The sequence below is a fragment of the Bubalus bubalis genome, chromosome 9, assembly GCF_019923935.1.
Source record: "Bubalus bubalis isolate 160015118507 breed Murrah chromosome 9, NDDB_SH_1, whole genome shotgun sequence".
NCBI classification, from domain to species: domain Eukaryota; kingdom Metazoa; phylum Chordata; class Mammalia; order Artiodactyla; family Bovidae; genus Bubalus; species Bubalus bubalis.
This window is the reverse complement of record NC_059165.1, coordinates 35,757,426-35,829,514: the sequence shown is the minus strand read 5'-3', so window position 1 is coordinate 35,829,514 and position 72,089 is coordinate 35,757,426. Positions and strand designations below refer to the sequence as shown.

At 39.9% G+C, this 72,089-nt stretch overlaps 1 long non-coding RNA gene across 1 annotated transcript; it reads right to left on the bottom strand.

Moving 5' to 3' along the window:
- Positions 1 to 47,612: 47,612 nt before the first annotated feature.
- Positions 47,613 to 70,442, bottom strand: LOC123335013. Its single transcript, XR_006553229.2, has 2 exons — positions 69,388 to 70,442; positions 47,613 to 48,517 (listed from the first exon to the last, which is right to left on the bottom strand). It is a non-coding gene; the product is annotated as an uncharacterized LOC123335013 (long non-coding RNA).
- Positions 70,443 to 72,089: the final 1,647 nt, after the last annotated feature.

Below are 72,089 nucleotides of genomic sequence, written 5' to 3'. Positions count from 1 at the left end.
AAACATTACAAATATGACACAATGCTAAGATACCAGTGATAGTAACAGACATACCTGTTTCATATATATTAACATGCGAAATGAAAAGCTCACTTAAGTTCTGAAAACAGTAAAATAAGGGATTAGGGGCAAGTTTAAATGTACTAGGTGTGGCCTCTGTTTGGGAAGAACTAGACGTAAAATTTCAAGTAGCAAAATAAAAACTGTGAAATTCCTGTTTTGAAACCCACTCGTGTTGCCAGCAGTGGAGAATCTTCAAGTCAAGAATATTTCAAGGATGGACAGAAAAGGCACTTCTGAATTCTCTCTTGATTTTTAAATCCCCAATTTGGTTGATGTAAGAGTCATAATGCTGTGCTATGCACTGAAATAGGGGAAATCAAGGTGGGAAGAGAATATGAGCAAAGAGAGAGAAAAAGTAGAAACCCCAGTCTAGCCCTCATGCATTACTCTTTAATCAATAATATTTATGATGTCCCCACTCTGGCTCAGGCACCATTTTAACACTGGTCCTATAGCACAGAGCAAGAGATGACAGGTCAATCAGCGCCAATATTGTAGGAGAGGAAAGAGATGACAAATAACAAAATAAAATCAAAACATCATGGAAAAATATTAAGTAGTATATGCACTCAAGAAAAATAAGGCATAGTAAGGAGAAATATCAATAACCTCAGATATGCAGATGACACCACCCTTATGGCAGAAAGTGAAGAGGAACTCAAAAGCCTCTTGATGAAAGTGAAAGTGGAGAGTGAAAAAGTTGGCTTAAAGCTCAACATTCAGAAAAGGAAGATCATGGCATCCAGTCCCATCACTTCATGGGAAATAGATGGGGAAACAGTGGAAACAGTGTCAGACTTTATTTTGGGGGCTCCAAAATCACTGCAGATGGTGACTGCAGCCATGAAATTAAAAGATGCTTACTCCTTGGAAGAAAAGTTATGACCAACCTAGATAGCATACTGAAAAGCAGAGACATTACTTTGCCAACAAAGGTTCGTCTAGTCAAGGCTATGGTTTTTCCAGTGGTCATGTATGGATGTAAGAGTGGTCACAGATGGACTGTGAAGAAAGCTGAGCACCGAAGAATTGATGCTTTTGAACTGTGGTGTTGGAGAAGACTCTTGAGAGTCCCTTGGAGTGCAAGGAGATCCAACTAGTCCATTCTGAAGGAGATCAGCCCTGGGATTTCTTTGCAAGGAATGATGCTAAAGCTGAAACTCCAGTACTTTGGCCACCTCATGCGAAGAGTTGACTCATTGGAAAAGATTCTGATGCTGCAAGGGATTGGGGGCAGGAGGAGAAGGGGATGACAGGATGAGATGGCTGGATGGCTTCACTGACTCGATGGAAGTGAGTCTGAGTGAACTCCGGGAGTTGGTGCTGGACAGGGAGGCCTGGTGTGCTGCAATTCATGAGGTCGCAAAGAGTCGGCCATGACTGAGCAACTGAACTGAATTGAACTGAACTCAAGGAATCACTCCCTGAAGAAACATACACTTTAGAAGTAAGTTTCACATGCATGATATACTTATCAAATCCTTTGAGAAGCAGGTGACAAAATGCCAATGTGAGTTGTTTGGACACTTAGTATACCAGAATTCAGAGATACTCTCCCAAAGGTTCCCTTTACCCCAAAGGTTCCCTTTACCCCAAAGATTCCCTTTACCCTTGAACTTTGATCTACCAACCAAAACTCAGCAAAAGTCAATTCCAAAGTCCAGTACTTGGCAAAGAACAGCTGCTAAGGTTGTCAACCCAGAAAGCAGGAATCAGTTTGCACAGAAACTCGACTCCTAATTTCCATGGGTACCCAGGACCAGTCACTCTACCCTTTCTTGCTCTATAACTGAATCTTCAAATATTCTGTAAGGCAAGGTTTTGCATATGCATCTATGCATTCACAGCTCAAATTCAGTGTTCCTCTGTGTCCTTCTTGTCACATAGTGCTTTCCTTACTAAGACCATCTCTTCCTAATTGGTTATCCAAAAGGTTCTCTTCATTACCACTCAGAGTAACTTATACAATTCTTAGGACAGCAGGCTGAAGGCAAGTCATACCTCTGTCACCATACGAACTGCCCCAGGTTTAGCAAAGATTACTTAATTATCAGTTATGGAGAAAACAAAATTCCAAACTTCTCAGAGACTGAAATTTCTTTCCAGAAGCACTGAAAAATTTTTTAATTTAAAAACCACACTAACATTTATTAATTTGCAAAACCTCAAGCAACAAGGACAATGAAATAGCATTCACGTTGCCCTAATTTTCCAATCTCCAGAGAAAATTACTCTTACAGGTCTCATGTGGATTATTGTACAGTGATAAGGTGCACTGTTTAACACACATATAAATGGACATGGAATTTTTTTGTATTTACAGTCCTCTGTAGTCCACTTGTTCACTCAAACATTAATTGTAGATATCTTTTTCAGTAAGTAAATATATATGTTTTGTGGCTACATAGAACTTAATTGTATGGGGATACTGTAATATATTAAACTACTGCCATATTGATGAGAGTTTGAGTTCTTTCCAATTTTCACATATATAAAAATGCTACAAAGAGCATTTATTTGCTTGCTTGATGTATGCCTGAAACTTGAACTTCTAGTTCAAAGGAAATGTACATTTTAAGTTTATCAAGATAGTCATATGTCTGTAAAAATGACTATACTAATGTGGATACCAATTGTCATTATAACAGACAGCCTATTGTCCCATAACTGCACCCTCACTGGTTATTATCAATCATTTTCATATTTAATTATCTGATCACTGAAAGACAATTATATTATTACAATGTTTCCCAAAAAAATCATGATATTCCTCACAATAATTATTCCATTTAAATTAAAAGAAAAAAAAAACCATTTTGCCCTTACAAATAACAGGTGTTGATGGTAGAAGATTAAGAAAATAATATAAAGGGACTTCTGGGGCAGCTAAGATGGAGAAAGATGACAAAGGTTCTCTCTCCTACTGATTTACAACTAAATATTCTGAACAGAATGCAAAATACACTACTTGAGGACTCTGAAAAATAAAAAAATAGCAGATGGATTGAGGACTAAAATCAAAATACAAATAATGGTCTTCAAAGTGGGAGGCACCAGTCACAAGGAACCTCCTAACAGGAGAGAAAGCTAAAAGTCTGAGGAAAATAAATCTTTCTGATCAGAGATGCAAGGAAAAGAGAACCTTGGGATCCAGGAAGTATGGAAGAAATCTCAGAGGAGACAGTTGAAGAAAGAGATTCCTCTAACTGTGTGTATGAAGTCACGTAAGGTCTGGACTTGCCTCTAAGCTGTGCACACACAGAACAGACACAAAGAAAAGAGCAAAGGTTTCAAGAGGTGAACTACCATAAAAACCTTTGCGCCAATCCAAGACTAACCCCAAGAGGCATATGTGACAGACTGATCCAAAAAGCATAGCAAGGGCTTAAAATCCAAACTGACCTTGGAAACCACCATCAGAAAGAGCTCAGAATTTGTGATTTGGATGTAACTAGGCTTGATTGCTTGCTTGAACAACAACAAAAATAACACTCTGAGAATTTAATAGGACCCAGAGTCTATCAGCGGAGAAGGCAATGGCACCCCACTCCAGTACTCTTGCCTGGAAAATCCCATGGACAGAGGAGCCTGGTGGGCTGCAGTCCATGGGGTCGCGACTGAGCGACTTCACTGTCACTTTTCACTTTCATGCATTGGAGAAGGAAATGGCAACCCACTCTAGTGTTCTTGCCTAGAGAATCCCAGGGAAGGGGGAGCCTGGTGGGCTGCCATCTATGGGGTTGCACAGAGTCGGACACGACTGAAGCGACTTAGCAGCAGCAGCAGAGTCTATCAGCACAATATTCAAAACCTCCAGGGTACAATCCAAAATTATTCAACATACAAACAACCAAAATTATCTGACCAATACTCAAGAGAATTAACAGCCAACAGAAAACAAGCCTGAGGTGACCAGATGTTGGAATTATCAAAGACTTTAAAGTAGCTATAACAATATTCCATGAGATAAAGGCAAACACTACTGAGATTAAGGGAAAGGTAAAAGTCCTCAGAAGCAAAATTAAAAATTAAAACTATAAAAAAAAAATGGACTTCCCTGATTGTCCAGTGGCTAATACTTGCTGCCAATGCAGGGGGTCCAGGTTTAATCTCTGGCCAGGGAACTAGATTCCACATGCTACAGTGAAGATTCTGTGTGCTGCAACTAAGACCCAGGGCAGCCAAATTAAATAACTTTTCAAAAACAAATGCAAATTTTAAAACTGAAAAATACAATAATTTAAATTTTTAAAATTAACCGCATGCTCAATAGTAGAATGGAGGTGAAAGAGGAAAGAGCTAGGGAAATTAAAGATAGAGCAATAAAAAGTAGGCAAACTATAGGACAACACTAAAAGATTTCATATATTATTTCACATATTATTAAAGTCCCATAAAGAAAGGAAAAAGAAATGGGTGCAGAAAAATATCATCAAGAATCCTGTCATCCATAATCAATTTTAATATTTGATATAGACTTTTCTAGACTTTTTTCCATTTATATAAACATACACATGTATACACACACACACACACACACACACACACACACACACACTACATATTAGATTACCTGCTGCTGATAAAATGTTTTTTCCTTATGAATATTTTTATATTTCAATGCTTGTATGTACATCTGCATAGTAACTTTTATTAATTGGTTAATAGTTCAGTTGGGCTTCCTAGGTGACTCAGTAGTAAAAAATCCACCTGCCAAGCAGGAGATGAGGGTTCGATCCCTGGATGGGGAAGATCTTCTGGAGAAGAAAATGGCAACCCACTCCAGTATCCTTGCTTGGAGAATCTCATGGACAGAGGAGCCTGGTGGACTACAGTTCATGGAATCACAAACAGCTGGACATGACTTAGCAACTAAAAACAACAACAGTTCATTAAATAATGAAGCCATAATTGTGTTATTCAGTAAGCTACCACTATTTATTTCCCCCTCTTTTTTAATTATTATAAAAAGTCTATACTTATTCTTAATGCTAAATCATTGCCACATCTTTATTATTTCATTTATATTCCTAAAAATAAAATTACTGCATAAGAGGATATTAATCAACCAACATTCAGTCAACTAATATTTATTGAGCACTTAGTACAATGGCACCCCACTCCAGTACTCTTGCCTGGAAAATCCCATGGACGGAGGAGCCTGGTAGGCTGCAGTCCATGGGGTTGCAAAGAGTCGGACACGACTGAGTGACTTCATTTTCACTTTTCACTTTCATGCATTGGAGAAGGAAATGGCAACCCACTCCAGTGTTCTTGCCTGGAGAATCCCAGGGACCAGGGAGCCTGGTGGGCTGCCGTCTATGGGGTCGCACAGAGTCAGACACGACTGAAGCAACTTAGCAGCAGCAGCAGCAGTATAAAGTAGGCACTTTCTCTGAACACTCGCCAATTCTAAATATAATCGACAACAGTCAATCTTGAATGACAAAGTTGAAAAATATGCATATCTTTGGCTTCAATGGCACAAGAAAATTTTCTCTCAAGGGGACACTGATGGTGCAAGACCAAATACCCAAAACATTCTTTAAGAGTCAAGAATGAAACCACTAAATTACAAATACAGGGAACACACTGATTCACTTTCTTGCATATTCTTTACTTAATTAATATGAAGTGTTTTTTAGCATCTTCAAAATTGGCTCATGTCAGAGCTGCCCATTTTATCTCAATAAAAATTGGCTCCAATTATTTAATCAATTCTGCCAAACAACCAAGTGAGTGAGAGTCGCTCAGTGTGTCTGACTCTTTGCAACCCTGTGGACTGTAGCCCACCAGGCTCCTCTGTCCATGGGATTCCCTAGGCAAGAATACTGGAGTGGGTTGCCATTTCCTTTTCCAAGGAAACAACCAAATTCTACTAATTTTAAGATTGCTTTCTAAAGGTTCTATAAAAGGGCAAGGATTGGGACTTGAACCCACTCGGCTGGGATTCAAACCAGTCCAACACCAGTCTTCCACCTGAAATTACATTTTCAGGACTTAATGAAGCTCAGGTTCTTGATGTCTCATTGCAGAAAGAATTCAGTGAGAGACAAAGTGATAGGTAAGAAGTGGATTTATTTAGGGAAATAGACTCCACAGAGCAAGGGCCATGCTGTAAGGAAACACCAACCTTGAAATATGGTGTGTTAGCTTTTATGGGCTGGGTAATTTCATAGGCTAATGGTGAGAGGATTATTCTAACTATTTGGGGGAAGAGACAGAGATCTCCAGGAACTGGGCCATTGCCCACTTTTTGATCTTTGATGGTCAACCTTGTAACTGCCTCAGTGCCTCTGGGTGTGTCATTTTGTGCTGATGTGTTACAATGAGGATATACTGAGGTTCAAGATCAATGAACCTCAACTTGTCCACCATTTTGGATCCATTTGGTTCTAATCAGTTTATGCCCTGTCCTTGGGTTGTGTTATTCTTTCATAGGCTGCAACTTGCTCTGTGGCCTGTGGGATCTTCCAAGACCAGGAATTGAACCCGTGTCCCCTGCACTGGCAGGCACTGTGGCCTGATGTTATTCTTTCATAGGCTGTGCTCTGCCTCTCTTGTTTCATTAGTTAGTTAGTTAGTTAGTTAGTTCAGTCTCTCAGTTGTGTCTGACTTTTTGCAACCCCATGAATTGCAGCACTCCAGGCCTCCCTGTCCATCACCAATGCCCAGAGTTCACTCAAACCCATGTCCATCAGGCAGTGATGCAATCCAGCCATCTCATCCTCCATCGTCCCCTTCTCCTCCTGCCCCCAATCCCTCCCAGCATCAGAGTCTTTCCCAATGAGTCAACTCTTTGCATGAGGTAGCCAAAGTACTGGAGTTTCACCTTCAGCATCAGTCCTTCCAATGAACACCTAGGACTGATCTCCTTTAGGATGGACTGGTTGGATCTCCTTGCAGTCCAAGGGACTCTCAAGAGTCTTCTCCAACACCACAGTTCAAAAGCATCAATTCTTTGGCGCTCAGCTTTCTTCACAGTCCAACTCTCACATCCATACATGACCACTGGAAAAACCATAGCCTTGACTAGACGGACCTTTGTTGGCAAAGTAATGTCTCTGCTTTTCATTATGTTATCTAGGTTGGTCATAACTTTCCTTCCAAGGAGTAAGCGTCTTTTAATTTCATGGCTGCAATCACCATCTGCAGTGATTTTGGAGCCATTATTACTACCTAAAAGCTGATTCCCAATAAGGTAATCCATTCTTCTGTATTATTTTAAGAACTAATCTTTATGAAGATAAAGTGTTAGTGAGAGAAGAGCGTAAAACATATTATTACGGTGTGATATTATTATCTTTTGGATGGGACACAAGTGCTCAGTCATGTCTGCCTCTTTGCGACCCCATGGACTACAGGCCGCCAGGCTCCTCTGTCCATGGGATTCTCCAAGCAAGAATACTGGAGTGGGTTGCCATTTCCTCCTCCAAGGCATCTTCCCAACCCAGGGATTGGACTCACGTCTCTTGCATCTCCTTCACTGGCAGGTGGGTTCTTTACCACTAGCGCCACCTGGAAAACTAGATAGGATCATAATGCACAACTATTTTGGTGTCACTTCTTCCTTTGTGACCTCACTTTATCTTGGATATACCACTAGTACACGACATACTCAACAATTATCAGATGATATTCTTTGAAGTCTGTCTCTCGTAGTGTACACTGAATCCTATGAGGGCAGGAAATAAATCCTATTCATTTTTATATTCCCACCAGTTAACTCAGAAAATGCTAGGTATGTGTATGCTGATTTTTTAAAACATATTTTGGTCTCCTTTCTCTCTGCAAATCTAGAAGATATTCCACTTAAAAATAAGTGAACTAAAACAATATATGGTTGCCAGATAAAATACAGAACACCCAGTTATATTTGGATTCAGAAAACTTTTTTTTTAGGAACACGTTATGTCCCAAATACCGCATGTTTATCTGAAATTCAAATTTAACTGGACGTCTCATATTTTTATTCACTAAATCTGGCAACTTAAATAACTGGAGATTTCCTAGAATATCACTCAGACCAGAGTAAAACTTTCTCCCTGATCTAAAAAGTAAGGGTTCCAAAAATCTCCATAATTGGACTGCAGGACTTTTCATCTAACATGGGGTAACATAAGCCACCTTATCAGGGATGCTATATTGCTTAACAGTTTGGACAATGTCACTTTTGAGTCTTTGCCTTTTTTCACATTATCCCTGTGTCCCTGTGCTTCAATTTCTGGAGTCCTTTTTGCTGGAAGAATTAGAAAAGTTTTGGATTTTATCAACTCATCTGAACCAGTGAATCTTGCGGCTTTGAATGGTCCATCTCTCCATGGCCGGTTCCCTACATTGCTCTGGACAAGACCCTGGTGGGTCCCCTCAAGGGAGATCCTTTGTACAAGATGCATATGTATATCACAGCAGCCACATCAGTGCACAGCCAGGCTCCGTCTCAGAAGCTATTTTGTAAGCACAGATTTATTCTCCCGCAGACAATTCTTGCTCGGTTACCTTCCTCAAATCCCCAACTGCTGCCAAGGTTAATGCAGGCCCTGACTCTGGCTGTTGATTCTTATTAATTAAGCCAATCAATGATCTTCTATCATAAAGTGTCTGTTTTTAATATAACCTATTTGATGAGGCTGTATTAATTTAGAAGAAATATGCACTGGCATTCTGGCACGCACTTTTCCTAATTATCTTACAGCCCTTGTTCAGCAGTGAAATTAGTCTCTGGTTATCACAGTTAATGGATGCCCACAGCTCTGAGCTAAGTGATCTCCACCAGTCACCTGATCTTTTCTTGCTCTCAGCTGCATAAATATGATGGCACTATCTATGCCGTCCCTAGTGAATGCATAATTTGAACGTGGGTGTGAATGTTTTAACAAAATCTTCTGCTTCAGGGCAACAAGATGGCACTCTATTCTGGTATATTTCTTTAAGTGGATAGATAACAAGATTGGGAAGACAAGGCTGTGAGAGGAAAAGTTACACAATAACAGGGGCAAGGCCAGGAGACAGCTTCTGAGGATACATAGCACATTTGAAACTGGACAAAGCAGTTAAAGGTCAGAAGACAGATTCTCCATCAGAAGCAGAAAAGGGCATAAAATTCACCATGTCTTCACTGACAGTGTTCTTGAGCTCTACAATGCCTCTCCTGCGTTTTCTACCTTTCTCTTAGAAACCCGGTGAAGGGCTTCCCTGGTGGTCCAGTAGTTAAGAATCCACCTGCCAATGCAAGGAACATGGGTTCCATCCCTGGTTCAGGAAGATCCCACATGTCTCAGAGCTACTAAGTCCACGCACCACAACTACTGAAGTTTCACACGGGAAGCCACTGCAACAGGAAGCCCACACATCACAGCTGGAGAGCAGCCCTCAGTCAGTGCAACCAGAGAAAGCCCGCAGAGCAACTGAAGACCCAGCACAGCCAAAAAAAGAAACGCCATGGAGTGCTTAGTCAAATTATTAACCTTTCCTCTACATTCCCATTCACTACATTCATTCATTCACTCATTCATTCAATAAGTATCTACAAGACACCAAACACTGTCAAAGGCACTGGAAGTAAACCTGATGATAAAACAGAAATAGTCCTTCTCTCATAGAACTTCAGTCTAGTCAATGAGACAGACAACCAAACAAGTTTAATTAAAACCACTAATTGCTGCTACTGCTAAGTCACTTCAGTCGTGTCCGACTCTGTGCAACCCAGAGACAGCAGCCCACCAGGCTCCCCCGTCCCTGGGATTCTCCAGGCAAGAACACTGGAGTGGGTTGCCATTTCCTCCTCCAATGCATGAAAGTGAAAGTGAAGGCGCTCAGTCATGTCCGACTCTTAGCGACCCCATGGACTGTAGCCTACCAGGCTCCTCCATCCATGGGATTCTCCAGGCAAGAGTACTGGAGTGGGTTGCCATTGCCTTCTCCAAAACCACTAATTACAAATTGTTAAAATGCTAGAAGACTCTTTTTAAAAAATTATTTATTTTAATTGGAGGCTAATTACTTTATAATATTGTAGTGGGTTTTGCCATACATTAACATAAATCAGCCATGGGTGTACATGTGTTCCCCATCCTGAACCCCCCTCCCACCTCCCTCCCCATCCCATCCCTCAGGGTCATCCAATACACCAGCCCTGAGCACCCTGTCTCATGCCTGGAACCTAGACTGGTGATCTGTTTCACATATGGTAATATACATGTTTCAGAGCTATTCCCTCAAATCATCCCACCCTAGCCTTCTAGGAGAAGACTCTTGAGAGTCCCTTGGACTGCAAGGAGATCCAACCAGTCCATCCTAAAGGAAATCAGTCCTGAATATTCATTGGAAGAACTGATGCTGAAGCTGAAACTCCAATACTTTGGCCACCTGATGCAAAGAACTGACTCATTTCCCTGACACTGGGAAAGATTAAAGGTGGGAGGAGAAGGGGACGACCAAGAATGAGATGGTTGGATGGCATCACCGACTTGATGGACGTGAGTTTGAGTAAACTCTGGGAGTTGGTGATGGACAGGAAGGTCTGGCATGCTGTAGTCCATGGGGTTGCAAAGAGTCGGACACAACTGAGCGACTGAACTGAACTGAAAATGCTCTGAATAAAAAAAAAATTAATTAAAAAAAAGATTTAACAGATTCTCTGATAGAAAGGGCTTCCCTTGTGGCTCAGCTGGTAAAGAATCTGTCTGCAATGCGGGAGACCTGGGTTTGATCCCTGGGTTGGGAAGATCCCCTGGAGAAGGGAAAGGCTACCCACTCCAGTATCCTGGCCTGGAGAATTCCATGGACTATATAGTCCACGGGGCTGCAAAGAGCTGGACACAACTGAATGACTTTCACTTTACTTCTGATGGAAAATGACCAGGAAGAACCAACTTTTGAAAAGGTGCTCCAGGAAGGGCTCTCTGAGGAGGTGATTAGACCCAAATGACCACAAGGAATCAGCCCTTCTAAGCACTGAGATAGAACAACCCAGCAAAGGAACAGCAAATACAAAGGCCCTCGGGCATGAATAGGCATGGTATGTTCCAGAAGCCAAAGGTAGGCTATAGTAACTGAAAAAGAAGAGAGAGGCTAAGAATATGACCCTCTAATAAGCCCTTCTGCCTTTGGAATCTGGGGTGAAAATGGCTATCTGTCTCCTTCCCTTTCTCTCACTAGACAATAAAAACTTAAGGGCAGAAATGATATATTACTTATTATTCATTACCCACAACTTCAAGTGTGATACCTCATATAAAATATAATAGATGGCCAAGAAATGTAGTTAAATTTATTTATATTTATTTAAATGTACTACAAATTCCAATTCTATCTGTGAAAAGAGAAAGCTACTTAGTTGTTGACAATTTTGCTAATTATAATAGTTAATATTTTTTAAAGTTAATATTTTATTGAGCTGTTATCATTTACCAGGCACTCTTCTAAGGTCACTATACATATTCATTTCTTTAAGGCTTACAAAGACCCAATAAGTAATATTATGTTTGTTTTCATTCTAAACATGAGAATCTGAACAGCAAATAGGTCAATAATAAACTAAAATTGAGAATATAATAATTGTTCAAGCCAGGATATGAATCTAGGCAGTTAGCTTTTACAGTATGTCGTTAATCATGATGTTAATGCTCCTAGCAGGCTAAATGTGTCTTGGAAAACTAATTAAGCCATTGAGATACTTCAGTATTTAACACTCTGGGATTTAAGTCAGATGTACAACATGACACAGATGGAATATGTGCTGTGCTGTGCTAAGCCGCTTCAGTTGTATCTGACTCCTTGCAACACTATGCGCTGTAGCCCACCAGGCTCCTCTGCCCATGGGATTCTCCAGGCAAGAATACTTGAGTGGGTAGCCATTTCCTTCTCCAGGAGATCTTCCGAACCCAGGGATAGAACCCACATCTCTTGACATCTCTTGCACTGGCCTATGGGTTCTTTACCACTACCACCACCTGGGAAGCCTCAAATGGAATATACTTTCCCTGAATATGTATTTGAATATATCTGAAATATACCTTTAATAAATTTCCATCTCTGCTTCCTTGGTTATAAGAAAGGATTATCTAGTCTTCCTTCAAAAGGTTTGAGTGTTGCTATAGACTGCTTTTCCTTAATTTGTAAGGTGCCTGTCTCAGCTAGTAAGACACTCAGCTATGAAAACAGTAGATCACCCCATTGTACCCACAATGCCAACACCAAGGGGTGGCTTAGGGAAATCTTTAATTTTTCCCAATATTCTCCATCTTTTTCTCTCCCTCTTCCCCCTAACCAATTCAAATACAGAATCTAAATAAAATTAGTGTGCTTGCTATGGAAACATAATTTTAAGACAAATCTCTAACTCCCTCTTCTTCCAACAACCTGCTTACTTCCCCTAAAATGATCTTAAATAAAGCTCTGGCATATCCACTGGTCATGGAAGATGAGGTAGAGCTATCTCTCAGAAGACTCCTGTTCCCTAGTTATCACCTTCCCTTAGGACGCTTTCCTAAGACACAGGCTAAGGCAAATGGAAAATACACTAAAGGTGTTCACAAGAGCAGGAATGTAAAGTTCTCTGGAAATAAATGAGAAGGATGTACTGAAGTTTTGGTAAAGTGACTCACCTGTCCTTAGAAACCCACATCTTACTTCATCCTCTTATCCACAGTATCAAGTACAGTTTCTAGTACCAATTAAGTGCGCAGTAAATGCTACATAGATGTAAGACATCTCTGGTCCTTTGGGGACTAGTGTATGAGGGAAAGATACAGACAATGCATAAGGCTACTTCCCTGATGACTCTAGTCACAGCCATCTCTAAGTCCTTGCGCACAGATTGTCAGTCCTGCCCAATCAACATGCAAGATTATCTTTGTAATTATTTTGAAATGCTTCTATTTTGTAATCAAGCATGTTAACTATGCACTGACATATTTTATTTATTTTTATTTAGGTTTATGTACTCTCTCTCTAAGCAGACATTAAGACACATGTGGAGCCATTTCCCTTCTCATTGTTCTTTTAGCTTATCCTTTTTAATAACACAGTGCTGAGCACATTATAGAGGGTCAATAATATTCAGTCAGCAGCTGATAAATGCAGAAAGATGGAGAGCTTCCTGAGGGGTCTTACCTTGTTCTTCCAATAAATATTTTGTCACACAAGCTGGGAAATTCCCACAGAAATTTTTCATTCATTTTTCACACAAGGAATCTTGAAAAGGAAGGAGAGAGAGAAGAAGCAGCTAGAAGAAAGAAAGAAAGAAATTGGAAGCAACTTTCATATAGGAAGAAGGAATTTTAATGGGACTGAAAGAATATGAGTTTGGAGTAAGATAATCTGAGATTTAATAACATAAGACCTTGGGCAATAGATTGAACTATCTCTCTCTCTGAAACATGAATATTAATACCGTTTCCATAAAATACAAATAATAATGAGAATTTAAAAGAGGCAGAATTCTGAGTTGCAAGTGGGAGAAACACATCTAGCAAAAGCTACAGCCGAGGTTGTATGGGTGCTCATAGAACCCAAGGGGTTAGGGAAGGGGGAGGGTACAGCGACCACAGAGTCTTCTAAAGCTTGAGAAGTGTTGTAATACAAAAACTACAGAATAAACACTTAAGTTTAGACAGTCATCTATAATGATTTTCCATGCAGGGAAGTGAGAAAGAGAAAAAAAAAACATAGACCACACGTAGAGAGCTCAACTCTCTCAGCTCCACCGTAACCTGAAGTTACAAATGTTCTTATATACATCTTCATGTAGAATTAGGCTAGTTACCTAAGGAAGCTATTGTGTCCTTTTCCAATCCACCGTTTCCTATGTTAAGAATTTTCTCTTTTTAAATTCACTTTTACTGAGGTATAGTACATTTACATTGTTGTGTTAGTTTCTGCTGTACAGTACAGAGAGAGAGTTTTCTTATGATACAGGCTAGCCATGGGCAAGGCAACCTTGAGACACACGGAAGACTGAGTGGGCCTGAGAGCATCTCCTCTGGTTTCTCACTGCTGAGCCTCCTCAATGCTATCCTTAGACCCTGTTATGTGGCCCACTCCACAACATAGCAGTTTGCTTTTTCAAAGCTAGTAAGAGAATCTCTCATTCTTTGAAACTCTCTTTTCAGAAAGATCAAGATCACATCTCCATTTGTCTCTGCTCCCATACTAACTGCTTGACTTAGTTGTTATTCAGTCACTAAGTTGTGTCCAACTCTTTGAGACTCTATGGACTGCAGCACAAAAGGCTTTCCTGTTCTTCACCATCTCCCAGACTTTGCTTAAATTCATGTACATTGAGTTAGTGATGCTATTCAACCATCTCATCCTCTGTCATCCCTTTCTCCTCTTACCCTCAATCTTTCCCAGTATCAGGGTCTTTTCCCTGCATAAGTACACGAGCTTGAATAAGTACATGAGCCTTAAATCCAAACTGTGCCACAAAATATCTGATTGGTTCAGATACTGATCCGTGACCAGATGAGGCAAAGTTTTCTCCATTCCACCCCTCACCACAGGAGACTATCACACAAAACACAGGCCAACTTTTGAACTGGTGACTTGGGATCAGGTGTTCATCTCGAGTCCAATTTCTTGTGCTCAGATGGTAACATAATGGAGACTTATGTTAAAGAAACCACCTTGGAAATGGATTGTGGCAGGCTTGGATTAATGGGTACACTTCTCTAACCAAAGGATAATTTCAGGTACAGAACTAGTGTTTTCCTTAGATAGCGGGGTTTTGCATTCATTATTTCTTTTTAACTTTAAAGTCACAAAATTCTGCCATATGTATGGAGAAGGTATTCTAACCTTCATTTTAAAATAAGAAAACTTAGGTCTGACAATATGAAGCCATTTATCCAAAGTAACCCAAAAGACAGTTGGTGTGAAAGCCTGGACCATACTCTGTGACTCTAGATTATTTTTTGATCCTTTCACTCAATTACATGATCACTGTGGTCCTCCATTGCTTTATATTTTTATTATTCTTTAAAACAAACAAACTCTTGTTTTCATCATCTCGAAAACAACTATGACCAGAGGAGATAAAGATGTCAATAAAGGAAGAGAGAGTGTTGCTGCCTTAAGACTAATAGAAGGGGGGGCAATCTTAGATCATGCTCCAGGACAATCTTAGATCACCCTCCAGCTAGGATCAGTTGGTAGCAGATGTTTGTAACTCTGTGTCAAGAACTCTAAAAATTGTGTCTGGTTTCTCCTGGGTGAAGGAAAAGCTTCCTGATAGGTTAATAATGTTTGGGGGGAGGAGACTATTTTGTGATTGCTTAGTGATATCTGCGTGGACTCTGGAAATAACAGGGGAGAAAGAAAGAGGTTATTTACCATGCCAGGCTGGGAGTGTCAACATCATTCATTTGAGATTATGGCACAAAATTTATTATTCTGGTGCTTTTAGTAAAATGAGGGGAAATAATTCTTGAGAGTTAATCTTTGTAAGGGCATAACATTTATTCAGGGCTTCCTATACATTCATATTAAATTTAAAATGGAACATGTGAAGAGAAATTAAATATAAAATTTAGGGATCACAATATTTGACAAACTATGGCTGGATTTGGTTCAAAGTAACAAATGAGCAATGACGATGTTGATGATGATAGTAACAAAGATGAGAACAATAGGTCATAGTGTCTAAATATTAGTATAAACATTCTCTACAGAGAAGAAAGCTGATGAAGGAGAATTTATCTGAAAAATTTATACACAGACCTTCCAAAATATAAAGCATCTTTCAAACTTGTGAAAAAATAATATTCTGCAGCTGGTTTTCATCTCTAGAAGAGTGCTGAAGAGCTATAGGAAAATTAGAACATCATTCAATTTCATTTTTAATTGAAAAAAATTCAACTAAGACACATAACTGTCCTTGCACAGAAATAACACTGCAGATGCAAAATTTTCTAGATTCTAAATTTATTTCATGATTTCTAATTTGAGATGGTGTTTGTTGTTATTGTTGTTTTTTCTTACTTTGAGGTTGTTTTTCACTATAAAGCATCATCCTAGAATATCTCCTATTGGAGAGAAAATTAAGAGTCCATTTCAGATGATTAGCTTGAGAGTCATAGAAAACACGGGAAGTATAAGCAGTGATTCAGAAGCCTTCACTGCACGCAGATCAGCGTGAGGTTAGGAATAAGACAGGGTAAGAAAGTCTGGGAAACTAGGCAACAGTATTCTGAGTGTTCTGCAGCAGAAAACAAACCCGAAGGCCATATCCCAAGGGCAACCGACCTATGAGAGAACAAGAAACAAAACGAAAACAAATCAAATAGCACTGAATTTTATTGTCAGATAAATTGCAATCTTGTGGGAAAGCTATTTACCTCAAATAACAAAAACATAGAAAATAAACCGACAATAAATCAAACTTGTTCATCTGGAAGAACTCCATGGGGACCAACTAAAGACAACTAACATCCTAAGTAAAAGTCAATTTATATATACAAATTAAAATATATATAGTATATATTTTTGTACACTTTGGGTTTTATATAGGATGCTATATGTTATAGAGAGAATATATACTTCTTAGTGTATATACACACACATATATATACACACTAAGAAAAATTCTAAAATGTGTGTATGTATATGTAAGTATTATAAGAAGACTTTCTGTAAAATAGAAGCAAAATTAAGCACAGTACTCATATGTCTTATTAAAACAATGTAGGACATCTAAAACTGGGCTTGCCATTTCTCAGGCAAGAAAAGAAATTTAGCCAATTTAAGATTGAAAAGAAAAATGGGCACTTTACATACATATCAGGTGGAAAGTAAAAGAGAAATAAGGTGACTGAATCTAGGAATTTCAAATGGAGCTCACTGGAAAAAGAGAAGCCAGATAAAAACAGACTCGAAGCACATACATGATAACAAGCATGCAATGATGGAGCCTCTCTCCTAGTTAGGTCTGCCTCTGCACTGGGGGTGGGAAGGGTGGTCTGGACGGCACAGTACACCTCAGACAGGCTGGAGGCACATGTTCTTCTGGATGCCTCTGCTTCAGGTCTCTTGCACAGATCACGAGTCAGAGCGTCCCCCTCTGTCTGGATCTCTCTGAACAGAAACTCTATTCAGATCCCTAATCCATTGCTTCTTATTCATTCAACCACCCAAGACTCCATGTTTAATCTCTGTAAATTCAAGGCACAGTATACTTCTCTTTGCCTCCGAATTGTTCTGGTCTATGGACACTATCCTTCATTATTCAGTTATTATGCCAACCTGGTCCCTCCAGCCATTGGTTATACCTCTGTAACTCACTTCCAGTCCCTCTGGCTCACAATCAATGAAATGCTACATGATACAGTAGAAGAAAGTTTCAGAGTCAGATGGACCTTGGTCCATGCTTGTTCCTCCACAAACAGCTGTGTGAGTCTTAGCAAGTTGCTCCACCTCTCTGCATTTCAGGTTCACACTAGTAGAATTACTGTCTAGATTTACAGTAATTTTTAAAACACAATTCACTGGCATATCACATACACTCAAAGTTATGCTAATTATCATTACCTGAATTCCAGAGCTGACATTTCATTCCATTCTACTATTGTGTCATTTCTGATCTTCTGTGGAATTATGCAAAAAAAAAAAATCTCCCTTACTCTTCACTAATTCATTCATTCAACAGTTCTTTTACTGGATGTCTACTAGGATATGAGCCTCTATGGTAGGCGCTGGAAATGCAGCAAGGAGCAACAAAGAGATACAGATACAATGCCTGCCCTCATCAATCTTTTAGTGGAATAAAAAGTATATTTGTAAATGTCAAATTAATAATTTTATGTGCTTTTAATTGCTATGTAATAAGTGCATGAAAAAAAAGTACTGTGACACCTAACCTATTGTAGGAAAGGGATTGCTGTTGTTCAGTTGCTTAGTCATGTCCGACTCTTTGTGAGCCTATGGACTGCAGCATGCCAGGCTTTCCTGTCCTTCATTACCTCCTGGAGTTTACTCAAATTCATGCCCATTGAGTCAATGATGTCATTATCTTGTCCTCTGTGGTTATCTTGTCCTCTGTGGTCCCCTTCTCCTCCTGCCTTCAATCTTTCCCAGCATCAGGGTCTTTTCCAGTGAGGAAAGGGATGGATCAGAGAAATTCCTAAGAAAAGCTGCTTCAAACTGAGACTTAAACTATGAGTCAGATGATTTATTCAAGCACAGACAGCAGAAGCCATGCCAAGAGGATAGATACGTGAGAAAGCCCGAAGGAGGAAAGGTTTGGCATATCCGAGGACCAGGAGACAGTGTGACTGCAGAAGTCGCGTGCTCAGGGGAAAGAAGATTGCAGTTAAACGTAAATAGCAAACCGGTCCAATATGGACCACAGAAAGAGTGCAGCAAGAAACTGTTCCCAAGTCTCTTAATTACTCAATGAGCCAAAGAACAAGGGGGGACCGAATCTCTGAGACAACATAGTAGTAGCAGGTTTCTTGCACAGGATTGAGCTGTAGGTGGTATGTTGCAGCAATGTTAGGGAAACACTTGTGCCCTAAAGAATTCTTGCCTTGTAAATAGATCTCAAGCTATTTTAGGGACACCTTAAGGTAGCAACTGACAACTACACACATGATTCTCAGTCACCACATGTCGGTCAACCTGATAATATTCCAGCCATAAAATATTTCCCTCCTCTGTGCTGCACAGAAATGTGTCCCTGAACCTCTTTTAACAGTTCACAGGTTTGACTGTGAAGGGTATGTCTCCATGTAAACTGGATCAGTGTTATCTCCAATGCCTAGAACAGTGGGACACAAACAAAAATAATTGTTTGTTGTTTAGTCACTGAGTCATGTCTGACTCTTTCATGACCCATGGACTGTAGCCCACCAGGCTCCTCTGTCCATGGAATTCTCCAGGCAAGAATACTGGAGTTGGCTGCCATTTCCTTCTTCAGGGAATCTTCCTGACCCAGGGATCAAACCCAGGTCTCCTAATTGGGAGGCAGATTCTTTACCACTGAGCTATTAGGGGAGCCCTGGGACACAAATTACATGCTCAATAAAAACTGTATTCAGACTTTTTCTTTCATATTTGGAATATCCTTCCCCTCCCATTGTTTTTTTGAGTGTGTGTGTGAATAACTTGTCTATCAAATAAATAGATGGACTTTCTGTGTATTTCCTCTAAACTTCACTCATCACTCTCAACTATCCACCTACATCATAGTTGTCTCTTTTCTTCTTTCTATCCCATCAGATAGAAACCTCCAGGAAACAGTCACATTTATTTTATTTGCTATGCCTCTAGGACCAATAAAAGATGCTTAATAAATATCAGTTCAGTTCAGTGGCTCAGTCGTGTCCGACTCTTTGCAACCCCATGAATCGCAGCATGCCAGGCCTCCCTGTCCATCACCAACTCCCGGAGATCACTCAAACTCATGTCCATCAAGTCGGTGATGCCATCCAGCCATCTCATCCTCTGTCGTCCCCTTCTCCTGCCCCCAAAACCTCCCAGCATCACAGTCTTTTCCAATGAGTCAACTCTTTGCATGAGGTGGCCAAAGTACTGGAGTTTCAGCTTTAGCATCATTCCTTCCAAAGAACACCCAGGGCTGATCTCCTTTAGAATGGACTGGTTGGATCTCCTTGCAGTCCAAGGGACTCTCAAGAGTCTTCTCCAACACTACAGTTCAAAAGCATCAATTCTTCGGCACTCAGCTTACTTCACAGTCCAACTCTCACATCCATACATGACCACTGGAAAAACCATAGCCTTGACTACATAGTTTGAATTAATTAAAGTGGTGAATTTGTAAAAAATGAACTTGCTCATGAGGCCAATTAGCCTCGTGTTCATTTTATAGACAATGAGATCTGTCCAGTCAGCAAATTCAGAGCAGCACCAGATTCACAACTCATCAAGCCTGAGTTATAACTATGGAACTCATCCCACTGAGTTTGGCTAATTCCCTGTGGCAGACATTAAGGAAGAATTATTGGCATTTAGATTTTATTTCTTTGTTTTATTCTATTTTGTTCTGCAGAGGGAAATGCTTTGGCATTAGTATCAGCCATTAAAAAAACAACAGAAAAGACATAAAGGCAAAGTATCCTAAGTACCTAGAAAAAAGTAATCAAGCAAGAAACGGAATAAAATCAATTCATCACAAAAGAACAGAAAACAACAAATTAATTCTAAAGCTCTCTGGGGGCTAAAAACAACACATGAATGAACTCTAGCAATGCTACAAAATATTCAACAAGCATGAGCCTGAATTTGTTATTTTAAGAAAGAATTGGGTCATTTATCCCAGCAGTGTTTGCCTCAACATACTACATGGAACACTCTCTGTGAGGGTCCCTGGTTGAGTAGGCTTGAGCTGAATGATTCATCTTCCTTTATGATTAACATGTATGACAGTGAAGAATCTGGCTCCACCTGTTTAATCCAGTGCTTCCCAAACTTATTTAGCTTAAAAAAATTTTTTTTGCTCCTCCCTTTAACATCAATTAATACTTAGAGAAAGTGAGTGTATACTCACGTCTGACTCTTTGTGACCCTATGAACTGTAGCCTGCCAGGCTCCTCTGTCCATGAATCGGATTCTCCAGGCAGGAATACCAGAGTGAGTTGCTATCTCCTCCTCCAGGGAATCTTCCCAGCCCAGGGATCGAACTGGCGTCACCTGCATTGGCAGGCAGATTCTTTACCACTAAGACATCTGGGAAACCCTGTAATGGTCCCCAAAACACCCTTTGGGAAATACTTATGTATGTAGCAGGAGAGAGTAGATGAAAGGGAAAATCTGTCCCAAGAGTGGATCCACACTGAAAGGTCTCTGTGCTGTGCTGTGCTTAGTCACCCAGTTGTGTCTGACTATTTGCAACCCCATAGACTGTAGCCCGCCAGGCTCCCCTGTCCCTGGGGATTCTCCAGGCAAGAATACTGGAGTGGGTAGCCTATCCTTGCTCCAGGGGAACTTCCTGACCCAGGAATCTAACCAGGGTCTCCTGCATTGCAGGCGGATTCTTTACCAGCTGAGCAAGAAAGCCTCATAGGTCTCTGCTGCTGCTGCTAAGTCGCTTCAGTCGTGTCCGACTCTGTGTGACCCCATAGATGGCAGCCCACCAGGCTCCCGTCCCTGGGATTCTCCAGGCAAGAATACTGGAGTGGGCTGCCATTTCCTTCTCCGATGCATGAAAGTGAAAAGTGAAAGTGAAGTCACTCAGTCGTGTCCGACTCTTCATGACCCCATGGACTGCAGCCCACCAGGCTCCTCCATCCATGGGATTTTCCAGGCAAGAGTATTGGAGTGGGGTGCCATTGCCATAGGTCTCTAAATACATGTAAATGTAAAGCTTTTCTGAAGAGCACTCTCCCATTACTTCTTTCTATTCTGCTACTTGGGATATTTCTGTGTCTCCTAAAATCAAGACAAGTTAGACCACAAGGAGGACTGCAGAAGATGACCATCCTTTCCCAAGATGAAATAAAACCAGTTTGATATGAAGTTAGAAATTCCAGCTGCTTTAATAATACAGTTTTCATTGTCAATCACACATTTTAATGGATGCATAGCCCCCAGCAACCTCCTAGTCCATTTTTTGGATGGTTAGTGCAAAATGCGCTGAGAATTTCTTTTTCTCCCTTGTTGCTCTAACTCGGTATGGCATGTCTATTTCAAACACATGTCTAATGACATTTCTAGGGATTTAGAGGTAGGAGATACAGAAAGGCCCACAGGAAAAGTGACAGTCATCAAGTCCTGAAGACATGCACTATGCAGGTAGCAGGCAGTTTCTCATATCTGAGCTGCAACTTAAAAAAAAACAACAACCTTAGCATCATGGTCTGAAGGTGTGTTCTCCCCAAAACTTGTATGTTAACCCCTACCCCTCAGTGTGGTGGTACTAGGAGGTGGGGCCTTTGGGAGCTGATTAGGATTAGATGAGATCATGAAATGAGCCCTCACAAATGGGATTAGTGTGCTTGTAAGAGTCATGAGAGAGCTTACATCCTGTGTGCTCTCTGTCATGTGAGGATAACAGTGAGAAGACACCAGCCTGCAACCCAGAGGCTGGTCCCCACCAGAACCCAACCTAGCTGTCGCCCTCATTTGGGACCTTCCAGCCTCCAGAGCTATGAGAAATAATTTTCTGTTGTTTATAAAGTATCCATCCATTTTGTTATAGCAGCCTGAATAGACTTAGTAGCATGATCCAAAAGTATATTAATAGTGAAGAAAAAATGATTTAGAAAGCATACCATTGTGAAATAAGCTTAACATTTTCCAAGAAGTTTTAAACCTACAGAGAATCTGTGACAGAGTTCCTTTAAATGGTAAGATTTCTTGGTAATTTTGTCAAGGTGTGCTCAATATTTTTTAAACATTTTCAATATGACAAAATAGAGATGCAAAAATGCAAGGGGCTTCCCTATGGAAGGTCACAGTCAAATAATGGAAATGAACTTGTAGTTAAATAACTGAAATACTGTGTAATATATCTTCTAATAAGATAAGATCACACCGATTAACATGATGAGACAAAATGATCAGCTATACTTAGAACAGTAAGGGAAGAAAAGTTGTTGGAATGAGATACTGGAATGAGATGTTGGAGGATTAATAGACGTTTGCTCAATGGGCATGTTAGAGAGAGGCATTCACAGAAAGGACAATTATATAAGATACGTAAAACAGTCTGGTTAATTCAAGACCCTGTGAGGCAATGAGAGTTGGAGGTTATCAAGAGGTGCTCGGGAGAGGAGGGAGTAAGGAAGTGACTTGTGTCTACCTGCTCTCCCCTAGGACATAGTAACAACTTTAACCATTTTAAGTTTTTTCACATCTGTCAATCAAGACTATTTTCTTCCTCATTTAAAAGATAAATTAAATGACAAAAGACAAATTTAACTTTTTAGAGTTGTATAACAACAAGCTATTACCAAAAGTCAACTCTTTGGCCTACATTCCTTTCTATTGGACAAGAGGAGTTTCTGAGTGAAACAAGAATTTATTTTTACCAAAAAAAAATTAACTTTTCAGGGACACAAAATGGTAAATGGCTGTTTGCAGGGAAGAACAAAGTCTTTATCAGTTCAGAGGAAGAAGGCAACAGGCCCCAAACTCCCAAGCACTTTTCCTTCAAGTCGTGAACCCCCATCCTGGTGTTCCAACCTGAACTAATAGAGGCCCTCCCCCAGCACCACTATGTCAATTTCATGAAAGAGAGACAGCTGTCAGGGATCCAATATGGTTCTCTGGTTGCAGGCAAAACATACAGAATCTGATTCTCTTAAGGCAGAAAGGAAACCTGGGACAGCTCACAGGGTGAAGGAAAACAAACATAATACACTTCTAAGAAGGCCCAGCCAGAGGAGCTTCAGGACTCCTGATGAACTGCAAGAGCTCTGTTCAGTCTTCTCCTGACACCCTCATCAAGATGGAAGAACTGAGCTGTTTTGGTCCCACACCTGTGAAGATTCAAAATATAGGAACAGAGGATCTGACCCCACTAGTTTGCATCCCGAGTCTATCCTTTAGCCAGGGGGATCCAGGGCACTCAAACAAAGGTAATGATGGAGAGATAGTTTCCCTAAGCAAAATAAGGATGCTGATACCAACATAAGAGAGAGGAGACACTGAACAGATGAAATCAATAAAGGCCACCATAATCTATTATAAATTTTCTGCAAGTGGTATCATGCATCTGGAAATTTATAGTCATCCCACTTATTCACTGAAATCTACACCCTGTACCCATATAAATGGGAAGAGATGGAAGAGGTATTACAAAGGAGAGAGGTAGGAGAGTAGAGAAGTAAAGAGTAAGATTCAGGGGGCCAAACTATGGGACCAAGTCTCAGTTCCACCATTTACTAGTGGTGAGAATTCAGTCACATTTCTTAAATTCTCTGTGCTTCAGTTTTTGCACCTATAAAAACAAGATGATATTAGCGCTATTGGTAGAAAATATGAGCTAAGCAGCAGTTCCCAACCTTTTTGGCACCAGAGACCACTTTTATGGAAGACAATTTTTCCACCAACCAGGGCTGTGGGGGGATGGTTTTAGGATGAGTCTGCTGCATTACTTTTATTGTGTGCATTATTTCTATTATTAATACACCAGTTCCACCTCAGATCATCAGGCATTAGATGCTGGAGTTTGGAGACCCCTGAGCTATGACATGTGATGCATTTAGTGCTATGCTGGCATTCTCTAAGTACTCAATAAACATCAGTTATTATCATTTAACTGTCTGGCACTGTGACATCTATAGCTATTTTTCTTTCCCTTTTAAAATGTCTTGTTTTGATTCTTGTTTTCTCCAGATCCTCTTACATAGCATCACAATGTCATAATAGAAATTCAGAGTGAGAAGCATCTTTGTTCCTTTACCACCTTGTTTCTCTCCTACCTGAAAAGAATAGTCAAGACACCGTTTAGATTTCAAACTAATGTTCTGTGGCAACTGCTCAACATGGGCAGCATTCAAAATACACCTCCAGTGATTTTTTTCTCTGAAAGGTATACAAGTAAGGTCAATAGAGGTGCCATTTCCAAAATATATCTGCCCTGAGCAACATAAAAGGATTATTTAAGAGGGCACAGGGCATAGGACACACTCTGATATTAAAAGGCCTAGCAACTAAAATTAATTTTACAAGCTCCCCCACATACAAATTTTCATTGACTCTGAATTTTCTATCTGAATTACTTTTTTCCTCTAGTTCAGGGAGATCTAAAAAAAATGAGTAGGAAGAAGAAAAATCTTTTCATTTGCAAACCATTGCACAGACACCTGCACCTTTTGAGCATTTAAAGGTAAATGACTTTGTCCTTTTCTTGTTCCTTTTTTCTCTGCAGAGTTGAGTGACAGCAGCATTGGTACAAAAATAAAATACCTATTTCCCCTCATCAAGTCTCACTGCTTTTTAAATTATCTTGGGTAGTCTTCATTTGTAAATATCTTATCTATGAGAACAGATGCCTTGAAATTTGCTAAAGAAAATAATAGCTTTCTTTGCTCTTTTATCAAAAAACATATCTTCAACAAAGGTAAAACTGAGAAAGATTTCTGGTTTTTGAAAAAATTTATGGCCCTAAAATACTTATTTTTTTAGCTTGTTCAAACTTTAAAATAGAGGATAAAGTTAAAAATTAGACAGTTTTTTGTTTTTGTCTCAATAACACTCCTGGGATTGACATTTGAAATAAATTTCAAGCTAACAAATTATTGGTCAAAATGTTCTCAGAAGTATTTCAAAGTCCAAGATTATGTCTTTATTCTCTTATAATTATTTAAAAGTTTATCTCCATTAAATCATTCTAATTATTATTCAAAAGCAGCTACATGTTTTTGTTTCCTAACTGATTCTGTTGGCTTAGTATTTTAATGAATAATTTTTCTTTTAATGTTCTTTAAATGGACATGGACTGGTTCAAAATAGAGAAAGGAGTACATCAAGGCTGTATATTGTCATCCTGCTTATGTAACTAAGATGCAGAGAACATCATGAAAAATGCCAGGCTGGATGAATCACAAGTTGGAATCAAGATTGCCAAGAGAAATATCAATAACCTCAGATATGCAAATGATATCTCTCTAATGGCAGAAAGCAAAGAGGAACTGAAGAGCCTCTTGATGAAAGTGAAAGAAGAGAGTGAAAAAGCTGGCTTAAAACTCAGTGTTCAAAAACTAAGATCATGGTACCCAGTCCCATCACGTCATGGCAAATAGATGGGGAAAAAATGGAAACAGTGACAGCTTTTATTTTCTTGGGCACCAAAATCATTGTGGATGGTAACTGCAACTATGAAATCAAAAGACGCTTGCTCCTTGAAAGAAAAGCTATGACAAACCTAGACAGCATATTAAAAAGCAGAGACATCATTCTGCTGACAAACATCCATATAGTCAAAGCTATGGTTTTTCCAGTAGTCATATACAGATATGAGAACTGGACCATAAAGAAGGCTGAGTGCTGAAGAATTGACGCTTTCTAATTGTACTGCTCGAGAAGACTGTTGAGAGTCCCTTGGACTGCAAGGAGATCCAACCAGTCAATCCTAAAGGAAATCAGTCCTAAATATTCATTGGAAGGACTGATGCTGAAGCTGAAGCTCGAATACTTTGGCCACCTGATGTCAAGAATAGACTCATTTGAAAAGACCCTGATGCTGGGAAAGACTGAAGGCAGGAGGAGAAGGGGATGACAGAGGATGAGATGGTTGGATGGTATCACAGACTTGATGGACATGAGTTTGAGCAAGCTCTGGGCAATGGTGAAAGACAGGGAATCTTGGTGTACTGCAGTCCATGGGGTTGGAAAGATTCAGACACGACTGAGCAACTGAACCAAAAATAATAATTTTTTAAAAGATTAAAATAAAGATGAACAGATATGGTATTTCCAAACTTTCACAATGTTCAGTTAAGTTCAGTTGAGTTGCTCAGTCGTGCCCGACTCTGTGACTCCATGGACCACAGCACGCCAGGCCTCCACTGTCCATCACCAATTCCCGGAGTCTACTCAAACTCTTCTCCATTGAGTCAGTGATGCCATCCAACCATCTCATCCTCTGTGGTCCCCTTCTCCTCCTGCCCTCAATCTTTCCCAGCATCGGGATCTTTTCAAATGAGTCAGCTCTTCGCATCAGGTGGCCAAAGTATTGGAGTTTCAGCTTCAGCATCAGTCCTTCCAATGAACACCCAGGACTGATCTCCTTGAGGATGGACTGGTTGGATCTCCTTGCAGCCCAAGGGACTCTCAAGAGTCTTCTCCAACACGACAGTTCAAAAGCATCAATTCTACGGTGCTCAGCTTTCTTTATAGTCCAAATCTCACATCCATATATGACTACTGGAAAAACCATAGCCTTGACGAGACAGACCTTTGTTGGTAAAGTAATGTCTCTGCTTTTGAATATGCTGTCTAGGTTGGCCATAACTTTCCTTCCAAGGAGTAAGCGTCTTTTAATTTCATGGCTGCAATCACCATCTGCAGTGATTTGGGAGCCCCAAAAAATAAAGTCTGACACTGTTTCCACTGTGGCCCCATCTATTTCCCATGAAGTGATGGGACCAGATGCCATGATCCTAGTTTTCTGAATGTTGAGCTTTAAGCCAACTTTTTCACTCTCCTCTTTCACTTTCATCAAGAGGCTCTTTAGTTCTTCTTCACTTTCTGCCATAAGGGTGCTGTCATCTGCCTATCTGAGGTTATTGATATTTCTTCTGACAATCTTGATTCCAGCTTGTGCTTCATGCAACCCAGCGTTTTTCATGATGTACTCTGCATAGAAGTTAAATAAGCAGGGTGACAATATACAGCCTTGACATACCCCTTTTCCTATTTGGAAGCAGTCTGTTGTTCTGTGTCCACTTCTAACTGTTGCTTCCTGACCTGCATACAGATTTCTCAAGAGGCAGGTCAGGTGGTCTGATATTCCTATCTCTTTCAGAATTTTCCACAGTTTATTGTGATCCACATAGTCAAAGGCTTTGGCATAGCCAATAAAGCAGAAATAGATGTTTTGCTGGAACTCTCTTGCTTTTTCCATGATCCAGTGAATGTTGGCAATTTGATCTCTGGTTCCTCTGCCTTTTCTAAAACCTGCTTGAACATCTGGAAGTTCATGGTTCACATATTGCTGAAGCCTGGCTTGGAGAATTTTGAGCATTACTTTACTAGCGTGTGAGATGAGTGCAATTGTGCAGTAGTTTGAGCATTCTTTGGCATTGCCTTTCTTTGGGATTGGAATGAAAACTGACCTTTTCCAGTCCTGTGGCCACTGCTGAATTTTCCAAATGTGCTGGCATATTGAGTGCAGCACTTTCACAGCATCATCTTTCAGGATTTGGACTAGCTCAACTGGAATTCCATCACCTCCACTAGCTTTGTTCATAGTGATGCTTCCTAAGGCCCACTTGACTTCACATTCCAGGATGTCTGGCTCTAGGTGAGTGATCACACCATCGTGATTATCTGGGTCGTGAAGATCTTTTTTGTGCAGTTCTTCTGTGTATTCTTGCCACCTCTTCTTAATATCTTCTGCTTCTGTTAGGTCCATACCATTTCTGTCCTTTATTGAGCCCATCTTTGCATGAAATTTTCACAATATTATGGCTTATAAAATTGGATAAAGAAAATAAATCTCTTCCCCAGGCTTTAGTTCTTTATATAGAGCAACCCAGAGAGCAGATAGGAAGACATGTGATTCCTTTTCCACTCTGGCCTGATTCCTATAAGACCCAGAATCTGGTCATTAAGAAAACAGGGTGAGCATTCAGCTGCTGAAAGAGTGCTACTGGGAGATGGGCAGGACACTGTCTCTTTCTACCATCTCCTTACTGGATCATTGGGTTTCTGATATTGGCCAGCATCCACTGCCACCTTTACAATTTCAGAAGAAATCTCCCATTGTGTGTTGTATTCATTTCCTAGGACTCCAAGAACAAAGGAAACCATTACATGGCTTAAACAACAGAAATTTATTCACTTACGGTTTGGGAGTCTGAGAGTCTGAGAAATCTGAGAAAGTCTGAGAAATCAATGCTTTCCCTGAAGGCTTTGGAGGAGGGTCCTTCCTTACCTCTTCCTCGCTTCTAGTGGTTGCCAGCAATCCTCGCAGCTATGTCATTCCAGTCTCTACCTCTATTATCACAGGGTGTTTTCCTGTGCAGCTGTCTCCAAATTTCCCTCTTTCCATTAGGACACCAGTCCTTGGGTTAGGGCTCACACTAATCCAATATGACCTCATGTCAACTGGATTACTTCAGTTAATCAGACCCTATTTCCAAATAAGGTCACCTTCACAAATACCAAGGATCAGGACTTCATCATATCTTTTGAGGGGACACAATTCAATCTACAATATGTGTGTTTTCATGTGAGACAGGGCCCTGTAGCCCTGCACTACACAAGGAGAAATCAGACTTTCCCAGTTTCTAGCCAGACATGTGACCCGGTCTCAGCCCATTTGGATACTCCCAGCCCCTGTATTACAGTTGGACCAAGAGTCACAAAGGTGAAAGACATTTAAATTTCATTCCCTCATGCAGTACTGATGCCCAACTAATATCCCAACAATAGTACAATTCTCTCATTTCTTCCAAAATATCAAACCCCTTTGGCCTGACATAGCTAGAGTCAGTTTGTTATTTGAGAAGAACAGCTCTCAAAAATATAAATAGGAGACAAAGGAAGAAAGAAGGCAGAGAGATACCTCCCCTAGAAGGTGTAGATTCTCCAAGAAAAGTCTTAGAAAGGCTAAGAAAGGAAGATCTTAAAGGAAGTATCTACTGAAGTATGTATATGGAATCAGTTCAAAATGTTATGGTTATAGGCAGTAGGATTTAAGAATTCCTGTATTTAGGAATTACACACATGGGATGAACATGTGCATAGTACTATATATAAGATAGAGAACCAGAAAAAACCAACTGTATAGCACAGAGAACTCTACTCAACATTCTGTGATAACCTATGAGAAAAAAAAATCTTTAAAAGAATGAATATATGTATATCTGAAACATTTTGCTGTACACCTGAAACTAACAACATTGTAAATCAACTATACTCCAATAAAATTAAAATATTAAAATTTAAAAAAGAATTCCTGTATTAAAATCTGTAAAGCATTGGGAAAAAAGCTAATTTCTTATTGTTAATTTGATAGAAGAATTTAACAAGCAGGGAAGAAACATAAGAAATGTGCACCAATCTCTGCTGGTAAACACTGAATCTGGATAAGTTTTTCCTAACTGGGGAATAGAAAGATAGAGAGAGATGTCCTCAAAGAATGATGATATATGCAAAACATTAAGAAGAAAAGTCACACTGAAGAATCATGAGGCTGTAACTCTGAAAGTGATTTACTAGTAGAAACAAAGGAAAAAACATTATAAATGGTATAGCACTTCTCAGTAGGATGCCAGAATATATAACCTGTGTAAAACAAGAGCAGAAAAGCAAATATAAAGTAGACGGAGAAGAAAAAAATAGTAAGAAAATATAATTGAAATCAATGAAATTAAAATCAAAGAATTTAATAACCATAGACTAACATATTTTTAAAGAATAGAAGTGACAATATTGTGAAAATTGAGCTAGAGATACATTAAGTTTAGTTTGGTTTGATTTTCCATGAAGTCAAAGGTAAAAGTGCAAGTCAATTGAAACAAGGATTAAATACCAGAGTTGGCTACGACTCCCAAATTCAACACTTATCATGTATCTCTTAATAGATATGTCTTCTAAAATTAAAGTAAGAACCAAGTGAGAAAAAATTTCTTTCTTTCTTGAAACGCTACACACTGTCTTATAAACTGACGATTTGTTTGCATATTTATCTGATACTTTGAAAGGACAGCATAAGGTCTTAGCTCTAAATCTATGAACAAGTCAATCTGTAAAGATGAGTTTAACTGAGCACACATTTGAATGGAAATGTATAAACTGCATGTCAACATACTGTGAAAAGACAGTATACAGTAAAGCCTCATAGAAACATCTTCTTATATCCTTTCTTCCTGGTCTCACCTTGTCCCATAAAATAGAAACTTGGGCCAAAATTTCAGCTTTCTCTAGGAAGAGAAGGATTAAAAAGCTTCTACACTCCTCTTCAGCCCTTACTGGATTCTCCCCTCAAGAAGAAAGGCTGCAACTGGTTGGAGAGTTTGGTGACAGTCTGACATGCGTCTATTTACTTTCTGATTCTGAAGTCCTCGACTATGGGCAATTTTGGATGCCAGGGGAGATTTGGCAACATCTGGAGATATTTTTATTTCCATGACTTTGGATGGGGGTTGAGGGGAGATACCACTTGCTTCTGGTGGATTGAGGCCAGGGATGTTGCTAAGCCCCATACAACACACAGGACAGCCTCTCACTACAAAGAATCATCCAGCTCAAAATGTCCAGAATGCAAGGCTGCTACACCAGTTGGGAGAGCTTTGCTTCTTCATGAACTTGTCTCATTTTCTCCCTTCTTCTTGCAATTTCTAACTCCCATCTTGTGAAATAAGAAAATCAAGGAGGATTTACATTTTCCACCTTTACCTGAGTTGGTAAGTTGTATCTGCATGAGAACCAGGAGGCCCTGTCTGTACCTGGGCCTTTCCTTCTAGTGTCACCTTATCTTATAAAATCGAAAATTTTTCAGCTCTCTCTAGAAAGAGCTGCATAAAAGAAGCTTCCACACTCCTCTTCACCCCTTACTGGGGTGAAGTGTATAAGAAAATGTTTCTATGAGGCTTTACTACATACTATGGCTTTGTTAGTCACAGTCTGAATCTCACAAACGATAAGCAGGTGGATGGCCACTGTTGCTGTGATAGGATCACTCTGATAGAATATTTGATCTGCCAGAACATTTTCCTCTAATCATGGGAAAGATTCAGAGAGACAGATGAGTTTGGAAGGTGGGATCAAGATTTCTACTAAGTGTGATAGAAATGCCACTTCTATCATTGAGGTGCAAATTCCAAGGAGGCAACTGGACATCTGAGTTTGGGACTCTAGGAGAGATGAAGCTGGAGATGAAAACTTGGAAATTATCAGTGAAAGCTGTTTGAAACCATGTAACTGGGTGGAGTCTTCAGGGAATGAGGATAGATTAAAAAGACAGGACTTAGAATTTAGCATTCCAGCATACCAACATTTAGAGGTCAGAAAAAAAGGGAGAAGAATCAGCAAGAAAACTGAGAATCAGGGGCTATGCAAGTTAAGGAAGCTGTCTTCCAAGAGAAGAATGAGACAGACATTCAGAGAAAGGAAAGGACTGAAGGAACCCTGGAGAGATGAAGAAAAAGATCTCTGTTCTTGTTTAGAATGGACATCAATTATTTTCCCTGTCCAACATCCAGCCCTAAATCTTAGTTTAGGTTCCCCAGAAACAGAGCCAGAGAAGGAGTTATCAATTAAGGCTGTGCTCTCAGGAGCAAGGGAGTGAGGGAAGCAGGATGGACACAGGAGTGAGCTAATCAAGGCGGTGCTCTCTCTTGGAACTCTGGAGCATGACGTGCATTATTACCTTACTCCTTCCCTGAGAAAAGAGGTGGCCCTCTGTGCCCTTGAATCAAATAGTCACTAGGTGCAAGCTCCTGGAGAAAGAGGTGATTTACTTTCCGGATGAGCTGCTTCCTTTGCTGAAGGCAATTATCTGGAGAAGAGGGAAGCTCCACACTGTGAGCAGCCAACATGCAGAGCAGCTCAGGAATGGATGCTCCAGCTTGAGAACAGGATCTGGAAGGAGCACCAACAGCATCGACTGCACTTCTCTTAACAGAACTCATTGTTCCTTCAGGGAACTACTCTTTCTTTACTCCCAACTTGTTCTGCTGGAGTTGTCTCTGCTCTTCCCACCTCAACTGTAGTGATCAGTAGACATGAGAGAGGCTTCCCGACCAATGGGGTCATAATTATAGGTGTAGCCACCAGCTCATGACTCAATTTGAAATGATAAGGGCCGGATCCAGAATTTTTGCAAGAACTCTTAGGAGAGGGAATGTCTCTTCCCAGGGTTGCTAAGATCTGAGGATGTAAAGGTAAAATTGCAACTTTATCACCAGGAGGAAGCAGCCTACCTAAGAATGAAGCCAAATGAGAGGAGAGTTCAGCTTAGGGACAGAGACAAACTCCTGACCTTATCTATGCACCTGGATACAAACATATTGATTCACCTGGGCTTTTTAGATTTGTGAAACAATCGTTCTTTTGCTTTGGCCAGTTTGAGTTGAGTTTCTGTCTCTTCTACTCACCTGAAGGTCTAGTTATACTGCCTGAAACTGCCTGCTCTGTGATTCCCTTCTATTATTTACAGTAAGTCCTGAAGCAAATTTGATTAGCTCTCTTTTCTTTGCAACCAAACATGCACTAAGACACATTTAACACATAGAGATTAACAGTTCAAAGATTATAATACAATTAAGTGAACAACCTCAAAATAGCACCAAACATACTTTGATCTTTCTTGGGTGACTTAGAAGGCTGTTCAGAATAATCCAATGCCTTTGGGTTATGTTTTCTAAAACCAAGTATCAATATATTTCCTATTTGGAATAAATGTTTAAGAGACAAAATAGATTTTTTTTTACTGGCATTTTCCCAAAATAAAACAAAGAAAAAAACTATCCCTCAATCCACTGTTGTGTGAAAAGCCAATATTGGACTAGAGATTGTATTCTACTTTGGGTATCTATGGTCTTTTGTCTGATTTAACTTCTATAAAATGCTATAAATAATCAGTTATTTCTCCTGTAACTGTTATAAAATGCCAGTTAGAAATCACTTACTTCCTCTACTTAACCTATTGTCCACAAAACACTTATCAAAATTTTGCTAATAAACACTGATCCAGCACAAATCCAGGGAGTAAATATATCACAACTGACCTTGTTGAAATCTGACAGTTTCATTTAAACTTTTATTTATATCTGTGTGTGTCTTTCTGCATTACAGTTTCAACATACTGCGGCTGTTCTTTGACCCCTAAATGGTCACGTTCATTCATAGTGATTTCAACTCCAATTGTGGCAAAGGTTGAATACTGAGTCCTCTGCCCAAGCCTTGTCTCTCATACACGTTCACAACTGTCTGATTGGGCATTAAGCTACTGCTGGAACTACACGTTTAACTTTTTATAAAGAGAGATTAATGGGAGCAAATAGATCATAAAGAATCTTAACAGATACTTAGTGCAATAATAATAATAATAATAATAATATCATGCAGCTAGATAAATGCTATGAAGGCAATTAGAAAGATTATACATGATGAAATAAAAAGTCCATTGGGAAAACTGTGACGATAGATTTTTGTGCCTGTTGTTTTTTTATTAATATGACATCACTCAATAACAAGAGTCCTTTACTCTCTGTATTTTGTAACCAGAGGAGAACCTTCAGAAGAGATGACTTTTCTTTGATTCCACCTCCCCACAATCCTCTGAGCTCCTTGGGGAGCAATGTCAATTATACCATCATCAATGCAAATGGCATTTTAAGGAGTTAGTACAGCAGGCAGAGAATGTTAATGCTGCTCAGAAGTGCCAATGTGCACTGCAGACTATCCCCTGAAGTCTGCAGCCCATCACATGTCTTTATTCAGTCAGATCTAATCCTATCAACTCAGAGGACAGGCCACTGGCTTGCTCTCTGCCTTTGTCACTCAAACTTACCCATTAAAAACAATCCATTTGCTAAAGTCGGACAGTGTGGAATTCAAGTTTGGCAGCCAAAAGATAAACTCCTCTACATAGAGAATGATAATGAGGAGCCTGCTGGCTTTCTTGCTTGGTAGGTTATTCTTATTAAGATAAAATGCGTTCCAGAAGTGACTCAGAAACATGGAAATCAGCTAGTTCTTTAAAAGTTATGGGAGCTTAGGCTTTCAAATTAAGGAAACAAATATGATGAACATAAGTCAAACTCAGTAGAAAAAGTGGCACCACTAGAAAGTCCTCCTTGTACTGTGTTTTCTAATGTTGCAGTATTATAAAGAAGAGTCTCACAGTTACATCATTATGAGAATTTAGATGGCTCGATAATTGGAACATCTCTACTAAGTTTTTATTTAATGAACATTTCATTTGTGGTAATCAATTAAGCCTATAAATAAATCATTCTATTACTTTAATGAAGCATCTACCATGTACAAAACACTGTACTTGGTGTGGTAAAGGGCATAAGAAACTGTAAGACTGAAAAAGAATAGATACATGTATATGTATAACTGAACCACTTTGCTGTACACCTGAAACTAACACAACATTGTCAATCAACTTTATACTAAAACCTAGAATAAAAACTTTTAAAAATGAACAAATAAAAAGAAACACAGGTCTTTTTCCAAAATAAAAATAGTATATTAGAAAAAAACAATAACCAGAATTCAAGAAAAGATACAAAGCTGTGGAATGTCATACAAATCACATGTGTATATATGGCTGTCATATAGAAACTCAAAAAGCAATAAAGACAGAGGAGCAGCCCATACTGAGGCTGACTAGTACTAATATGACTTCAACAGCTCTATTATAACACTTAGTAATATCTCTTTTAAAAAAGACAGAAAACAACCACATCCACTTGAAATTCAATAAAATTGTTCTCATTAAATTTGCATTTACTTTTATATTTACCATCTATTCATGTCAAGTGGCACTCTTTTCCTATTTATATAAATAAGTAGAAATAATACTATAAAGCTTCCATTGTAAACAAAATAAAACAGTTAATATGCTTTGGGCTTAAACAGTTATGTAGATATTAAAAAAAAAAAGAAATTGAATGCAACTGAGTTAAGTTTGGAAAACACAGACCTAGGCTAGGAGCCAGTGAACACTTTCATAAGGAAATACTTGTGCAAGTGCAAAGAAAGTTTATTCAAATATGTTCACTACAGCCTTGTTATAATACAGAAAAACTGAAAAAAATAAATATTCCCAATACAGAAGAAGTTAAATAAAATATGGCACCACCATTTAGATTGCAGCTGTTCAAAGAATGGCAAAAAGCTACATGTATTTATGTGGAAAGATCACCCATTTTTAAAAAATAAGCAAACAAAACAATATAAAATCATGTGTTTAATACTATCCCAATTATTTTCTGAGATATATAAGTAAGCATATGTAAATGCACAGAAGAAAAACTGGGAAAATAATCATTATTATAGTTAATACTGTTTAGCTCAGGAGAAGTGAGTGTGAAATCCAAAGGTAGGGGAAGAGCAAAGATAGCCACATCTTCTTTGATATACTAATGGGTTGTTTGAATTTTAATTTCATGTATCTTTGAATTATTGTTGCAATATTTTAAATACTTAAGAAAACAAGGGGGACTTTCAGGTGAATTTCCATTTGTTTAACTCCCTTCCCAAACTACACTAAAACATCAGAACAGGACTTTTTTAAAGGGCACAAACCACAAGGACAAAGGAAAAAGTACAAGTGCAGCACAATTTTGAAAGCTGGATGGCTGAGTGGGAAAGAATCTAAGGGGAAGGAATCTAAAGGAAGCTCAGTCCTAGATCTGCAGTGGAAGGAGCCAAGAAGAAACTCAATATGCTTTGCAGAATCTACAAAGGCTCTGGAATTGGCAACATTAGGTCCTCTGGGAATGCACATGCACGTGAAATTAAAAACAAGAGGACAGCTGGAAAGACTTAAAGCAGTAGTTAGAGAATCCTGGGATTAGCTACATCCCGCTCCCTTCCCTGTTCTATGGTTAGTTTGGGCATCATCTCTGCCCAACAGGACGAAGGGTGTTTATCCTCTAGAGGACATAAGATAGGTTTACTCTCTAGATGGAGAGCAGAAGGCATAGATAACTAAGGCAGAAGATAATAGATGGAAAAAAGGAGTTCTCCATCAGGAATTGTCTTCATGAAAGGGCCCACTGAGATCAAACTATAAGGAAGCCCACAGTCCAGAAGCCCCACACATGCACTCAGGAGCTTCCTGTCAGTTGTTTATTGCCCTATTCTTGAAGGATCACCAACATTGGAAACAAGACTCAAACATGTAAGGTAGAGTTGGAAAGAAATAAAAGCAACTTGAAGGAAGCAGAGTCTTTGCAAGGAGAATAAAACTTTAAATAAACTATCCCTGCTTTACTCAAAAGATAAGGCAAGCTATAATATACATTAAATAAGAACATGATACTATTAAAAGAAGGAGGAGGAGGAAGAAAAGTGGGAGGGAAGGAGGAGAGGGAGAAAGGAAAGAAAGAACAGAACAAAAGAGAGCTATGGGGAAAAATAAATATATACATACATACAGTTATATGTATATAGTACATATATGGGGCTTCCCTCATAGCTCAGTTGATAAATCATCTGCCTGCAAAGTAGGAGAGCCGGGTTCGATTCCTGGGTGGGGAAGATCCCCTGGAGAAGGAAATAGCAACCCGCTCCAGTATTCTTCCCTGGAAAATCCCATGGACAGAGGAGCCTGACAGGCTATAGTCCATGGGATCGCAAGAGTCAGACACGACTTAGTGACTAAACCACCCCCAACAACCAAACCACCACCACCACCAGTACATATATAGGTGTGTGCTTACATACAGGGCTATGTGTGTGCACATGCGTGTAACTCAATGGAAGAGATGAAAAATGAAGATGAGGAAATCTCCCAGAAATTGAACAAGACTTCAAATAATAGTTGTGCCTGTATTTATTATATTTATGGGCTTATGTGCTTTTTTTCTAGAGTGGTTTTTGCTCACAGCTTAACACAGTATAACTCACTAACCCATTCACTTATCTTGATCTTTCAATTTTCCAGTTTCCGTTAACACTTTTTACTGTTCCACTATCATCTCAAAAGCTAATTTTTTCTATAGAAAGTATGAATTTTTATTTCCCATTTTGATTTCCAATCCAATTTCCCAATTTCAAAAAAAAAATTTTAAATGTAAATCACTTCTCTGCTTTTGGTCCCAGAAGAGGGTGAAGTCAACCCTTGTAAAAGAAAGGAAAGAAAGAATATAGTTTTTATTTGTTTATGTCAATCTCTCCCACTTGAATGTAAATTACATTCCATGATCAGGGACTCTTTTGCTTTCTCACTGTCTAGAACTGTGCCCAATGAAATAAAAGAGATTAGAAAATACTTCTTGAATGAATAAATGAACAAACATAGCCCAGGGGGATGTGGCTTTTGGAAGCGCCATTGCAACTTAGAGAAAAAATGGATATAGTAATAAAGCAGCAGTGAGAAATATTCTGACAACCAAGATTTTATCTCTTATGATACTTGCCTTGAAAAGTCTCAAATAATGTATCTCTGCAATTAAATCCATTTCCCCAGTATAACTCTGATAGGACCATACTTGGAGGTACAACAGTCAATCTCTATAACAACTTTCTTTATATACATATTTGTGACCCTGGGATTCCCATCTGTGATAGGATACCCTTGGGAAAATTCCCTGTATGGTCTATGAACCCTCATTCCTGCCTCATGACAAGTATCTGTGTGTTAGAAGCAGATGGTTTAACAGGCTGTGAGTTATTCTTTTTTACTTAATGTTTTCTTAATTTTAGCAAACTAATGCATCCACGTGGCTTTCAAGTCACAATCAGATGGTGGGCTAGAGAGTGAGCCATTTGGTTGAGGAGCACCCAACTGTCAGCACTCGTGGGTTCCTCCTGTTGGGGGTGTAAGCCTAGCTGTCAGTATTCTGAAACATTTCAGAATAGGGACAGGGGATCTCACCATTCAAGCTGCAGACATTCAGTATCTCACTGTGATCCCCAGCTGTACAAACCTCACCAGTGGGAACTTCCCACTTTTTACCAGGGTGGACAAGGAGCAGCTTCTAGGTAAGAGAGCTAAGAGAAGTCATCTCATGACGCAAAAGTTTAATGAATCCTGATTTTCCACTTCTTGCCATTCTCACTTTTAGAAACTATCTGGCATCTCCGATTCCTACGCCTTTCTAGATGCTAGGATATAATTTTCCTTTTCTCTCATTGGCTTCATTCACTGCAGGCTTTAGTTTCAGCTTTTCCATGTTGGCTAATTCAGTGTCTTTTTTTAGAAATTGCGTGTCTTTGCTTTTCAAGATTTTATAAAACAACAGTGATCCAAATACGTAAAACAAATGTCATGAGTGGTTGTCACCAAAGGTCCATAATTTCTGCCATAAGGGAAACAATAAAGGAGAGATTCACTCCCCCACCTCTCTTTCTCTGTCTCTCCCCAATTTCACAAAACTGGTAGCATTGCTAGAAATGCATCTCCATTTACTTGTTCATGTCCATTCTCTTGAAGGTACATCAGTTCAGCAGCAAAGACTTTTCAGAAAATTAAAGAATCCCAACTTCAGACAGGAATTAAATAGAGAATGAAATCTTCTGACCAGTCTCAGTCTCTTAGTGTCCTGCAATTTCTGTTTCATTTGGGATCAAAAAAGGATCCAGGTAAGACCTTCTCTAGTAAAGTAGAAGCCTTGGCCCAAAATAAGGGGCAGACTGGAGGGGCTTCCTGAATTATACTTCCAGTGCATCGATCTTGATCCTATCAGACATCTTGGAGTAAGTCCATTGCTGTGGTATACTCCTGATAATACTGACCATCAAGTTTCTGTGCCTTCTTTCCACTTTATTTAGCAGTGTTGTTCTTGGGTCTTAATCTGGATCCCTAATACTCTAGGTTTTCCCAATTCAACCTCTATTTCCTGACTCACAGACCTCAAGCTGCCTCTGAACATTGATAAATCTGAGGCCTCCCACTGCCCTCACTGCCAACATCAGCAGCTCTATGGCACTAGTCATATTTCCTCTCTTTTTTTCTGATTCACACTTAAGAAGTGTTAGCCTGATGCCAACCATGTCTGTGACAACATCACTCTTGCTTAAAAAAGTGTGAAGATAAAACCCACTGTGTGGATTTCAGCCTATAAATAAAGCCATGCATAAAATACCTTCACCTAAAAATTACCCAAATAGGTGAAACCACTTCATAACCAGCTGTTTTTCCCATCACATTTACCTAAATATCACCCTTCAGGTGGGCTTCACAGGTCATGCTAGTGGTAAGGAACTCACATGCCAGTGCAGGAGGTGTAAGAGATGTGGGTTCAGTCCCTGGGTTGAGAAGATCCCTTGGAGGAGGGCACGGCAACGCACTCCAGTGTTCATGACTGGAGAAACCCATGGACAGAGAAGCCTGCAGGTTATGGTTCATAGCGTCAGAGTTGGGCACAGCTGAAGTGATGTAGCATGCATGCACATCTTTTAGGTCTGTTCACTCCTATACATACTAAATCACATGTTACCCTTTCTAACAGCCTCAAGTAATATTTTGAGTTTATTCTCATGCCTCCTTTTCCACTTCTCTCAATTTTACATTTAACTGTATACTGCCTTACATTGCTGTTAAATGTTCCTGATTAAGTACAGGACAAAAAGATGAGTTTCATGAGAGAGAAAATAATGGAAGAGAGAATCAAGCTAAGAATTATACATATTCCCAAGCAACAAAACACAGAATTGGGACAAAAGTAATTCTTAATGTATATTGCCACAGTACTATGCTGCTGCTGCTGCTAAGTCACTTCAGTCGTGTCCAACTCTGTGCAACCCCATAGACGGCAGCCCACCAGGCTCCCCCATCCCTGGGGTTCTCCAGGCAAGAACACTGGAGTGGGTTGCCATTTCCTTCTCCAATGCATGAAAGTGAAAAGTGAAACTGAAGTCGTTCAGTTATGTCTGACTCTTCGCGACCCCATGGACTGCAGCCTACCAGGCTCCTCCATCCATGGGATTTTCCAGGCAAGAGTACTGGAGTGGGGTGCCATCGCCTTCTCCAACAATACTATAAGCTTGATATAAAAGGGAAAAGCTCATATTATGCTGTTAAGTCGTGACTCTATGATGACTCTTCAGCTTATTTACCAACCCTTCCATCCGGCACATATATAGTCCTCTTACCACCAGGGGCCTAGGTTTTCTTTTAGCATTAAAGTTATATCATTTGGGTGTTCTGGAACAAGAGATTTATCTTGGATTCCAAAATTAAGAGAAAAATGCCCTTAGGTATGTCTACTATGTATGTCAAAAAAGAATATGACTCTGAAAAAATATGCAACAAAAAAACACACAAAAAAATTCTCCTTCCAAACAACCAGTTTCTTCCTCCTTGTTCAGGAAAAAGTATTTCTGTAATCTATATATACTTTTAACGTATGTTTTCAACCATCATATTGTCTCATGGTAAAGTTAATTAAATTTCCTTGGGTCACTAAGAACAAGCTTACTATCTTTTCTGGGTAAACTCATATCTATTAAAAAAAACACACACAGGGGATGATTTCTGATGTTCAAATATTAATAATCAAAGAAAGATTTCCCTTGCTGGAAAAATAAATATGGCCTGAGTATGCAGTATGAATGCATTCACCATGTTCAATGCAATCAATAGAGAGACACTCAGATCCAGGCACACAACAAATATTTCAGCTTACAAGAATAAAGGAAACATCTTAAAAGTATTCAAGCAAGAAGAAGAAACACGCCACCTATAATAAATAAAAGCTAGGTTGGCCTAAGATTTAACACTAAATTTTATTGTGAAGGGAAATTCAGTGACTCAGTAATTTAGTATCCAGATCACTTGTTTTAAATGAGTGTATAAAGACATTCTCAGGTGCAAAAAAAATCTCTAAAAAACACACAGAAAACCAAATTTGAGGAGACAGTCGAGTCAACTGAAAGATAACATCAAAATTAGGAACTAAATTGAAAAAGATATGAAATAAAATTGATCCCAATACTTAGTTTGCAGCACACCTTGGGACTCCACTTTAATTATGTATAACTGACTGCATTCAAGGATGAAACTTGACCATACTGTGCCTTGGGCCATGAGCTCAGTTGTGTCCAACTCTTTGCTACCCCATGGACTATATAGCCCTCCAGGCTCTTCTGTCCATGAGATCCCCCAGGCAAGAATCCTGGATGGGGCTGCCATTTTCTTTCTCCAGGGGCTCTTCCCACCCCAAAGATTCAACGTGTCTCTTGCATCTCCTGCATAGGCAGGAGGGTTCTTTACCCACTGAGCCATCAGGGACGTTCCATATAGTGCTTTGCCCACATGTTTCTCTTTTGTGTGTCTCCTTTCTTCATTCCAAAAATACATGTTTCTTGAGCCCTCTAAGAAATTCAGCAAAAAAGGCTGTGGATTTGGAATTATCTCCTCTAAAAGTTTCACAGTAATTTATGGCAATCTACAGCAAAGGAAACAACAGTAAGCACTTAAATAATTTGCCCAACCTGCTGAATTTGTTATTCTCCAAAACAGAAAACACTATTTTAATACTAAGGCCTTTTTAAATATAAATAAATAGGAAAGTTAGAAAGATAATGAGAAATCACTGATCATTGTTCAAAGCAGAAATTATAGGGTTTAAGGAAAAACGTGTTATATCTATCCTCCAAAACCTCTAATATGATGTTTACATATCCATTTAAGCATGAAAAAGATCTATTACCAAAATTATTAAGCTTTGATACTGGCCACAAGGACTCAATTTGGGAGCTTGTGTTGTTATTCAACATGAAGCTACCCAACATAATTGGAAAGCATTGTAGTATAGAAAATACTTGTCATTTGCACAGGGAAAGTGAATTTATTTGCAATAGCACTGTTCTTTTCATTGATTTTAGGGGGAAAAGTTGCCATTTGAATTATGTGTATCATTTCCCAAGCTATTTATTAAAGTTTTATAGCAGGGGAAAATATTTTTAAGAAGCAAATAAGGGACTTCCTTGGTGGTCCAGCGGTTAAGATTTTGCCTTCCAATGCAGGGTTCAATTCCCTGGTCAGGGGACTAAGATCCCAAATGCTTTAGGGCCAAAAAAACAAAACATAAAACAGAAGCAATATTGTAAAAAGAAGAAAACTGTTTGCATATGGGTGTTCTATTTGGTTCTTTTTGCAGATGCCACAGCCACATATGTACCCCATGAACAGAGCTGTTTAAAAAGATTTACTCTATCTATAATGCTCTCTCTTGCCTCTCTAAGAAGTTTCTAGTTGTCTAATGATGTTCACAATGAGAAGAAGAGGGATATGGACAAGAGACTGAGTCTCACCTGAAGTCTCTGAACAGAAGAGAGAAATCTGAGTCCCTTCCACTACTCACAGGGACCCAGAATCATTATGAAAGGGCTGCCAAGGAGAGGCTGGGGATGTTGCAAGTTTGTGCGTGTGCTAAGTTGCTTCAGCCGTGTCTGACTCTGAGACCCCATGGACTGTAGCCCACCAGGCTCCTCTGTCATGGAATTTTCCAGGCAAGAATACTGGAGTGGGTTGTCATTTTCTCCTCCAGGGGATCTTCCTGAACCAGGCATCAAACCCACGTCTTCTGCATTTCCTGCATTGGCAGGTAAATTCTTTACCACTATGCAACCTGGGAAGCCCCAAAAGCCTACAGCATGTAGTATTCCCAGGCAATTTAACCAAGTACTAACCAGGCCTGACCCTGCTTAGCTCCCTAGATCAGACGAGACTGGGCACATTCAGGGCAGTAAGGGATGAACTAATTTAGTAATGAAAAATATTCACAGAGAAAACATGCTCAAAAGCCAAGACTGAGAACCCTAAATACATTTTCATCACAAACTTACTGGAAAAATTATATAATATGGGAGAGCTTAAGTTTTAGAATCAGAAAGACCTGGGACTTCCCTGGTGGCCCAATTGATAAAACTTCATGCCCTCATGCAGAGGGCCTGGGTTCGATCCCTGGTTGAGGAATTAAGATCCCACATGTTGCAACTAAGCCTGCATGCCACAGCTACAGAAGCCTGAGCACCACAAGGGAGACCCAGCACAGCCGGAAAAAAAAAAAAAAAGAAGAATCAGAAAGACCTGAATTCAGATCCTAATAATCCACCCCTGGCATATAATTTGGACAAGTTATTAAAAATCTCTGACTCTCTGTTTGCTCTTTGGCAAAATGAGGATAACAATACCCGTCTCGTGAGTGCTTTTGAAGAACTGAGTTAATATGTGTAAATTGTACGTATGTGTGCTCTCAAGTCACTCAGTCGTGTCTGACTCTTTGCAACCCATGGACGGTAGCCCACCAGGCTCCTCTGTCCATGGAATTCTCCAAGCAAGAAAACTGAAGTGGGTTGCCATCTCCTCCTCCAGGAGATCTTCCTGACCCAGGGATCGAATCCACGTCTCCTGCATTGGCAGGTGGGTTCTTTACTGCTGAGCTACCAGGGAAGCAAGGATTCTTTACCACTGTGCCATAATGATGTCCCCAGGTCAACTTAGAAAAAAGAAGAAATCCAGAGACTTTGTACTGAAGTGAAAAATAATATCAATCAGTAAAATTTATTGTAAACTTACTGCGACCTTCAAAGCTGGGGTGCTGTGGAATATTTTAAAATTCTGGTTTTGCCATATAAATCAAATAATAAACTCCTGAGGGTCACGGATGAAACTATGAGCACTACAAAAAGTAAAAAGGAGACATCTATGTAGAAAGAGGGACAATAAGAAGGCAATGGGAGCTGAGCCTTACAGAATGAGCAAATGAGAAACAGAAAAAGCAAGGGAGGAGACAGCAATTCATAGAGGAATTTCACAGTGTGTGTGCATGTGTGTGTGAGAGACAGCAACAGAAAGGGACAGAGATAGAGAAAGGAGAGGGAGAAGAGAGACACAACCGTGAGTTGGGTACCCAGTGAAGGCCAGTACTGCATTCATTGCCTTACATGTGGCTGTGCTGTGCTTAGTTGCTCAGTCATGTCCAACTCTCTGCAACCCCATGGACTGTAGCTTGCCAGGCTCCTCTGTCCATGGGGATTCTCCAGGCAATACTGGAGTGGGTTGCCATGCCCTCCTCCAGAGGATCTTCCCAACCCAGGGATCCAACCCAGGTCACCCACATTGCAGGTGGATTCTTTACCATCTGATCCACCAGGAAAGCCCAAGAATACTGGAATGGGTAGCCTATTCCTTCTCCAGGGTATCTCCAGGGTATCTTCCCAGCCCAGGAATTGAACCTGGGTCTCCTGCATTTCTTCTGCAAGAATCTCCGGCAGATTCTTTACCAGCTGAGCTACCAGAGAAGCCCAGCCTTACATAGTAATCACATTTAATCATCAGAACACATCTGCAGGTATTATCTCCATTTTAGAGATAAAGAAACTGAGGTTACAGAGGTTAGAACACAGAGCTATCTAGCAGTGACAGAGGCAGGATTTGAATCCAGGTTTGCCCAATGCGGTACTTAGGCTTTTCCCAACATCACAGTTGTCAAGTCATGATAAACACGATCAGACTGGAGTGTTCTGTTTGTTGAGGAAGGCATATATTTTTATTCAGAATGTCCGTCTTGTGACAAAAACTTCAATTTTCTTGAATTCCAAGATTGAAATAAATATCTCACTCTCTTTAAAGTATAGGAATTCAGCTCTTTCCCCCTTAAGCAAAAATTGCTTTGCTGTTGTTCAGTTGCTTAATCATGTCTGACTCTTTGTGACCGCATGGACTACAGCATGCCAGCCCCCCGTCTACTCTCTTCTGGAGTTTGCCCTGATTCACATCCATTGAGTTGGTGATGCTATCTAACCACCTCATCCTCTGCCGCTCCTTCTCCTTTTGCCTTCAATCTTTTCCCAGCACCAAAGCTTGCTTAGCAGATCCAAAAACCCCTGCAAAGACTACTATTCCCTTGATAAACTAAATTCCCTTCTCATCTACCTCCTAGCCCCAGCAAATTTTGTTTCTCACTCAGAGAGGAATTGATTTTCATTGGTATTCATTTGAAGTAGGGAAGGTCACAGCTTAGAACATTGGAAATGTGTTGTCTAAAGAGCACAGTTTGTATTTTGCTTCTGAGAGAAGATCTTTAAAGATGCCTTGGCTTAGCTGACTTTTCTTCCCCTCCTGCATCCAAGAAACATCCTCCAGGGAGAAAGTCAATTTCAAATCTCACACTGCAGAGGCTCTGGGGCAGTCAGTTGCTGAATGCAGATTAGCCTAGTCCTTCTCTTTTGAGATAAATGGAATCTAAGGAGAGTTTTAAAAGTTTTTAAGCAATCCTTAAGGCCTAGATTACTTTTTGATCAGACCAAGAAACAAGGTTTCTTGTTTTGATCAGACCAAACCCAAGGTTCCAATCTGAAAGCCAAATAGGAGCCTTGATCCTCATTGAGTTTATTTTTATTTTCCAGATCCTCCCTTACATTGAGATTATATAAACATTTTCAATTACTGTAAGTCCCCTACATACTAATCTTCACACTTTGAACTTTCAAAGACACGAACATGCATGCCAGCCTCTGTATGCCAGCTGTTATACTGTACTACTGTACTTTTCAAGGTACTGTACTTGAAGATTTAAAATGTTTTCTTTATTTTTGTGTTTGTTTTTTATGTGCTACTATTTGTGTGAAAATTATTACAAACCTATTATAGTATAGTACTATATAGCCAATTGCATAAGTTGGGTACCTAAGCTAATTTTGTTGGACTATGAACAAACTGGACTTACAAATGGGCTCTCAGAATAGAACTTGATGCTTATGTAGGGGACTTATTATATCCTAGCCATTAAGTTGTTCTCCTTTGCAAAAGTGCATCCTGGAAAGGAGGTTTGTCCTTAAAATGGTGAGCATGAGGACTGAATTATTCTGCAGTTTCCTGAGAAAGAGCTCAGTAAAATCTGGAAGCATTTGAGGGTATTCTTAATTACTCAGACAGAATTATCAAAGCATACAGTGGCTCCATCTATCCCTTCCTAGTATTTCACTCTAATTTTCTTTTTTACAATGTAGATATTTTACATAAAATTGTCTGAAGAAAAACAGACTATACTTGAGGGAGCAAATGTTAGGCCAGCCTTTCTCTGCTGTGACTGGTACTGGTGAAGGTCTTGAATATTCATGAGGAATACTTTTTAAAAATCACAAGGAGTGATTATCACTTCTTTTTCCTTTTCCCCAACATTTTCCCACACTGACTAGAATAATTCAAAGCTTTGGGCTGGGCACAAACCAGATTACATAATTTATAAGTTTCAGTTGCAACGAGTAGCCAAGTTTGAAGCTCACAGGAGCTTCAAAGGAGCTCCTTTCTGAGTGAATATTCCTGGGAACACAGGAAGCTCTCCTTCACCTGCAGCTCCACTGAGGTAGAGAGCAAATGAAGATGATCTAGGAAGTTGACTACCAATAGCTATAAACCAAAGATTCAAAAAGAAGGCTAACCTTGGAAAAATGATGCTATGTACTAACACATGTGCCAGGCCAATGGCAAAAGTTTTGCATTCATTTCCTCACTTAACTCTTACAACTCTATGAGAGGCATCACTATCATCCACTTTTCATATATGAGGAAATAGGCATAGAGTAAGAGGTAAGTAAGTGGTAGAGCCAAAGTTTATGCCAGGCAGTATAGCCCTGAAACAGGAGGGAAGGGGGCAGGGCACAATCCCTAAAGAATGACAGAGCCCTTGAGGATACAGCAAAATCTGATTAGAACCAATTATGCCCAAGATGGTGGAAGATTTAACTTCCAGCAGACCTTGAGCCTCATCGTATGCTTACTGTAAAACATTAGCTAAATGAGTCACCCACAGGTGCCAGGACAGTTCTGAGGCTAACTATAAGGTCAAAAGTGAGCATTGGCCTAATTCCTGGAAATCTCTCTCTCTTCTCCAAAATAATTAGAAAAATCCTCCCACTCATTAGCCCATGAAATTACCCAGCCCATAAAGCTAACTATTCCTCTGGGCTTCTGAGATGGCCCACACACTGTGGAGTGTGTTTCTCCCAGGGCTGTTCTCGCCTTTTGAGACAGACCACATTCTGTCTATGAGATGTGTATTTCTCAAAATAAATTCGCTTCTTACCCTACAGCGTTTTGTCTCATTAGAAAGTTCTTTCTGTGCTGAGATGTAGAGAACCTGAACTTCAGTAGGTCCTGAGACCAGCTTTGTGGTTTTCACTAAAAGACAGTGGGTAAGGCCTGTGAGTTAAGGACTTGAGTCATCCTGCTCACTTGCATACCTCCAAAATCCTAGAACAGTGTGTGGCACACAGTAGGTGTCTAATGATTGTCTAACTATTTAATTGTATAATTAAATGATGAAAATACAAATAAATGAAGTTTTCAATCTAGTTTGTTCCCTTGATCTTCAGATTTCTTGGGTACAGAAAACAGGACACTCTCAGAAGCATGAAGGATACCACCACGTGAAGAATCCCTCCCCCAGCTATTTCTCTGGTATCAACTCAGCCACCAGACATGTATGGTGGCAGTGCAGCCCCGCCCACATCCCTGCGGGTATTTTTTTCTTATTATTCTGTAGCGCTAATTAGTCTCCGTCGTGTGATTCCCTGACATCATTCTTTTCCAGCATTTAACACAGTGGGATTTGAGAGCAAGAGAAAGGGAAAAATTTGCCTCTGCACATTTGTCCACAGTCTCAACAGGGAGTCCACAGAATTGCTGCCTCAGAACTGCCTGAGGTGTCTACCGCAGACGGGATTCCAGGGGCCAGTTTCAGACTTTCGGCCTCAGGATCTCAGGGCATGGGGCCCAGGAAACTGAATGTTTAACCAGCTTCCCATGTAATTACTGTACAGATCCATGTCAGTGAAGCACCACTATCAAATCTCTTCCCCCACAAAGGAGGCTACAAGTTCTCTTTAAAAATCCCTGATGTTGGGCTCCAGCATTTCAGGAGATCTCTTCGAGGAGAGTCTATTTCCCTCCATGATGAACTTGTCTACTCTCTCCCAATGTCTTCTACTATGGTACCTCCCTTAGACCTGCCCAGCTTCCCTGGGTTAATCCTCTGGCTGAACAGTGCACCTGACCTGATGACAGCATCCTTCCTGGATGCCCGTTTATTATCTTCCTTGGTGCATCCTTGGTAGTCCAAGAGCAGCAGTGGCCCATCCAGACCAAGCTCAAGCGCATAGAACTCCAGGTCCATCCACTCCTGGCCTCCACCTGTAGGGCAAGAATTTGAACATCTGTGAACCAGTCTAGGTCACTTGCATTCCCCTTCTCCCAAATGCTGTTATTCAAAGGTAAGTATAGGACTTCCCTTCAGGTACAGTGGATGAGTCCACCTGCTGATGTAGGGGACACAGGTTCTACCCCTGTTCTAGGATGATCCCACAAGTCTCAGAGCAACTAAGCCCATACGCCACAATACTGAGCCCATGCTCTGGAGCCCGAAAGCCACAATTACTGAAGCCCGTGCGCCTACAGCCTGTGCTCCACAAGAGAAGTCACCACAATGAGTAGCCTATGCACCCCAATGAAGAGTAGCCCCCACTTGCTGCAACTAGAGAAAGCCTGCTCACAGAAACAAAGACACACACACACACACACACACACACAAAGGAAAATATAGCATCAGGTTTAATAATGTAGATTCTGGAACCTGACCAAACCCACATCTCAGCTTGGCAATTGACTAACTGTAAGCTAATTTTGTTCTTTGCCCTAAGTTTCTCCACTTGTAATAGTACCTCCCTCTTAGGATGACCACAAGATTAAATGAACATGCTTAAAGCATGTAACTGTGTAAGTGTGAATTGCTGCTATTCTTGATATTGTTGTTGTTACCATTATTCAGGTAAAATAAGATATCAAAAGCATCTAAGGAGAGGCTTAGAGTGGGAAAAATATGCAATAAATATGAACCCTAAGGGGAACTCAGTGAAAAAAAAGAGGAGTTCATCACCCCTGTCTTGCTATATATGCGATGTGAGTAAGGGCAGTTTACACATATTACAGTGTCCTTTTCTCCCGGTGATATCAGCTGACCTTTCACCACATTAACTCCTTAAGTACAGAAACCATACCCTAAAGACAAGTTTACATCTTCCTTTACCCCTGGAGAAGGGATAGGCTATCCATTCCAGTATTCCTGCCTGGAAAATTCCATGGATCAAAGAGCCTAGCAGGCTACAGTGCACAGGGTCACAGAGTCAGACACGACTGGGCGACTTCCACTTTCACTTTAATACGAAATATATTCAGATTTTTTTTCAGTCTTTTTGTGACTCTTTGAGAAAGAAGATAAGAATCTGAGGAACTGGGAAATATAATTAACTTTCCTAGGCCTCAGTTTACCATTAAATAAAAGGGTTGAATTTAGACTACCCAGCTCTACTATCTTACAATGCACTGTGCTGCCAAGCTTAGCTGACTCAGCTGAGCTGCAGAAAGTTAAGCCTCCTGATCATCACTGCATCACTGCCTTAAGAGCAAAGCATGGCCCTTGATTTTCAATCACATGCCAAAAATGTGGTGAGGAGGCTATAAGTGGGAAGTTATGGCAAAGAGACTAGAACAAAGAATGGGTAGAAAGAGAAAGTCAGAATGTACACAGAACATTGGTCTCAAGGCATTCAATTTTAAAAACTGTACTACAGACCTAGAATGTATGCAAGATATATCATACAGCAACAAAAGATTGAAAATACATGTGCAGCAATAGAAGTGGGTTAAACAAATTACAGCCTTCCCAGGTGGCGCTAGTGGTAAAGAACCCGCCTGCCAAGGCAGGAGGCTTAAGAGATGTGAGTTCAGTCCCTAGGTTGGGAAGATCCCCTGGAGGAGAGCATGGCAACCCACGCCAGTATTCTTACCTGAAGAATCCCATGGACAGAGGAGCCTGGCAGGCTACAGTCCATGGGGTTGCAAAGAGTCAGACACAACTGAAGCAACTTAGCACACATGCACACAAATGAGTTGCGGTAGAATCACAAAATGAAATGCTAAGCAGCCTTTAACAATAATTAGGCGGCTCACATTTTATAAATCTTGTTAAGAAAAGATGTCCAAGGCATACTGTTATATGAAAAAAAAACAGTATATAAAATATTTTATCTCTCTGTCACATACAAACACACACGTACTTTTATACATACATAGACTATCTATGAACAATGCATAAACCAGCTACTATGGCTGGAGGGGAGACGCAGAAGAGGAGGAAGGAGGAAGTCTTAACTTTTTATGAATACCTTTTCAAATCTTTAGAATTTTGAACCACATACTACTTGTTAAAAAGTAAATAAACATTAATGAAAAATTTAAATGTATTACAATTCCCACTGTGGTGATGACAGATAGAAAAGTATGCTATTTGGGAACACAATGTATATCATATACTATATGCATGTAAAGCAAGCATATGAAAATCTACTGATGTAAATTAAAGCAAAAATAGCCTCAATAATATGATACCTGGGAATTTCTTTAATATGAGAGGAGAGGAAATGGATCAAGGTTTAGATGAAAACATGAGTGGTCATGAATTGGTAAATGTTGAAGCTGGTGATGGGTACACAGGGATCTTTTCACTTTCATAAAGTATATAGGGGTTCTGTCTATATTTGCAAATGACTAAAATTTTCACAAGAGAAAGTATTTTTAAATGGCTTCATTAGGAGTCTATAAATAAGTAGACAGACTATATATAGGGCTCTGAGGTCGATCAAATTGATTGCAGAATATGAAGTTTGCGAGCGCAGATCTAGTAAAGGGAAAGAAAGCTTTTAGTGTTTAGCACAGGAGCACTGGCTCATAGGCAGCCTTGAGAGTCAGACTAGGCTGGAAGTGACCTCGCTCAGGCAGAAGCTGACAACGTGTTACCCTGGAGACAATACTTAAAATGACAATTTTTTTAATTAGGATTATTTTTAGACAAGTTCTAGGTTCACTGAAAAATACAGGGGAAGGTACAGAGATTTCCCACATCCCTCCTGCCCCTACACATGCATAACCCTCCCCACTACCAACATCCCCCCACCAAGGTGGTGCATTTGTTACAACTGACGAATTTATACTGACACAAGATAATCACCCAAAGTCCATCATTCATCCTAGGGTTTACTCTCGGTGTTGTACATTCTATGGATTTGGACAAATGTATATTGACATGTACCCATCGTTACAGTACCATACAGAGAAGTTTCACTGTCCTAAAAATCCTCTGTGCTTTGCCTATTGATCTCTCCCTCTCCTTTAACCCCTGGAAACCAATGATCTTTTCAATCTCCATAGTTTTACCTTTCCCAGAAGGTCATATAGTTGGAATCATACAGTACATAACTGACATCATTTAAAATATATTGTAACTAACTTTTTTAGATCTTTCTAAACCTGGACCACCATCCCAGCAAGGTGTTCAGGCTTTAAAAATAGAAAATAATCCAGTTCTTTTTATTTTTTTTTTTATTTTATTTTATTTTTAAACTTAACATAACTGTATTAGATTTGCCAAATATCAAAATGAATCCACCACAATTTAATTGGGTATTTCTTACAGCTTCCATGCTCCATCTGCATATATACAAGGGTAAGAAATAGCAGTAGAATATGTTGCAATTTATTTCAATATTTTTACACCTTGAACAAATTCAGATATTCTGATCTTAAAAGGAATTGAATTATGTCAAATTTGAATTATGTCAAATTCAAGGAATATGACATAAAAATGGTATTTCTATTTTAAACTCAAGGTGCTCAAGAGTTCACCAGATGCATTTCCTACATCTGGCTCACACAATTTCTCACTGTGTTGCTATTGAACTCCTGAGTGACCAAAATGTACCATGTAAGACCATAAAGGTATATCAGATCCTGATACCTGGAGGACCCAGCACTTCTTGTCAGTATCACTGAAACAAGAAAGATGAGCATCTCAGATGCTAGCTTAGTGTTTTATTTTTTTTTTATTTAATTTTATTTTATTTTTATACCTGTGGTGGATTCGTTTTGATGTTTGGCAAAACTAAAACTAGTTTAGTGCTTTAAATTTTCTTCCATTGCTTGTTATTGTTCAGTCACCCAGTCGTGTCTGACTCTTTGTGCCTCCATGGACTGCAGCATGCCAGGCCTCCCTCTCCCTCACCATCTCCACGAATTTGCCCAAGTTCATGTCCATTGCATCAGTGACACCATCCAGCCATCTCATTCTCTGATGCCCTCTTCTCCTTCTGCCCTCAATCTTTCCCAGCAACAGGGTCTTTTCCAATGAGTTGGCTGTTCTCATCAGGTGACCTAAATATTGGAGCTTCAGCATCAGTCCTTCCAGTGAGAATTCAGGGTTGATTTCCTTTAAAATTGACTGATTTGATCTCCTTGATGTCCAAGGGACTCTCAAGAGTCTTATCCAGCACCACAGTTTGAAGGCATCAATTCTTTGGCACTCTGCCTTCTTTACGGTCCAGCTCTCCAAAAATATGTGACCACCGGAAAGACCAAATCCTTGAAGATACGGACCTTTTGTTGGCAAAGTGATGTCTTTGCTTTTCAACACACTATCTAGGTTTGTCATTGTTTTCCTTCCAAGAAACAGTCGTTTTCTGCTTTCACATCTTCAGTCACCATCCACAGTGATTTTAGAGTCTAAGAAGAGGAAATATGTCATTGCTTCCATCTTTTCCCCTTCTATTTGCCATAAAATGATGGGGCTGGATGCCATGAACTTACGGCTATCTAAATGGTGATTCTTCGAATTTTCCTTTAGAAATACGCCATTTTCAATATGCAATGAACCTAAGGGCTCCTTTCCTCTGCAAAGAATTAGACATGTTTGATTCACCATTTTATTCACTTACAAAAAGTAGGAACCAACTGTAGGTTCCATTAGAGTGGAGAATTTTGTTCACTGAGTATTGATTCTTTGTTCCTGGGTTCCTTTCTCCTCTCCCAAACATTGCTTCCCTTTTTATATGTGTTGATAAGAAAAAGGGGCACTGGCTTTGATTTTGCAGACCTAGTTGCAAGCACTGGCTTCTGTTACTCAGTGCTGACTTGCTTTATATCTCTAAGTAACTGATTATCTATTTCTTTATCAATAAAAATGGAGATAAAAGACTTATCTAACTGACTAGATAGAAGTCTTGAAAATGAAAATGGCAAGTCCTACAAAATCATCATGTGTTACATGCTGATACAAGCTGCTTTCCTGCTGCTTAAAAGCTACATGCTGCCTCTTTCAAGTCCTGAATCTACCTGCTCTATACCTTTTCCTCCACACAGACTTACTTTGCCTTTCCCACTTCCCAAAGAGCCTCACCCAGACTGGCCTCCATCTCCACCATTTCACTGAAACTGGTTAGATGAAGATCACCAGTCACTTCCATGCTGTAAAGATCTATTGGCTGTTTTCAGTCAATACCTTTCCAGACATCTCTCCAGAACTGATCAATTTCTGAAAACACTCTTTCCTAAATTTACACTCTGATCTTCCACTCTTCTAGTATTTCGCAGGCCAATCTGGTGACTCTTCAACCTCCTTTGCTAGTTCTGTCTGTTAAATTAAATTTTTTTTAAATTTCTGAAATATTTTGTTTAAATAAGAAATTAGCAGAGATTGAGGTTTCTCTTGGTGGTGGTGGTATACCTTCATACATGCAGAGGAAGAACATTCTCCCGGTTTAATAAAGAAAATTCTTGAGTATTTACACTTCTTCGAAAGTGAAGTCAACAGAAATATTATTTGCAGGGGAGGGGGCAACACATTCTCAAGAAAAACTAAGGAGATTTATAGACATTTTAGAAGTTAGAGGTTATTCTCATAGGGCCTATCAATATGTGAAGTCCCAGTGTTTTACAAGATGCTATTGTTAAAAATATCTATTGCAGGGAGAAATATATGATGCAAAACAGAATCTGCTTTTCGTCAGTGACAAGATAAGGTGGAAATTTTTCTCCTCGTGGCATAATGGTTTCTTGCACCAACAATTGGAGGAGGCTAGAGTTTGAAGTCTAATTACTGGAATTCCATTAGCTAGTTAGCAAAAGAAGCATGACTGATACTCTGAAACTTAAACTTAAAGGGCAGAGGAAAGGTAAAACAAGATTTTTAACAAATGTGAACATACAATGTTTAGCAATTTGGGCGGCCAGATTCGAAATATTTAAGTCCTTCTGTGCTCAGTCCCAGACCCCCTACTACTTCTTGTGGCCTCAATTAACACCTCTTTACAAGTGACTTCCAGATTATATCTCTAACCTAACTTCTCTTCTAAGCTCCTGACTAGAATCTCAAAATAGAAGAGTTACAAGCACCTCAGTATTATCAGATCCAAAACAGAACTCCTGGTTTCTGGTCCCTATAACCTCTCCCTCCCCTCTGTCACTGATATCTAACCTGATGGCACCATTCAGCACCTACCCATCCTTGGCTCTCCTATTTTCTTCACACTCCTCTAAAGTTATGCACTCTCTCATCAAGTCTTATCTATTCTACTTTTAACCTGTGTCTGGATTCTATGAGCTTTTTCTTCAGCTCTACTGCCACTATCCACATCTGGGCCATGATCATCTCTTCTCTGGACTATTACAATCAACTTCTAATCGATTTTCTGCTTTTATCCTTGCCCTAATACGATTCATTCTCCCTGGAACATCAGCGGGATCCTTTTAAAATCATAAATAGCAACATTTAAGGCCCTTGCTTAAATCCTCTCAATGGCTTTCCCTTGTATTTACAAAATGATCCAAGCTCCTTAAAGAGCCCCCATATTCCGGTGGCTGGCTCTCTATTCATTCTGACCTCATTTCACCCCCTCTCCCTCTCACTAACACATTTCACTCATAACAGCTTTTTTTCAGGTCCTCTAACATGCCACGTTCTTTTCTACCTCAATACCAGTAAACATACTCATCCCACTACCTGGAATATCCTTCTACTCAAAACTTTAAAACTGGGGTCCCCAACCTCCAGAACCTAATGTCTGATGATCTGATGTAATAATAATAGAAATAAAGTACACAATAAATGTAATGTGACTGCATCGTCTCGAAACCATCCCCCACCCCCAGTCCACGGAAAAACTGTCTTCCACGAAACCTGCACCTGGTGCCAAAAAAGTTGGGGACCACTGCTTGAAAGACTAGAACCATCTTACCATTCAAGGTTCAGCTCAGCTGTCACCTCTCCAGAGAGGCTTCCCTGTTGTTTTCCCTTATGACAATGTGTTTCCATTTTGCTAAGTATTTCTTTGTTTACTTGTCACTGTCTGATTCACCCACAAGGCCACACTGTGTGAAGACACAGACCACAACTACTTGGTTCTTCATTGCACACCAGCACCCAGCATTGAGCCTGGAGTGGAGGAGGATGCTTCTCTAGTCTGTTCATAAAAATCCTGTTTGCAAATGAATGTACAAATTTTAGGATAATATAAAGCAGAGAATCCTCATAAATAATATTTTTCCTAATTCTTCAATGGTAAAAAGAGAAAAATCTTCAACTAATCTCATGATCATGGTAATTCTTCAATATGGCAGGATGGGCAGCGTGAGGCCTGTCCTGTTCACTGAGGATGTTTTACATTATTTATTGCCTTCATCCATCAGTTGCCCATAGCACGGCCCTAATGACAACCAACTGCGTCTCCAGATTTGGCCACATGTCCACTGGGGAGTAAAATCACACCTAATTGGAAACCATTGACCTGCATCATCAACACTTAATATGTCATTTAATCCCCCACAAAGATAAAAATAAAAACATTAAGTGAGGAAGTTAATGCACCAAGAGCATAAGTTACCTGTTTAAGGCCTCAAAGAATTAGGAGTAGGAAGGGGAGCAAAATTCAGCAAACAAACCTCCCAATTAATGCTGAAGTAGACTTCTGGTTCATAAACACCTGGTTGATCTGCTTTTGTGAATATGAATATATTTGTTTTGAAAGAAAACAGTAATTATATTCCCATCAAAGTTAACATTAATTAATGTCAAGTCATTGGAAAGACAGCTACATTGAACTGACAAAAATTCTTTGAGGCTGGAATTGTTTTCCCCAGTCTTGCAGAAGCCTTACATCTAATGCTTGGCTTCTAACTCTACTGATACATCAGTGCAGCTTTTAAACAAAATTATTTTAAATAAAATGTTATGTCTCATTGTTCTCTTTTCCCAGTAAAATCTCAGAATCACATAAGCATTCTAGATTTTAGCCACTTTTTTGATAATTCATACAATGTACAGTCTGGGCTTTAATGAGTGCTTAAAACACTCTGAATGTTAATTATTTTCTCATATTTCATGCGTCAGCGTTTCTTATTTCTTAATCAGATTCATTTGTCTTCTGGACCAGGTACAGCTTCTGTTGTCTTAGAGGTAAACCCAAAGTTGTGTTAAGAAAATACTGTCATTATTAAACCTACATAAGCAGAAGATAGAAAGCCCTCACCATAGAATAATATCTACCTACTGTAAATGATTGACTGCTATGAGCCTAGTGCTGTAGTAAGTGCTTCACATACTTTATATCATGTAGGTTTTATAACAGCCCTTTGGTATAAGAACTATTATACCATTTCACCAATGGGGTAAACAAGTAAATCAGGTAACTCACCTATATTAATAACCAAATGATATGTCCTACTTGGTGTGACTGAGAATCAACCAATATTGATCATCTCTGATGGCCATTCTAGTTATGAAATCTGATCACTGATTTTCTGAGGGAAAAAAAATCTGAGGATTAAGAAAATCCTCATCTCTCATTCTAGAGGAGCCACAAACCAGAGGTGCTCTGACTCAAGTGGTGACCTTGTATTGAACTAGATATGACATCTAGGAAGTTGAGAAGGAATGCCATCCACTCCTGCTAGTACTCCCAGAATTAGACCTTTAGTTTTTGGCTCTGTGGGAAAGGATGACCAACTATCCAGGTGTACCCAGGACCATCCTGGTTCTAGCCCTGCAAGTCCTGCATCTGGGAAACCCTACCTATAGATGTGTTCCCTCTCCATTCTCTACCAAATCTCCGTGATGCCAGCTGCCTCTCTACATCTCTAAATCCTCACTTTTTGAAGAAACATTAAGACTTTACTGTGGCAAGACTTGACTACATTAAGACTATGTCAGATACAAAGGATATCAAGGCAAAACTTCAAAATCTCTGAACAGGTACCATCTGACTGCTGTATTATCTTTCATACTGATAGCCATCCTTTCAAACTCTAACTGGGACTAAGACCTACCATCTACCATTATACTCTATAAATAGCATGTCTGACCTGCCCGGCTCTTCTTCCTCTACCTAGTTACTCTAGCAGCTATCTTGTGTCCACCTGCTGTTCCCATACAGTCTGGTCTATCCACCCAGTGTGCTATGTGTGTGCTCAGACACTCAGTCATGTCCAACTTCTTGTGACTCCATGGATTATAGCCCACCAGGCTCCTCTGCCCCTGAATTTTTCAGGCAAGAATACTGAAGTGGGTTCCTATTCCCTACTCTAGAGGATCTCAACCCAATGACTGAACTCCTTTTTCCACACTGACAAAAGCCTCAGTACCTCTTTTCTGGACATACTCATCTTTTCCACTTTGAGAGTGCCATGTTTTGTATGATCATAGGAAATGCAATCATTTTCTTTAGTGTTGATAATCCTTGACCCTCAATTATTCTGAGAAGAATTGAATTGTTAAGTGGTTTCCCACACATTGATATAGACACTTCTTATGAAAGAAAGTAGGAATGATTGAAAAGAGAAAACAAAGAGAATTAGATTCTAAAAAGAAGCCACTTGTCTAACTGGCCTACCTAGCTAAGAGGGCAGCTAGAAGTGGCTAAAAACCTCATGCCGCAGGAGAGCTGTTGAGTCAATGACGTAAGTGTTTTTTCAAGTTCCGGACCATAGATCCTCAAGCAAAACACCAGAAAAAAGGTTATCAGAGGATTTCCATTTTCAAATATAATTGGGAAATCTGGAAATACTGTTTTCTCATCCTCAGTACTTTCATTTCTCTGCCTCCTTAGTTCTTTGTTCATTTTTTCCCCTCAACTTCTTGAACTGAACAGTTGGCCCTTATAGCTACTTCCCATAACTGGTTTTCATAAGGAATATATATATATGAATATATTGGTATCAGCTCAGCCATTTATTATCTCTGCTTCCTTAAAGGCATCCCTTCATCTTTTAGGACCCCCGTTTATACAACATGAATGGGATGATAATATCCTAACAAACTAACATATATTAGGATACCTGTCATGGACACCTGTTGTTTTGTCTACCTTATATACATCCCTTTACCTTCTGTCTAGTAGTGAGATCTGGCTTATGAGTGAGAAAGGCATTGCTAGTAGCCTGCACTGAGTTTGTGTCACCATAATACACTTCTATCCATCATTTAACTCCCTTTCCTCACCAATATTACCCTGAAATTCTTTATGGAACACACATCTCCCCATTCTTAGTCACATCCTAGCTGAATAAGCAAGCTATGCTTGCTTAATGCAATTGATATATTCCATCCTCCAGACGATAGGAGGAGGCATGTGACCCAATGCCAGCCATTAAGAGAATGGACGAAAGTCAGAAATTGTGTGGGAGCACTGAAAGAGTGCTCTCAACCTGAAGCAGTGTGAGAAATGAAATCATTTTGATCTGGTAAAAAGAGAAACTCTAGTTGCGAGGGTCATGTATGGAGCCTGAGAATGAAATTAACAATATAGGACACAGCATGGAGAGCTGGGGAGAAATCAGGGATCACCCTGATGACACTGTTTGTAGGCTGAATCCCACCTGAAATCAAATCTGTGTGAGCCATTTGATTCCCTTTTATTGTTTGCAGTAGTTTAAATAGAATTTTCTGTCTCCTGCAAACAAAAAACATTTGAAAGATCATGAGACCCACACCTGGCCAATCAAAGCACATGCACCCCTCAATTTACAGATATCAGGGTTCAAGCGCACACAGAGAAGCCAAGGCAGGAGCTCCCTAGGACCATTCAAGCCAGTGCTCTTAGAGAAAGATGTTTCTTTCCTTCCTGGGGGTTGCTAAGCAATCCTTGCCCTCTGTAAGGAAAGAATCTACCTCACAAATGGGTCTCTCTTTGTAATCACATTCTTTGAATTGCAGAATCAAGCAGTACCAAAATCCAGGTCTAGCCTTGATTTTTAGTTATGTAAAACATATTCCTTTTGCTTAATAAGTCTGAATTGTATTTCTGCTATTTATAACCGAAAAGGTCTTAACTAGCCCCTTTATACTAGATTCTTTGGTAACACTTTTATGTATGTGAGAAATTGTAATCAACTTCATTTCATAGATGAAGAAAGTGTAGCTCAGAGAAGCTAAGTGAGTTGTTCAAGGTTATAGACCAGGAACTTGAGAGCTCATTAAGTTAAAATTTGCTGTTAGTAATTGTGTTAAATGGCTTGCAGATGCTTTCATAAGGTTGGTCACAATTCTCAGACTCGGATTTAGCAGCTAAGCTCTGCGGAACAAAAGGAATGGGGTAGTCTTGATGGATGACCTCACTGGCATGTCCCTAGAAAAGATTTCATCAAAGGTTTACTCTACTAATTCCTTTTAAAAAAAATTCTTAACAACTATGGATTCTGCTTCTCACAGTCAAATTCAAGTAGTTCAGCATGATTCATTTCCCTATAAAACCAAAGGTGCCTTGCAGGTGGATATTTACCACCTGGTTTAAAGGAATGCATGATATTGGTACCTAAAAGCAGAGTCAGCAACATTTACATTCCACTGCTTACAGACGAAAACCAGGCAGCTTAAGGATGTCAAACAGCAGCATCTTCTGGTGCTCGTTTTTAATTGGTGGTGGTGGTGGTGAGACTATTGGTGCAGTAGTGCTACTATCTGAAAACAGACATTTAAATCCAAGCAGGAAAAATTCTACTAAGAAAATAAACAAACAAACAAAAGCCAGCTTCTATAAAACCACCTAAATATTAAAAAGTCCATCCCATTCCATGGTACATTATAATGTCATGTTCCATCAGTCTTTCCCTCCTTTCCAGAATAAAGAAAATTGCAAGTGGAGTGTGACTTTGGTTTTACATTTTTCTTGTACTGCCCAATTACTACTGCTCAGACACTGGAGGGCATTTAGGGCTGGGACTCTTGTTTATTCAAAACTTTCAGATGGGTTCATCTCTTCTGGATCGGGGAGAGTATGGGTGTAGTACAAGCAGTTGGTCTCAGTCTTGACCCTCAGCCTCTGGACATGGGTAAATCCACACAACTCTGTCTTAGTGCATTAGTCCCCTGTGGCTGCCATAACAAATTACCACATACTTAAAACAACAAAAATGTATTCTCTTATTACAGTTCAGATCAGAAGTCAAAACGAGTTTTAAGGGACTAATACTAACGCATATATATGGAATTTAGAAAGATGGTAACAATAACCCTGTGTACGAGACAGCAAAAGAGACACTGATGTATAGAACAGTCTTATGGACTCTGTGGGAGAGGGAGAGGGTGGGAAGATTTGGGAGAATGGCATTGAAACATGTAAAATATCATGTATGAAATGAGATGCCAGTCCAGGTTCGATGCACGATACTGGATGCTTGGGGCTGGTGCACTGGGACGACCCAGAGGGATGGAATGGGGAGGGAGGAGGGAGGAGGGTTCAGGATGGGGAACACATGTATACCTGTGGCGGATTCATTTTGATATTTGGCAAATCTAATACAGTTATGTAAAGTTTAAAAATAAAATAAAATTAAAAAAAATAAATAAATAAAAAAATAAAGGTCTTGGGAAAGCTTGCTCTTTCTAGAGGCTCCAGAGAGAATCCATTCCTTGCCTCTTCCAGGATATAAAGCTGCAAATTCCTTGGCTCCTGTGGCATCACTCCAATACCTGCTCCATTATCGCACAGCCTTCTCTACCTCTGTTGTTCTTGCCTCCCACTTATAAAGACCATGGTGATCATCTTTAGTATCCACAGGATAATACAAGACTATCTTCCCATCTCAAGGCCCTTAACTTAATCATACATCCAAAATGTCTTTGCAACACTGCCAGTCTTCATGGGTTCTGGGAACTAGGAGGTGGGCATCTCTGCTGCTGCTGTGAAGTCACTTCAGTCATGTCCGACTCTGTGCAACCCCAGAGACGGCAGCCCACCAGGCTCCCCCATCCCTGGAATTCTCCAGGCAAGAACACTGGAGTGGGTTGCCATTTCCTTCTCCAATGCATGAAAGTAAAAAGTGAAAAGGAAGTCCCTTAGTCATCCGACTCTTCGAAACCCCATGGACTGCATCCTACCAGGATCCTCTGTCCATGGGATTCTCCAGGCAAGAGTACTGGAGTGGGGTACCAATGGGAACCATAATTCAGCCCACCACAATACCACAATATGCCACTGGACACTTGGATAGAGAGGCATAATCTAATACAGGAATTTTTAAACAGTCCAGTGAATGAAATCCTAGGTCACTTTCCATACAGAGTAGAATGCGTATAGATGAAAAACAGCCCCACATCTTCCATTGTAGAAACAGTCTAGTTCACAACATGGTACAAATAGGCCAGATCTAGAAAAGGCAGACCCAGGATTTTTTGTTTTTTTTTTTAAAAAAAAAAAAGCTGTAGCTATTCCACTTCTCACCAGCTCTGTGAGGCCTTATATATTATATGAATTAATCAGTCTCTCTTTTCTCCTTTGCCTTTTTCTTCTCTTCTTGTCTCAGCTATTTCTAAGCCCTTGCTCCCTGGAAGAAAAGCTATGACCAACCTAGACAACATATTAAAAAGCAGAGACATTACTTTGCCAACAAAGGTCTATCTAGTCAAAGCTATGGTTTTTCCAGTAGTCATGTATGGATGTGAGAGTTGGACTGTAAAGAAAGTTAAGTGCTGAAGAATTGATGCTTTTGAACTGTGGTGTTGGAGAAGACTCTTGAAAGTCCCTTGGACTGCAAGGAGATCCAACCAGTCCATCCTAAAGGAAATCAGTCCTGAATATTCATTGGAAGGACTGATGCTGAAGCTGAAACTCCAATACTTTGGCCACCTGATGCAAAGAACTGACTCATTGGAAAAGACCCTGATGCTGGGAAAGACTGAAGGTGGGAGGAGAAGGAGACGACAGAGGATGAGATGGTTGGATGGCATCACTGACTTGATGGACATGAGTTTGAGCAAGCTCCAGGAGATGGTGAAGGACAGGGAAGCATGGAATGCTGCAATGCATGGGGTCGCAAAGAGTTGGACACAACTTTGCGATTGAACAACAACAATCTTCTGAACCTGTTATACTCTCTCTGAAGTGGGGAATACTTACCTACCTCCTAGTGCTGTTGTGAGTATAAAATAATCACATAAAACAATAGCTCAATGCAAAGAATGCAGCTGGTAACCTACACATTAACTATTTGTATAATGTTAATAACAATAATTATTTCTGATGGTTAAATTTGTAAAATAGTTGACTAAATTTCCCAGAAAGGTTTGCAATTTCATAGGTTTTTTTAAAAAGCAAGACTAGAAAGCACTTTTTCTCAGAGAATGCTGTAATTTTCAGAAGCAAAGGGGATCATTTTTGCCTGAGGTCTGTCTCTAACAAATAAGAAGAAGTTATTGATCCACAACTGGTTATGCAACCCTGCCCACACTCTTCATAGCAGGAGATTAAAAAGACTAAGATGTATTCTTCATCCTCAGGAGCTTTGCAGTACAGTTAATGTTGACAAGACTAACTTATTTAAAACCCAGAGCAAAATAAGAGATGTTATCAAGTCCAAATTTCATGGAATGAGTTATAAATGCTATAAAACCCCAGAAGAAAAGCAGATTAGTATGGGATAGAGTGGTCAGGCAAGAGAGAAGGTATAAACTAGAACTTGAAGGGTGAGTAATATTTGAAGAGCCAGTAAGAGGGCATTGTGAGGCGTGAAAAATGGAAAGAACAGAGAAGCAAAGGCTAGAAGGCCAAAGAGAGCAATCGCTGTAACCTGGTGCCAAGCCTATGAATGTTAAAGAGGCAAGAGCGGTGAAAAAGAAAAAAAATCATGGGATAATGGTCAACAGTAGGGACTCAGGAGTCAGAATATTTGGGTTTGGATCATTTCTTCCCCACTTGCTAGCTTTGTGACCTTCGACAATTCCTTTAACTTCTCTGATGCTCAACTTTCACGCCTACAAAATCAGTGATAGCATCACCTTGTAGCATTGCTTCAAGATTATAGAACAGGAATGTGAAATGCTTAACATAACGGCTGGTACACACAAAGAATTCAGTACATGACATTTCCAGTAATAGTTGTAATAGTCGTGGTAGAATAATCATGCTTGACTCTAAAATCATAGATATTTAAACACAGAACAGACGCCAGGGGTTATTTTATCTGAGCCTCTCATTTAAGAGGGAAGATAACTGAAGTGTAGAGAGATGAGATGACACTCATTGTGCTTCTCATTGGCAAACTAAGAATCACTATTCGTCCCTCCACACCTGTAGATTCAGCATTCCTATTCCAAAATAACTCGTGGTTGCTGCTCATGAACATGCTAAATTAGTGCTGATTTAGGATTCCTTTTTAAAGGACTGCTGAGTGTTAGCTGCCTCCAGTCAGAGGGAGAATATGAGAAAGCCAAATTCTACAAATAGAAGTTTTCAACCCTCTAATAACTACTCCACCAAAAGTAGAAGCCGAGCAAGGACACTTTGGACTTAAACTCGTTTGCCTGGTCTTCCTCCAGTCAACTTTTTACCCGATCTTTGATAGAAAACTTCCACTTTGGTCTCCTTGAGTTTAAATGAAGTCTATAAACATCTCTTGTATATGTTGCAGGGTTCTTTTTTAATGCCCTGGAATTTTTCAGCCCTGGAAATATATGTAAAAGTAAGTTCACAAAGCACTTGGTGTGATTTCTAATAAAAAAAAAAAAATTCTAAAATGCAGATTCTTCAAAGAGTTCGTACAGTTAGGGATAAGCAAACCATGTTCTTATATTGCCCCCTTCTGGTTGATGCAGCAAAGAGACAGCCTGTATGGTATAAGAAACTAGCTCAATTTCATTTTAAATAAAATTTTTATAATCACCTAGCCCTGTTGATAGGCAGCTGCAGGTAATTTACTTGCTAGAACTAGTTACGTCGGATGAGTAACTCATAAATGTTAAAGTGAAAGCAGCTTTTGTGCTTTGGAAGGGCAATAGGTAGGGGAAAAATTACTCAGCTGTCTTAGCATCAGGCAGAAGCATCGAAGCCGAAAAGAAACAGAACTTGCTCCATGGTTGCTGAGAATGGATGATGTGAAATTTCTTCAGAAGCCAAGTTTAGCCAAATTGCAGGAGGATTCCATTATACATAAGGTAAGCAGCAGGAATACCCACCTGAGCTTTCTTTTTTGATGAGATGGAGGCAAGGGAAGGCTGATTTCTACAATATTGTGGCCAAATAGAGACCAATTTGAGGAAAGAATCCTGGCCTCTGAAAATATCTTTCTTCCTGAAACATGAAAAAAAGGCTTGAGAGATGATTTAGGCAGGTATAATTCCTCTTATCCAGGTACAGTCTGCTAGTTACGATAAGATAAGCTATGCCACAGTGACAACCGGAAAATCTCAGTAGCTTAATTCCAAAAGAGGTTTATTTCTCACATAAAATCCACATGGCCAAGGCTCACTGTCCATATCATACTGTGTAGTAGTTGTGTATTTGGTTTTCATAGTAAACTGTATGATCAAGTCACTTAAGATGGCTATTCTCTTGCTCTCTGTACATTCCCTGCTCAGCGTACACCTACTCACATTACTATCCAATCCTCTTTATTATAGGGCTTAATCAGTAACTGCCTACATACATGGCCCCTGCCCCAGCTTCTGGTCTCCCTGATAACTGATAAACCAAACTGCTGTCCATTCCCCCTGTAACTGGTAGCCTCCTTTTTACACCCCCTTTCTCCCTCCCCAGTAGCGAACACTGTTGCTGTGTCCTGTCTGCCAGCGGCTGTACACAGTGGGCTGTCATTCTAGGACTTGGCTTCCGACTTGTAAGAGTCTCTATCCAATAACCCATTGATGTCTCTGTCACTGTCCTGGGTTCTTTCTCCAGACTCTCCGCTAAACAATTACAAGGCATGAATGCCTGCAGGATGCAGCCAACAAGACTATGAACTATCTTCTGATAGAAACTATGTCTATTCAGGTCTATGCTATATCCGCAGTACTTAGCACACCACCTGACACAGAGGTACTCAAGGAATATTTGTTGAATGGTGAAAGAAGGAAGGGACAAATGAATGAATGAATCAAGTTAAACACCTCTGGGCATCATTTCCAGGAGCTCTGACTTCTCTTTCTCCCTCTGCCTATCTTAGGTACAGACCTAAAGCAAATGCCATTCTATACTGCAGGAGAGTTACCTTTTCCCCTAGGGCTCCGTCATGGTATCATGCCCATGTAACTGCACGATCTCTTTTAAAAAGGTCTTCTTGGTGAGCCCTTGACACATTGGGGATGTAAGTCAACAAGGGTGGGAAATAAATACTCTTAGCAACTAAGCTTTGTAATGCTTGGCTTAGGGAGAAGCTGATGGATAGAGGACACATGGAGACCTTACAGATGGGTTTCTTGGGGAGACACTTCACAAAATGAAGCCAGCACAAAGCACTAAAAATTAAAAAGGCAAGGTCTTCCCTGGTGGTTCACTGCTAAAGAATCCGCCTCCCAATGCAGAAGACGTGGGTTCAGTTCCTGATCAAAGAAGATCCCACTTGCGCAGAGCAATTAAGTTCGTGTGCCACAGCTGTTGAGCCTGTGTTCTAGAGCCCTGACCACAACTACTGAGCCCATGTGCCACAACTACTGAAGCCTGCACGGCCTAGCGCCCACGCTCTGCAACAGAGAAACCACTGCAATGAGAAGCCTGAGCGCCAAAACTACAGAGTGGCCCCTGCTCTCTGCAACTAGAGGAGCCTGGGCAGCAGTGAAGACCCAGAACAGCTAAAAGTGAAAAAAAAAATAAAATAAAATAAAGGAAATGCAAGAAGCACTGAGATCACAAGGAGAAAGACAAGGGGAGGGGGGCGGAGAGCCTAGTTAAAAGAAAGAAAGGAGAAGAAAATTGCACTTTAAGATGTGATTCTCATCAAAACAAAACATATCTAGATGTCTTACCAGCCATGCAGAAGACCCCAGAAGATTTTTTTTCCTTTTGCTTTTCTCTTTATTTTCTATAGAGTTTTACCATTTTTCACTGATCAAATACTAACTGATGTAATACTGTGACAACTCTCTTGAATCCCCATCCCTAAAGTTCTTACCATTTCTGTCTTTTTTAGCAAAGACCTTTCTAACCAGCACACACTGATGGATACCAAGTTGGCAGCTTTGGCTCTCTAAATTCCTCAATCCCTTATGTATTCATTGGAGAATTAATAGATTATTATTTTGCACCTAAAGCAAGATAGGGAGTGTTTTTGAAATCACAAAAGGTGCTGGGACATAAACTCTCTGAACCATAAATCTTGCAGTTTAATTAGAACTGTACCCAGGGGTACTGAGTCTGACTGTATATGAGGTTTTGGAAAAAAGATCCAGTTCTATCGACCACAGCCCCATTCTTTGAGACTGAGGATCAGCCTGCAAGTTGTGCTGAACTGCTGAGCTACTAGCTCAAATTTCTTCCTCCTTCCTGGCTCCCATTCGCTTGATCCTGCATCTCCAGAGAAGGTGCAGTTCCCCACCTCCACCCCGTGGTTAGAGGGAGAAGTATACTGTCACTAGGGCTTAAATTTGCCTTGATCTTTGCATAATCACATTAGGCAGTGATGACTATTTCTGGACTGCAAAATACTAACTGAAGAACAGATAGATTATATAGTGTGCCTCCTAAGTGGCATGTTGCTATGGTTTCCCACTGAAAGAAGAGAATTCTCGCCATTAGGTTATCTGAAATCTGCAGGATTGCTCCGCACTGTTTCCGCAGAGCAATAGACTGTCCTTTGAACACAACTCCATCTGTATGATCAAATGCAGTCTCCGACTAGCAGAGAATGAGGTGTGTTTTTGAAGACTGTCTTCACAGAATGCAGTGGGATCTGCAGGACATTTATGAGACTAAAACAGGCACTGACTTCTGTTGATAAGGCACCCTTCCTGTATTTATTAACTATGACCCTTATACCAAAAAAGTTATTGAATCTGAACCACCTGAGCATGCAAATAGGGTGCTTTAAACCCTCCAAAAGCTTCCCATTGCTCTGAAGATAAAATCCAAATCCTTTCTCATGGCCTGTATTCCTTATAAGGTCAAACTCTGAACTACTTCTCTACCCTCAGCTCACCCCACTCTTTCTCCCAATTCAGGATCTGCTACACTTACCTTCTCTTACTTCCTTGAACACATCCTCTAAAACACCAACTTTTTCCCTGCAGTAAGGTCTATGCACATGCTCTTTCTTTTGCTTAGAATGCTTCTCCCCATTTCTGGCCTGCCTTAACTCTTACAAATCCAACAGTTCTCTAATGCCACATCCTAAGATACTCATCACCCCAATTTCAATTCGGTTCCCATTTATACGCTCTGACAAGACTCTGCACTGTCATTTCACAGCACACACAAAAATTTGAAATTAACTATATATAGTTATCTCCTCCACCAAAATAAATCCTGAAAGCCATGGGTGATGCCTTTTTGGTCTGCTATATCCCCAGCACTTACTATAATACAAAACTTGGCACATAGTAGGCTGCTGCTGCTGCTGCTGCTAAGTCGCTTCAGTTGTGTCCGACTCTGTGCGACCCCACAGACGGCAGCCCACCAGGCTCTGCCGTCCCTGGGATTCTCCAGGCAAGAATACTGGAGGGGGTTGCCATTGCCTTCTCCATTGTGTGAAAGTGAAAAGTGAAAGTGAAGTCGCTCAGTCGTGTCCAACTCATAGTGACCCCATGGACTGTAGCCTATCAGGCTCCTCCATCCATGGGATCTTCTAGGCAAGAATACTGGAGTAGCTTGCCATTGCCTTCTCCGACATAGTAGGCATTCAATACTAAATGAATGAATCGGCCCACTGATTCCAATCCCCATTTACTTAGTAATGAGGAGGGACTGAATGTCTGCTTACTCAATGATCCATTGAACAAGTATTAAAACTGATGAAAATTCAAGGAAGTTTACCCTCAAGTAGCTTATAAATGCAATATGGGGAAATACAACAGGGAAATACAACAAATAACCATATATAGGTGAAATAGCAATTTATATGCAGTGTTTCTTGTCTCATGGAAACCTGATGATCATGGGCAATTAAGGTCCATACATAAAACAGAATTGTACTAGACACACTTCTGAAGAAATTGCTATCCTGTCCGGTAGTAGCTCTTGGGTCATCACATACCTCTCCCCAGGATAAAGGAAGCCCAGAGATACAATAAGGAAGAGAGAATACACTTTGAAGGGTATTTGTGGAAACAGAGTCATCCTCCAACAAATATCCACTCACTCTCCTCACATCCCATGAAGTGCCCACAAGATAATCCTTCAGGGAGACGGGAAAACAAATCCAGAGTGTTGCAGGGAGGGTGGGCAGGTGAGCACACAGAATGGTAGCTGACTCAGGACAAAGGGAACACAGGAGTGCACTGCCAGTGGACAGGCACTAAGGGGATGTCAGTAGCCTGAGAGGGCAGCACTTGTTCCTCATGGGATATCCAAAGAGTCATTAAAATGCTCCTTGGTAGGGAAGAGCCAGCAGGTTATCCTTGTCATGAAAGAAAGCACCAGCAATCAAACTGACCCAGCATCAGAGAAGTAATACCAAAGAAAGTATACCCTTTCTCTTTAAATTCAGCACACACACACACACACACACAAGTACACTTATACATGCTCTCTGCTCAACTCTAGAAGAGCCATAAGCAGCAGAGTGAATGGAAGGACCAGGTGGAACAAGTACAATCAAAGCATGAACCGTGTTGCCCTGTCCTACTGGGGGACTAGGATTTAGTGGTCAGGCCTGGGGGAAGAGGTTGGATAGAGAGAAACCCTGACTTAGATGAGCAATTAAAGTTTTGATTTGGTTTGTATACAAATTGATAATACCTAATAATGAGACTGTTCAAATACCTGAAAGTGTCCGAGATTCACCAAAGAAATCCTCTGAATTGGGGAAGGTGATCCAAAGAGTCTTGCTGAAGGTAGTGTTTAGAAAATAATGAAGCTGATTCCTCACTGTACCCTCTCAGTCCAGTCTATCCAATAAACCATCTACATAAAACAGAAAATGATAAGTTCAAGTAAAGAAGTAAAAATAAAGTCCAATAGTGGATGTAATCTGCTCAGTCCCTTCTCTACTTAAGAAATTACTTAACCTATCAACCAGTGTCCTAGAAATATTAGGAATAATAGAATCATACTTGTACTATTACTTATGCAAAGTATATTCATATTTTTTCTTCCTTCAGCAAAAATTATTCCTTGAAAAGATAAATTTCTCATTAGCTCCCAGTAAAAGTGTGCATCCTGCTACTATGGATAATTCAATAATTTTTCTGAATGTCAAATGACAGTATATCACATCTGAACATGTCCTATGCAAAAAACTTCAATGACAAATGTCTTTCACTCATCACCACCCTAGGTGGTTGGTAGAGAAAATATCCTCCCATTTTACCAGCAAAGAATAATCTCTCTCTCTTTGTGAGACCAAAAACAGGGGTCTGCAAATTATGACTTACCAGGTAAATTCATCCCACCAACTGTTTTGGGATCGCCCATAAGTTAAAAATAGCTTTACATTTTTAATTCACTGAAAAAATCAGACAATAATACTTCATAACACATGAAAATAATATGAAATTCAAATTTCACTGTTCATAAAGTTTTATTGAAACATAGGCAATGCTCATTCATTGACATATTGCTTATAGCTGTTTCCACACTACAACAGAAATGGGTAGTTGTGGCAGAGATTGGATGGCTGGCAAAGCTTAAAATATTTACCACTTTCCCATTAAGACAAAAGTGTGCTGATTCCTGCTCTAAAAGGTTAAATGGCATCTAGTTACATATGCTTAATTAGCCACACCAAAAAAGTCATAAAACCACTGATTCAGAACATAAATCATTTTATCATATTTAATATATAATAATAATAAATATTGGTAGTATACATGCTTTTATTTTCCCTTTCTATTAGGTCACCACATTTGGGGAGAAAATAAAATCTCATAAAACTCAGAAATTTTGCTTAGAATGCCCTTCCCCTATTCTTGGTCTGCCTTACCTCTTACAAATACTGCAGGTCTCAGATTAAATATTACCTCCTGAGGAGTCCAGTGGTTAGGAATCCACCTGCCAGTGCCAGGGACATGGGTTTGATCTGTGGTCCAGGAAGATCCCACATACCAAGGGGCAACTAAGTCCGTGCACCACAGCAACTGAGCCCTCGCACCTGAAGCTGTGCTCCACAACAAGAGAAGCCACAGCAGTGAGAGGCCCCTGCGCTGCAGCAAAGAGTAGTCCGCAGCTAGAGAAAGCCTGCATGCAGCAACAAAGACCCAGCCCAGGCAGAAATTAAATAAACAAATAATAAAAATTTAAAAACAAAAAACTTTCTCCCTCATAATTCCTCTGCAAATAGTCTGCGGAGGCTTTTGTTGTCATGGAAATTGAACTTCTATAATTAATGGTAAAGATGTTATGATTTCATGGGAAAGACTGTTCAGTAAAGAGTAAATAAATGTCAGTATGCCAAACAGTATCGTTTTCTTGCTAATTTTTTTCAAGTGTATATTCTTCTCCTGTATCTTCCAGATGCTGTTCCCCTTATCAGAATTCAAGTTTTTAAGATGAAGATTGAATGTTGTTTTATTTTGAAGCCATTTTTATAATCTTGAAAAAAATCAGTTTCTTAAATATGCAGTGTATCAAGAATTCAGAGAATCTCTTCATATTTGGTAGCCCAAAATGCTGACAAGGTCCACTAATGATCATTATCAATAAATGTATGCCAGATACCAATGGTGGTGGGGTGGGAGGTGGTGCGCACAGAATTTAAGAACTTAAAGTTTCCATTCTCCCTATTGTCCAGCAAAATGTTCCCCACTGAAAGGCATTACCAGCTATCACATTGGCAAGCACTGATCACTGAACCGGACTACACTATTAGCATGTATGCCTGTCCAGATGCTCATGAACAAAATACTGACTCTTCTGACCCCCTCCTAAAAAAACGAACCCATTCTTCCTGTTTTAATGGGGAAAGACTTGGAGCCACAATGACAAAAGCTAACTAACTGAGCATTTACTATGGACCAGACACCATTAAGCACTTCAAAAAAATATCAATATTCATTTGTTGTAAAGACGACCTGTGATGGAGTTTCCATTATCATCCTAATTTTACAGAAGAGAAAACAAGGTTAACTCTCCCAGGTCACATAGCTATTAAATAACTGAGATGAGATTTAGACTTGAGATCATCTGACTCCAAACTCTGTGCTACAGATTTCCCCCAAAGCTATGATATCCAGGAATGAGCACAGAGCTGAGATCCAAGAGGTAAATGTTCTTGTCTCAGCTGTGATACGAAGTAAGTGGGTAGTTCTGACCGTGATATTTCCCCTCTCTGGGTTTCCAATTCCTCTTCTACAAAGAGTGGTAATTGGACTACTAGATGAATAATAAAATTGCTTCCAAGACTAATATACAATGATTTGAGAGCAGACACTTTGCACAAAAAGAGGACTAGAAAAACAATGGGAGCCATCTGGATGTAAAAATGATGAATGGTGAAAGCTCTTGGAGGGGATAGTCTCAGATTAGCA